The sequence below is a fragment of the Bufo gargarizans genome, chromosome 5 (genome assembly GCF_014858855.1).
Source record: "Bufo gargarizans isolate SCDJY-AF-19 chromosome 5, ASM1485885v1, whole genome shotgun sequence".
In the NCBI taxonomy this organism is placed as follows: Eukaryota; Metazoa; Chordata; class Amphibia; order Anura; family Bufonidae; genus Bufo; species Bufo gargarizans.
The window spans coordinates 484,554,754-484,626,842 of NC_058084.1; the positions used below are offsets into that span (position 1 = coordinate 484,554,754).

The 72,089-nt window shown below is 44.2% G+C and overlaps 1 protein-coding gene across 1 annotated transcript; it reads left to right on the plus strand.

Annotated features, from left to right (window-relative positions):
* Window positions 1-11,031: 11,031 nt before the first annotated feature.
* TXNL1 (thioredoxin like 1) lies at window positions 11,032-34,850 on the plus strand. The gene is made up of 8 exons (XM_044294955.1): window positions 11,032-11,242; window positions 12,711-12,807; window positions 16,783-16,956; window positions 19,778-19,900; window positions 21,276-21,345; window positions 26,258-26,430; window positions 31,159-31,263; window positions 34,621-34,850. Exons 1-8 carry the CDS (start codon window positions 11,145-11,147, stop codon window positions 34,648-34,650), a joined length of 870 nt encoding a protein of 289 aa, XP_044150890.1. The 5' UTR covers window positions 11,032-11,144; the 3' UTR covers window positions 34,651-34,850.
* Window positions 34,851-72,089: the final 37,239 nt, after the last annotated feature.

Genomic DNA, 72,089 nt, shown 5'->3' on the forward strand with positions numbered 1-72,089 from the left:
GACCTTATTACCACTATTACCATGTTGAATAAATATCTGCTTTAACACTGTTACAACCTCCTTGTCCATCTGGCACCAGGTAGTTGAGTGCCCCCTATCACTTTTACCCATTTCCTCAAAAAATAAAATAAAACAAAGTCTCAAACCGCAGCAAGTCTATGGTGAGGTAGGTTAGCGTTCACACTTAGTCCTGAATATTATACAAAAGACCGCGCAGCTCCTAAATCCACAGGGGAAGTGTCAGTATTCGAAGGCACACAGACTATTTTCAATGCAATTGATCACTGGATAAAGGACGGGACTTCCTCTCTAGTCGGACATCTTGTCTATTGCCCGACCCGGGATTCGCTCCTTGCTTCGTCAGGGGCAGCTCCATACTAAACTTACACCCTCCCTTTTGTAATGGTATGGGCGTTGCCAGCCATACCTCCTAAGAGACGACTATTTCAATAACAATGAGTCGGTTAAAAACATAAAAATTATACATATATAAAAATATTAAGATCCCTATTTCATACATATTCTCCCGTATACATCATACAAATCATAGCACAATCATCTCATGAGCCTATTTTATCCACATAACCATATCCAGTAAAAAAATATAAAAAATTCATATTTTTTTTTAGACCCAGCAGTTAAATAGTCTACTGTCTCTATTACTATGTACCAATTTGTCTCGTTCACATGAACGTATTTTGCGTTCCACATACGGTCCGTATACGGAACCATTCATGTCAATAGGTCCGCTAAAGATGCGGACAGCACTCTGTGTGCTGTCCACATCCGTTGCTCCGTTCCGTGGCCCCGAAAAAATTATGAGTCCTGTCCTATTCTTGTCCGTTTTGCGGACAAGAATAGGCATTTCTTTAATGGGCCTCCTGTTCCGTTCCGCAAATTGCGGAAGGCACACGGTCGGCATCTGTATTTTGCGGAGTTTTTCTTATATCCCTTTTCTAGGAACCTCTGTTCAATTAATGTACTTTGTTCCTCATGGTCTTGTCGATCCGTGCAATTCCGGTGGCCTTTTGGAATATTTTTTTAACCAGGGCTTATGGTGACAACTAGAGGTTTCAATATACCCATTCACATCAGTCGGTTTAAAGAAGGTTTTAGTCTTTTGCGCGGTCTTTTGCATAATAATCACTAGATTACTTATCCAACACATTGCAATGGATTACCAATACAATACATGGCAGAGTCGCTATGTTCTTATTGAGCCTTGCCACCTGCAGGGCTTCCTAGGGACTACAGCTATAAAAGCCTTGTTATATGGTGGAGGTCCGGAAAGGGTTAAAAAAAAACACAAAAAAAAAACACAAAAAAAAACACAAAAAAAAAACATATATGCTTTTTAGTAATAAACAAACAAATAAAAGAAAAACAATGAAGGTCTATGCGAGATAAATGCAGACAGAGACCATGCTGTGATTTGAAAAAAATGTTGCTGACCCCAAAAACACACCTCAAATGTGAAAAAAGACGCTACTAATAAAACATTAACAGTAACATTTGGTGCAAAAAAAACCATCAAAAACGACAGAAGAAAATTACGTGTGAAGGTTCTTAGACACATGAATTTATCTCTGGTGCTTTTTTGGGCTATGATATTGCTTGCCCCGCCTACTTCTATTGCCCCATCTTTTGCCAATTTGGCCCCGCCTACAAGATGGGGCTACTTTTAGTTTTTTTTCCAGGGCCTCTTTAGGTTCTCAGTCCATCCCTGACTGTAAAAAAAACATCACAATAATTATTTTTTTTTGCCATTTGCGGTTTTTGTCACCCTCTTTTTCTGGCGTTTTTTGCACAGTGTTTTCTTCATGGCATTTTCCTCTATACAGAAGAGGTTGTCAAAATGCCTGAAAAAACAGGGGGTCCAGCACGCTGCGTTAAAAAAAAAATATATATCTATAAGGCAGAAAGACAAAAAATGTCCAAAAAAAAAAAAAGGGAGCAAAAAAACTTGTGTATCCCATGTATTATATGTCTCATAGACCTTCAAGGGGTTGTCCCATAAAAAATATTCTAAATTTTTTAAACCAGCACCTGGATCTGAATACTTTTTGTTATTTTATGTAGCATTTAGCATAGCCGCTGAGTTATTCAATAAAATGTATCTGTACAGCGCCACCTGCTGTTTGCTTTTTTCTAATTTCTCTGTTCACCTCCTGAGATGGAAGCACATGTACAACTGCCACCAGCTGCAGCAGAAAGGACACGCCTACTGAGAAAGGACTCTCCCCTTGAGCTGCCAGCTTGATAAAAACCTAGCAGAGCAATGAATGAGGAGATCTCTGGATCCATGTGAGGTGCAGGGCTGGTTCTCGCTTTGTTAGAGGTTGTCATGTGCTGTATGATGTCTTATTTTTATATTTTACATTAATCAGGGAATAACCCCTTTCAGCTGACACCTGGAGCGGGTGATTTTACCACAACAAACGCTGCCAATAATTAATATTGGTGAAGAAAAAAAAAAAAAAACGCAACAAAAATTATAGTCACCCCCAAGTGACCTTTTTTGACCTTTGAGGGACAGATACTAAAAAGTAAAAAAAAAATACCCCAAGAAAACCCTAGCCAAGAAGTCATTATCACTACCCAAGTGGACAGGTAATATACAAAAATTTACAGTAGACGATAACAAATGCAAATGAAATGCTTATTTTATAAAAATATTGTATTTTTTTTACCAGAAAAAAAATAGTTTTAAAAATATATTTTTACTGTTATTTCAATTTATGAAATCAAAAGGTTTAACCCCTTCTACCCCGGGCCAGTTTTCACCCTACTGTCCTCCTGGAACACTTTTACTTATCCAAGCCATTCTGAGATTGTTTTCTCATGACACATTGTACTTCATGACAATTTGTCAATTTGAGTCAATATATTTCACCTTTATTTGTGAAAAAATCCCAAATTTACCCAAAAATTTGAAAAATTAGCAATTTTCTAAATGTAAGTTTCTCTGCTTTTAAAACAGATACCTCATGAAATATGTATTACTTAACATTCCCTATATGTCTACTTTATGTTGGCATCATTTTGTAAATGTCATTTTTTTAGGACGTTAGGCTTAGAATTTTAGAAGCAAATCTTACCATTTTTAAGAAAATTTCCAAAACCCACTTTTTAAGGACCAGTTTAGGTCTGAAGTCACTTTGTGGGGCTTAACTAGTGGAAACCCCCCTCCAAGTGACCCCATTGTAGAAACTACACCCCTCAAGTTACTCAAAACTGATTTTACAAACTTTGTTACCCATAAAGGAAAATGGAGATAAAATTTCATTTTTTTGGCAGATTTTCAATTTTAATCCATTTATTTATTTAACACATCAAGGGTTAACAGCCAAACAAAACTCAATATTTATGGCCCTGATTCTGCGGTTTACAGAAACTACCCACATGTGTTTGTAAACTTATGTAAGGGCACACAGCAGGGCGCATAAGAAAAGGAACGCCATATGGTTTTTGGAAGGCAGATTTTGCTGAACTGGTTTTTAGATGCCATGTCCCATTTGAAGCCCCCCTGATGCACCCTTACAGTAGAAACTCCCAAAAAGTGACCCTGTGACATTTTGGAAACTAGGGGATAAGCTGCCAGTTTTATTAGTACTATTTTGGGGTACATATGATTTTTTATTGCTTTTTATCAGGGCCATTTCTTGGGATGGGCGGGCCGGGCAGCCGCCCGGGGCGCTGTCAGAAGGGGGGCGCCGGCAGGGCACAGCAGGAGATGAGCGCTGCGCTTCCATTGTGGAAGCGCTCACTCATCTCCATAGTCATCTCATCTGTATCGCCGTCCTCGGGACGGCGATACAAACGTTTGTAATGCGGCAGGCGGCGCGATGACGTCGTCGCGCCGCCTGAGCCAGCAAGGGACACAGGCCGGAGGAGGCTGCATCGCATCCTATATGTAAAAATGACAATCCTGGCACATAAGGGGGGCTGCTGGGCTAGCACAGACATAAGGGGGACTGCTGGGCTGGCACAGACATAAGGGGGGCTGCTGGGCTGGCACAGACATAAGGGGGGCTGCTGGGCTGGCACAGACATAAGGGGGGGATACTGGCTACTGGCACATAAGGGGGGCTACTGGCACATAAGGGGGGCTGCTGGCACAGACATAAGGGGGACTGCTGGCACAGACATAAGGGGGTCTGCTGGCACATAAGGGGGGATACTGGCTACTGGCACATAAGGGGGCTGCTGGCACATAAGGGGGGTTGCTGGCCCATAAGGGGGGCTGCTGGCACATAAGGGGGGCTGCTGGCACATAAGGGGGGCTTCTGGCACAGACATAAGGGGGGCTGCTGGCACAGACATAAGGGGGTCTGCTGGCACATAAGGGGGGATACTGGCTACTGGCACATAAGGGGGGCTACTGGCACATAAGGGGGGCTGCTGGCACATAAGGGGGGCTGCTGGCACAGACATAAGGGGGACTGCTGGCACAGACATAAGGGGGTCTGCTGGCACATAAGGGGGGATACTGGCTACTGGCACATAAGGGGGCTGCTGGCACATAAGGGGGGCTGCTGGCACATAAGGGGGGCTTCTGGCACAGACATAAGGGGGGCTGCTGGCACAGACATAAGGGGGGCTGCTGGCACAGACATAAGGGGGGCTGCTGGCACATAAGGGGGGCTACTGGCTACTGGCACAGACATAAGGGGGGCTACTGGCACATAAGGGGGGCTTCTGGCACAGACATAAGTGGGGCTATTTGCACATAAGGGGGGCTACTAGCACATAAGGGGGGCAACTGGCACATGATAGGAGGCTACTGGCACATGATAGGGGGGCTACTGGCACATGATAGGGGGGCTACTGGCACATGATAGGGGAGCACTCAGGCTAATGGCACATGATAGGGGGGCACTCAGGCTACTGGCACATGATGGTGGGGGGCTCTTATTACTGGCACATGATTGGGGGCATCTATGGGGGCACAGCTTACTGGCACATGATATGGGGGCACATCTTACTGGTACATGATTGGGGGCATTATCGGGGCACTTATTACTGGCACATTATTGGGTGGCGCTATAGGGACATCTACAGAGGCTAAAAAGAAGGGGTATTTTATATGGGGGCTCTGAATAGGGGCATTTTATACTTGGACACATTATGGTGGGTACTATGGGGAAGGGGGGGAGAGGAGCACTATGGGGTCATCTACGGGGGCACATTAGCTCAACTGGGGGCATTATGGTGGGCTTTATTACTCCCCCATGGTATGAACCCCTAGTAGCAGCACCAGCCTCTCCCTGCTCTGCTATCCCTCTGCCCCTTCTCCAAATCTTTATTATGAAATCCTTCTCATTAGGATAAAGCACAACATCAGCTCCACCGAGCCCCCGGCCAAAGTGTGGAAGTGGCGTCCGAGATCCCCAAGGGCCAAGCCAAGTAACTGTAAGTTTTCATGTGAAATATGTTTGTTATGCACATATAGCATACACTGTGCCCCAGAATATACCGCTACACTGTGCCACACAATATACAGTATACCTCTACACTGTGCCACACAATATACAGTATACCTCTACACTGTGCCACACAATATACAGTATACCGCTACACTGTGCCCCACAATATACAGTATACCGCTACACTGTGCCACACAATATACAGTATACCTCTACACTGTGCCTCACAATATACAGTATACCTCTACACTGTGCCTCACAATATACAGTATACCTCTACACTGTGCCTCACAATATACAGTATACCTCTACACTGTGCCACACAATATACAGTATACCTCTACACTGTGCCACACAATATACAGTATACCTCTACACTGTGCCACACAATATACAGTATACCGCTACACTGTGCCACACAATATACAGTATACCTCTACACTGTGCCACACAATATACAGTATACCTCTACACTGTGCCACACAATATACAGTATACCTCTACACTGTGCCACACAATATACAGTATACCGCTACACTGTGTAGGGGTTAGGCTCCATTCACACGTCCGCAAAATGGGTCCGCATGCATTCTGCAATTTTGGGCCTAATATAGGGGCTGGGGGGGGGGAGTTTTTTTGACACTCGCCCTGAGAGAAATTTTAACTGGAAACTGCACTGCTTTATATTACGTTTTTTGTGAGGCAAGGTAACCAAAAAATTGCTGTTTTGGCACCGTTTTTATATTTTACAACATTCATCTGACAGGTTAGATCATGTGCTATTTTTATAGAGCAGGTTGTTACGGACGCAATGATATTAAATATGTCTACTTTCTTTGTTTGTTTCACTTTTACATAATAAATGTTTTTGTGTCTCCATTTTCTGAACGCCTTTTTTTATTTTTCTGCCATCGTCTTGTGCAGGGGCTCGTTATTTGCAGAAAGAGTTGATGTTTTTTTGGTACCATTTTTGGGTACATAGGATTTTTTGATCATTCATTATTACACTTTATGGGGCAAAGTGACCAAAAAAATTGGTGGTTTTAGCACAGATTTTATTTATTTATTTTTATAACGTTCAACTGAGGGGTTAGGTCATATGACATTTTTATAGAGCAGATCATTACAGACGTGGCAATACCTAATATGTATACTTTCTCAGATTTATTTAAGTTTTACACAATAATAGCAGTTTTGAAGCAAAAAAAAACATATTTTTGTGTCTCCATTGACTGAGAGTCATATATTTTTTTTTTTTCTGACCGATTGTCTTAGGTAGGGTCTAATTTTTTGCCAAATGAGGTGACAATTTGATTGGTACTATTTTGGGGGGCATACGCCTTTTTAATCGCTTGGTGTTGCAATTTTTGTGATGTAAGGTGACAAAACATGGCTTTTTTTGGCATTGTTATCATTTTTATTTTGTTTACGGTGCTCAGCTGAGGGGTTAGGTCATGTGATATTTTTATAGAGCTGGTTGTTACAGACGTGGCGATACCTAATATGTATACTTTTATTATTTATTTTACTTTAACATAATAGCATATTTGAAACAAAAAAAAAATGTTTTGATGTCTCCATGTTCTGAGAGCTATAATTTTTTTTATTTTTTGAGCAATTTTCTTATGTAGGGGCTCATTTTTTGCGGGATGAGGTGCCGGTTTTATTGGTAACATTTTGTGGGACATATGCCTTTTTGATCACACTTTTTATGAAGTAAGGTGACAAAAATGGCTTTTTTTGACACGGTTTTTATTTTATTTTTTTATGGTGTTTATCGGACGGGGTGGATCATGTGATATATTTATAGAGCCAGTCGTTACGGACGCGGTGATACCTAATATGTGTGTTATTTTTTCCTTTTTTTATTATAAAATCAGGGGAAAGGGGCGTTTTGTTCTTTTCTTACTTGAAACTTTATTTTTTTATTAAAAACACTTTTCTTTAAACTTTATTTCTGTCCCACTCTGGGACTTCAACTTTTGAGGGTCTGATCCCCTCTGCAATGCATTACAATACATCTGTATTGTAATGCATTGCCTGTTAGTGTAGGACACAAAGTAATACACTAATAGGTTGCCTAGGAGACGGGCCTGGATCTCCTCGGCCCCCGTAGAAGGCAGGACCAGATGGCGTGCACGGCATAAGGCTGCCTTGTCACCCGTCGGGTCTCCACCACAGCAGCATGGGCTCCCTCACCCGCCGCATGCACCTTCTATGACGCGGTCAGCGCTGACCGCGGCATAAAAGGGGTTAATCTGCCGGCGGATACAGCAGGGGCCCGGCTATCATAGACTTGCGGGCCCCTGCAGTGATCAAGTGCGCACTGCTCCGGTGCCCGCCCGATCACCATGACGTAATAGTACGTCAAAATGCGGCAAGTCACTTGCCGCCATGACGTACTATTACGTCATATGTCGGGAAGGGGTTAAAGGGGTTGTCTCACTTCAGCAAGTGGCATTTATCATGTAGAGCAGGCACCCTGGGTCAAAGTATCCCGTGACCCCCCCGTGTCGGCGAACGCCGTAAACCGCAGGTCAATTCAGAACTGCGGTTTGCGGCTTTTACGGGAGTTGCGGTGGGTGGTCGGAGGTGTCAAAGGGTCCCCGTGCAGCTGTAAGGGGGACCCGATGGCATGTAAGGAAGCGCGATGCCTTCCTTAGGCATCTGCACTGCCTTCCGGTGAAGAGCCTGTGAGATCCAGCCCCCTGGATCTCACAGGCAGGAAGCTGTATGAGTAATACACACAGTATTACTCATACAGCCAATGCATTCCAATACAGAAGTATTGGAATGCATTGTAAAGGGGATTAGACCCCCAAATGTTCAAGTCCCAAAGTGGGACAAAAAAATAAAGTGAAAAAAAAGTTGAAAAAATAAAGTTTGCCCCCCCAAAAATGAAAAGTTTCAAGTAAAAAAAAACAAAAACGTCATTTCCCTCAAATAAAGATAAAAAAAATAGGTAAAAAATAGGGGAAAAAAAAGACATATTAGGTATCGCCGTGTCCATATCAACCGGCTCTATAAACATATCACATGACCTAACCCCTCAGATGAACACCGTAAAAAATAAAAACTGTGCTAAATAAACCATTTTTTTGTCACCTTACATCCCAAAAAGTACAACAGCAAGCGATCAAAAAGGTGTATGCCCACCAAAATAGTACCAATCTAACCGTTATCTCATCCCGCAAAAAATGAGCCCCTACCTAAGACAATAGCCCAAAAAATAAAAAAACTATGGCTCAGAATATTGGAGACACTAAAACATAATTTTTTTTATTTTAAAAAAAGCTGTTATTGTGTAAAACTTCAGTGAATTAAAAAAAAGTATACATATTAGGTATCACCGCGTCTGTAATAACCTGCTCTATTAAAATATCACATGATATGAACACTGTAAAAAAAACTGTGTAAAAAAAGCCATTTTTTGTCACCTCACATCACAAAAAGTGTAATAGCAAGCAATCAAATAGTCATATGCACCCTAAAATAGGGCCAATCAAACCGTCATCTAATCCCGCAAAAAATGAGACCCTACCTAAGATAATCGCCCAAAAACTGAAAAAACTATTGCTCTCAGACTATGGAGACACTAAAACATGATTTTTTTTGTTGTTTCAAAAATGATATTATTGTGTAAAACTTACATAAATAAAACAAAAGTATACATATTAGGTATCGCTGTGTCTGTAATAACATGCTCTATAAAAATATCACATGACCTAACCCCTCAGGTGAATACCATTTTTTTTTAAAACTGTGTAAAAAAAGACATTTTTTGTCACCTTACATCACAAAAAGTGTAATAGCAAGCGATCAAAAAGTCATACGCACCCCAAAAAAGTGCCAATCAAACCGTCATCTCATCCCGCAAAACTCATACCCTACCCAAGATAATCGCCAAAAAACTGAAAAAACTATGTCTCTCAGACTATGGAAACACTAAAACATGATTTTTTTGGTTTCAAAAATGAAATTGTGTAAAACTTACATAAATAAATAAAAAGTATACAAATTAGGTATCGCCGCGTCCGTAATAACATGCTCTATAAAAATATCACATGACCTAACTCCTCAGGTGAATACCATAAAAAAAAACTGTCAGATGAATGTTGTAAATAACAAAAAAATATAAAAAAACTGTGCCAAAACAGCTATTTCTTGTTACCTTGCCTCACAAAAAGTGTAATATAGAGCAACCAAAAATCATATGTACCTTAAACTAGTACCAACAAAACTGCCACCCTATCCCGTAGTTTCTAAACTGGGGTCACTTTTTTGGAGTTTCTACTCTACGGGTGCATCAGGGGGGCTTCAAATGGGACATGGTGTAAAAAAAAACAGTCCAGCAAAGAGAGCGGTTTACGACCACATATGGGGTGTTTCTGTAAACTACAGAATCAGGGCCATAAATATTGAGTTTTGTTTGGCTGTTAACCCTTGCTTTGTAACTGGAAAAAAATATTAAAATGGAAAATCTGCCAAAAAAGTGAAATTTTGAAATTGTATCTCTATTTTCCATTGATTCTTGTGGAACACCTAAAGGGTTAACAAAGTTTGTAAAATCATTTTTGAATACCTTGAGGGGTGTAGTTTCTAGAATTGGGTCATTTTTGGGGTGGTTTATATTATGTAAGCCTCACAAAGTGACTTCAGACCTGAACTGGTCCTTGAAAAGTGGGTTTTTGAAAATTTCTTAAAAATTTCAAGATTGGCTTCTAAACTTCTAAGCCTTCTAACATCCCCAAAAAATAAAATATCATTCCCATAATGATCCAAACATGAAGTAGACATATGGGGAATGTAAAGTAATTATTTTTTTAGGTATTACTATGTATTATAGAAGTAGAGAAATTGAAACTTAAAAATGTGCAAATTTTTCCCAATTATTTGTAAATTTTGTATTTTTTTTATAAATAAAAATGATTTTATTTTTTTTACACCATTTTACCGCTGTCATGAAGTACAATATGTGACGAAAAAACAATCTCAGAATGGCCTGGATAAGTCAAAGCGTTTTAAAGTTAATCAGCACTTAAAGTGACACTGGTCAGATTTGCAAAAAATGGCCAAGTCCTTCAGGTGAAAATGAGCCCGTCCCTAAGGGGTTAAACCAACGTGTTCCCACAGCCACCCCCTTAACCACCTCTCCCTATTTCCCATTTGAGACAAACTCTTCATTCCCCCATCCCCAGTGTCCCTCCCTCCAGTATAACATACTGCCCTCATCCATCCCCTGTGCTCTATTTCGCTCTGTTAGCCGCGCTTGCGCACTAGGCCGTAATATACTGAGGCTCTCCTGCGCATGCGCAGTGTTCCGGTGTAACGCTGAACTCCGCTGAGATTTTCCATAAACTGTCGGTTTGCGCATGCGCAGATGGTCAAAACTCAGGAACGCCTCCTTACGTCATTAGCAGTGCGTCAGGAGGTAGGGAAATCTCACGAGGTAGGGTAGTATAACGGTACACCCCCCTCGCCCGGCCGCCATTTTCTCGAAGCCTAAAGACAGAAGAGGCAGCGGGCAACAATCACGTGACCACGCCTACGAGAAAAACAAGCGACTCTGCCAGGAAGTAAGATGGCGACTCGGCGTCACGTGGTCCGGCATGCCGCCGCGTTGCATTGTGGGGGGGCTAAGGAACAGTCAGGGCCCGGCGTGACGCGGCAGAAAACAAATTTTTTGCTGCCGGTGGATAGAGGCGGCTGTCCTGGAAAATGGTGGGGGTGAAGGTGATCGCGGGAGACGCGGACTTCCAGCCGGAGCTGAGCGCTGCCGGTTCTAGGCTCAGTGTGGTCAAGTTCACCATGAGAGGGTAAGAAGAGGAGCAGGGCTGAGGGGGTGCAAGGATAATACAGAGCCCTCGGACTACTTCCTGACGGACTCCACACTCCTTGCTGACGGACTCGCCACTGCATCCTGTCACTGTGGGGCTGGTGACATTTAGAGGGGGTCTTCTGACAGTAATCAGTGGGGGTCTATATGGTGGGAGTCCGACCGTAAGTCACTCACTGAGTCTATTTTGGATGAGCGACTCCATTTGCTTCTGTCCCATTGTATTCAGGGTCGGGAGACCCCCACAGTTGGACGTGGATGGTGTATCTAATCCATAGACCCCCAATTCACCTCGCTAGAAGTCCCCTTTAAGGGACTACATTATTTATAAGTTATGTTTATTAGGTCTTATGTAAATATGAAAATATCCGCATTTTCTAATGAGCTTTTCTCACTGTTTTCAAGAGCTCTGCTTGCTGTCGGCGCATAGCGATTTCATACTTGTCACAGCTGAGATTCTGTTACAGTTGTGTCTAGGCAAGGCAGTCCACTGTGTGTGAAATGCATCAGTGGAACAAATGTCTGCCCTGATAGTTTGTTACATGTTACCTGCACTGACACATTGTATCAGTCTGGAGTTTACGGCCTGACTTACAAAACAGTTGTCTACGACAGATACAACTGTAACAAATGCTCAGCTGTTAGTGTTAGCTCTGAATTGGTTTCCAGTCTTTATATGAAAAGAATAATATTTTAATTTACTAAAAGCAAGCGGAGGTCCTGAAATTGGAATGTAAATTGGTTATTAGCATGTAGTTAGCACTAGGGGCTTTTGAAACTAACATACAGTGATTCCACCAGCAGAATAGTGAGTGCAGCTCTGGAGTATAATACAGGATGAAACTCAGGATCAGTACAGGATAAGTAATGTAATATATGTACACAGTGACTCCACCAGCAGAATAGTGAGTGCAGCTCTGGAGTATAATACAGGATGTAACTCAGGATCAGTACAGGATAAGTAATGTGTGTACACAGTGACTCCACCAGCAGAATAGTGAGTGCAGCTCTGGAGTATAATACAGGATGTAACTCAGGATCAGTACAGGATAAGTAATGTATGTACACAGTGACTCCACCAGCAGAATAGTGAGTGCAGCTCTGGAGTATAATACAGGACGTAACTCGGGATCAGTACAGGATAAGTAATGTAATGTATGTACACAGCGACTGCACCAGCAGAATAGTGAGTGCAGCTCTGGAGTATAATACAGGACATCTAACTTTTGCAGTCTGGGGGTAGTAGTTGTGTCTGGTAGTGATGATGCCCCTTCTCCTCCATGTCTGTGAATCACCGCTGCTGATCTGGTCTTAGTAATAGGATGGCGTGCTTTAGTCTAATCGTTAAGTAAATAGGATTGTCCCCGTCCCGCGTCCTCCCCCGCACAGGGTTAGTCTCTCTCGTGTTGGTTTCTGCCTCCGTTATATTTCCGGTTGTTGTTTTTCAGGTGCACCCCCTGTGTGAGGATAGCGCCGGCGTTCACATCGCTGAGCAATAAGTATCCCCAGGCCGTCTTTCTGGAAGTAGATGTACATCAGTGCCAAGTAAGTAACCTGCCCCCGCCACGCGGGGGGCGACCTGCTGTACTCAGCCTTCCCAGTCATGTGTACTGCTGCTCCAGTCACCTACAGGCCTGAGAGATGGGTATAATGGTGCCGTCAGTGTCACGGTGCTGGAACCAGTATGGCCGTCCGAAACCTTAAAGGGGTTTTCCTACAATAATTGTTTAGCACCTATCCACAGTCTAGGTTATAATTAAAGGGGTTTTCCGAGATATCCTCCGGACAGGTCATCAGTATCTGACTAATCCACTTTCCCTAGGCCATGTGACGTCAGGTTCATTGGTCACAATACCTAGGCGCATTTTCTTCAATGGAGCTGAGCTGCCATCCCAAGCACAACCGCTATCACATGGACTGCGCTGTGCTAGGTGAGCACCAGTGCCTTTTCAGACAGCTGATCGGCGGGGGTTTCTGCATGCAGTTTTGGAAGCCAAATTCAGGAGTGGATCATAAAAGGAGAGAAAGTATAAAGGACAGATTAAAAAAAAAAAAAAAAGGACCATTCACTCCAGGTTGTCTTCCAAAACTGCGTCCGGAAACCTGACCGTGTGGTCGCACCCGTAGAGAAGTCTGAGTGAATGGAGCGGAGTGCGTCTGTACAGGATTCTCATCTGCCGGAGTCGAGAGCGGTTACTAATAGCGTCTCTCGCTCTGGAGGTCCTGTCCAGTCCTGCATTACACAGACTGCCCACTGATATGAATGGGCCCTGTGTAATGCTTCATTTCTCCTGTGGTGGCGCTGTAGGGACATAGAATACTTACTGTCAAGTATCCCCTCAGATTACAGCTGATCTTTGGGGCTTCCCGCTGGAAGATACTTTGGAAGTCCCTTGAAAAAAAATAAAAAAAATGTGATCACACAGTGGAGATCCCCTTTTTCTAGGCACCCAATAGGGGCTCTGGATGGGGGCTACCTGTGCACTCGCTGTCTTCTGTGGTGGTACCTGTTTGGTATTAAGATTTGTCTCTGATAGACAGGGGCGTTGTAGGGTCTCAAAAGATCCGGGGCCCAAGCCCCAACGAATATAGCCCTAAGTCAACCAGTCACCCCCACCTCTGCAAACACGAGCACTGAAGACACTTTACTGTACTTGCTATACAGCAGCACGTACCTATCACATCCGGGGCCTCCCAGGTGACGTCTCCTCTCATGTAGATCTTCTCTGTCATCATCTTCTCCATTCAGTCTGGACAACTTCTCTCAGCCTCCTCGTCTCTGCAGAGTGTGAAACACAGACATCTTTAGGTTCCTTACTTTTCTGTACCCCCGAATACTATCCTGTAGTAATAGTGCTCCTCATAGTCCCACCAATAGTAATTCCCTTCTAGAATACCCTCATTAGTAATACTGCCCCCCTACAGTGCCCCCATTAGTTAAAGATATCCTCCGGACAGGTCATCAGTATCTGACTGGTGGGGGTCTGACACCCGGGACCCCCGCCAATCCACTTTCCCTAGGCCATGTGACGTCAGGTTCATTGGTCACAATACCTAGGTGCATTTTCTTCAATGGAGCTGAGCTGCCATCCCAAGCACAACCGCTATCACATGGACTGCGCTGTGCTAGGTGAGCACCAGTGCCTTTTCAGACAGCTGATCGGCAGGGGTCCCCGGTGTCCCACCCCCACCGATCAATTATTGATGACATGACACCGCTGCGGACAGTCACTGGCTGCAGCACTCAGCGATATCCTCAGGATAGGTCATCAATATCAGATCGGCGGGGGGTCCGACTCCCGACACTCCCGCCGATCAGCTGTTTGAAGACAAAGCAGCGCTTGTACGAGCGCTGTCGTCTCATCACTGTTTATCGGCACGTCGCAACCGCAGCGGTAAGCAGTTTAATTACATCTCCGCTTCCCCCATTCTCTTCAATGGGACAGCTCTGTAGTATTCAAGTGTATAGGACAGAGCTGTCCCATAGAGGTGAGCGGGGACGCCTTAGATCTTATTACACCTGCTCACCGCTGCGGTTGCGAGGCAGCAGGAGCGTGGCCTTCTCTTCAAACAGCCGGGAATCAGACCCCCGCCGATCTGATATTGATGACCTATCCTGGTGAACAGTCCCTTTAATGAGTTAGAGGAGAGGGACTTGAACTGGGATCAACCATCTAATGTGTATGGGATCTCCCAGCTTTCCCCGAGATATCTGGGGGGAATGAGGAGGATTGGGCAGTTGAATTTCAGTATGCCCGATCCTTTTGGTCTTGAGGAAGTAAGCCATTGTCAGAGGTGCCTGGCAGCAGCTTATTCCTCATTTAAAACACATGCATGCTCGGCTGAGCCACGCTTGCTTGTGTGTGGGGTGTCGGGAGAGATGGCTGTCACTTGTCAGCTGTATAAAAGCAGCTGTAAGTTGACATTAATTTGCATTTCCTTTCAGGAATTTTAAAACTCCTGCTAGAGGAGGACAAAAAGTTTTTGTAAATATTGAGTTAAAAAAATGCACCTTTTATGAGGAAGCGTCCCTTTTAAGTTAAAATGGTTTCCCATAAGAACTGTAATCGCCTATGCACAGGTTATGCAAGACGTGTGTGATCACTGAGACCCCCCCCCAGTGATCGGGGGTCATTGAATCCCCTCTATGGATGGAGTGGTAGAATGCAGGTTTGACCACCACTCCCTTCAGCTTTGCTGTTTCCGGCAGTCCCACAGAACTATGGGCAGCGGTGGTCATGCTTGTGTACTTCTGCCCCATTCACACAAGGGATTCAGGGGACCCTAGTGTCTAGGATTAGTAAATAGCCCCGTGGTTGGACCCCCCCCTTCATCTCAGCGATCACACGTTTGTCTCCTAACCTTTTAAAGGGGTTGGTTTCCTCAGAGTCCGCCAGTGTGGTTGACCTGTGCTGCTAATCATACATACTTGGTCCCAACCATGTCTTGCCCGCTGGCTCTGCAGGTCACGGGTCTCCCAGCATCAACATCTTTTTTTTTACGTTGGTCACGTCAGCGCTGCAGCAAGTGACTGTCCATGTCACCCATGCATGGTCACACATGACAACTGCAGCCAGTCTTTGGCAACTAGATGCTGATTTTTTTTTTTTTTTTTTTAGGGGGTGCGAAGGAGGGATTTTAGAGACCAAGGACCTGCACAGCCACTAGGGCAGCGGGAAAAGGGGAAGACCGAGGACCTGCACAGCCAGTAGGGCAGCGGGAAAAGGGGGAGACCGAGGACCTGCACAGGCAGTGGGGGAAGGGGGAGACCGAGGACCTGCACAGCCAGTAGGGCAGTGGGAAAAGGGGAAGACAAAGGACCTGCACAGCCAGTAGGGCAGCGGGAAAAGGGGAAAACCGAGGACCTGCACAGCCAGTAGGGCAGCGGGGAAAGAGGGAGACCAAGGACCTGCACAGCCAGTAGGGCAGCGGGGAAAGAGGGAGACCAAGGACCTGCACAGCCAGTAGGGCAGCGGGAAAAGGGGGAGACCAAGGACCTGCACAGCCAGTAGGGCAGCGGGGAAAGAGGGAGACCAAGGACCAGCACAGCCAGTAGGGCAGCGGGGAAAGAGGGAGACCGAGGACCTGCACAGCCAGTAGGGCAGTGGGGGAAGGGGGAGACCGAGGACCTGCACAGCCAGTAGGGCAGCGGGGAAAGAGGGAGACCAAGGACCAGCACAGCCAGTAGGGCAGCGGGGAAAGAGGGAGACCAAGGACCTGCACAGCCAGTAGGGCAGTGGGGGAAGGGGGAGACCGAGGACCTGCACAGCCAGTAGGGCAGTGGGAAATAGGAGAGACCAAGGACCTGCACAGCCAGTAGGGCAGCAATGGGGGGGGGGTCTGTAGAAAAGGTCTCCAGGGGTGATCAACCCCTTTAAGGGGGCAGAATCTGATAATCAACCCCACCCACTTTAACAGTTTTTAACCCCTAATGTGCTCATGTGAAGAGGACCCCTTTTACTGCTGTCTGGTTATGCTTTGAATCCTATTGCTCACACGCTTGCTGTGTTCACGTTTTAGGCGACAGCCGCTGCCAATAATATATCCGCGACTCCCACGTTTTTATTCTTCCGAAATAAAGTGAAAATCGACCAGTACCAAGGGGCAGACGCCGCCGGCCTAGAAGACAAGATCAAACAGCACTTAGAAAATGACCCAGGGAACAACGAGGACACAGATATTCCCAAAGGCTATGTACGTATAACTGGCAGTCATCTCATCCTGAGGTTCTCCAGCTGTCTGGGCATGCTGGGTGTTGTAGTGTTTCTGGAGAGCTGTCATATGTTTCTCTATGGCTTGTGATCAGAAGCGTCGATAAGTATGCTCTATGTACAAGATAGATATATTTCTGTCCCACAAATGCCCTCGCCGGGTGTCTAATAGAGGCCCCCAGGTCTGCCTTCTGTGCAGGCCTAGTAGATTGCCTGTCAGCTTTCCACTAATGTATATAATACACTGTACTACATAAGTAGTGTGGTGTATTAGGGAATCGATCACGTCAAAGTCCACTGGTGGAATTTTCAATGAAAATAATTGGGGGGGAAAAAAAACGAAACCTCTCCACACATTTGGTATCGCAGAATCTGTGACGACCTGACCTACACAAAGATCGTGTCATTTATTTCGACAGGTGAGTGCAGGTAAAAACCACAAAAAACCTACAATGCCAAAGTTGCTGTTTTTGCTTAACCGCCCCTCCAAAAAGGAATACAAAAGTGATCAAAATGTATTATGTACACCAAAATAGTAGCAATGAAGACTACAAGCCATTCCGCAAAAATGAAGCTCAGTAGTAAGAAAAATAAGTTATGGGTCTTGGGATACGGTGATGCAAAAAGATTTTAGTTAGTTATTTCTTTATTTAAAAAAAAAAAAGCTTTTATTGTGCAAAAGTAGTAAAATTTTAATAAAAACAATGTGTTTGGTATCGCTGTTATCAATGCCACAGAACCCGCCCAGAAACAATTAGTAAAACTTAATCCAGGAGTTGTGTACCCCAGAATGCTGCCATTAAAATATAGTTGTCCTGCAAAAAAATAAAATAAAAATAGGGGTTAAACTGTGTGCCCAGGGTTACACAGACTGCCCACTGATATGAATGGGCCCTGTGTAATGCTTCATTTCTCCTGTGGTGGCGCTGTAGGGACATAGAATACTTACTGTCAAGTATCCCCTCAGATTACAGCTGATCTTTGGGGCTTCCCGCTGGAAGATACTTTGGAAGTCCCTTGAAAAAAAATAAAAAAAATGTGATCACACAGTGGAGATCCCCTTTTTCTAGGCACCCAATAGGGGCTCTGGATGGGGGCTACCTGTGCACTCGCTGTCTTCTGTGGTGGTACCTGTTTGGTATTAAGATTTGTCTCTGATAGACAGGGCGTTGTAGGGTCTCAAAAGATCCGGGGCCCAAGCCCCAACGAATATAGCCCTAAGTCAACCAGTCCCCCCCCCCCCCCACCTCTGCAAACACGAGCACTGAAGACTTTTTGCTGTACTTGCTATACAGCAGCACGTACCTATCACATCCGGGGCCTCCCAGGTGACGTCTCCTCTCATGTAGATCTTCTCTGTCATCATCTTCTCCATTCAGTCTGGACAACTTCTCTCAGCCTCCTCGTCTCTGCAAAGTGTGAAACACAGACATCTTTAGGTTCCTTACTTTTCTGTACCCCCGAATACTATCCTGTAGTAATAGTGCTCCTCATAGTCCCACCAATAGTAATTCCCTTCTAGAATACCCTCATTAGTAATACTGCCCCCTTCAGTGCCCCCAACAGTGATAGTGCTCCCCAAGAGTGCCCCCATTAGTTAAAGAGCCCTCCGGTATTATTAATGTCCTTACAGAGCCCCTAGTAGAAATAAGGCCCCCCTATCGTTATCCCAGTGGTAATAAAGCTTTCTACAGACCCCTCAGTAGTAATAAGGCCCCCATAGTACTCCTAGTAGAAATAATATGGATCTATAAGTCCCTCCTATAGAGCCCCCAGTAGTAATAAGAACGCTTAATGTCCCCTGGATTTAAAATGTCCCCACAGTGCCCCCAGTATTTATAATGCCCCCTACTGTTATAAATACTGGGGGCACTGTGTGGGTATTATATCGCCCCCTACTGTTATAATGCCCACACAGTGCCCCCAGTATTTATATCTCCCCCTACTGTTATATTCCTCCGTTTACTGTCCTCAAATTATAATTCCTCAGCCCCTCCACCATACAGTCCCATGTAAATAACATTATTTCCCTCCTCCGCCTTAGAGTCCCATGTAAATACCATCACAACATCTCTCCTGACCCCTCCAAAATACAGTCCCACGTAAATAACATCACCCCCTCCCTAGCCACCTTCAACATACAGTCCCATGTAAATAACATCACCCCTCAATATTCAGTCCCAAGTAAATAACATCACACCACCACACTGTCCCACGTAAATAACTTCAGCCCTAACATACAGTCCCAGTTAAATAACCACAACTCCCAGCATTGCTCTGCCTCTCCCTTCACTTACCTCTCCTCATGTAGCAGATCTCACCTCAGCCTCTTCCCAGAGCTTCTCTTCACTGCTGAGCCGTCCTCTCCTGCACTGGTCACATGATGGTGACATCATCACAGGTCCTTTTCAGCTACTGAATTTAGAACTGATCACATGGACTGTGATGTCACCACAGGTTTTCAGCAAGACGTTAGATTCAATTGTATTGCCGTCCTGGGGATGGCAATACAGTTGGATCTGTCTGGCAGGCAGGACATTCAGGGCCTGGGACAAAACATCAGGGGCCCAGGTCCCGAATGTTGTAACCCAGCGACGCCCCTGCTGATAGATTTGCAGCAGAGAGTTCAGTGACCGGCTTCTTCATCTGAACGGGATTATTACTGCAGCGAGCATCTGGATTCAGATGAATGTAACAGACAAAATCTGCAGCGTGTGAACAGGGACTTCATATTAGTTTATATTGCTGTATTCCTTTCTAGGCCTCTAATTGACCCGACTCCCCTTGTTCTCTTCCTCCTGTAGATGGACTTGATGCCTTTTATAAGTAAAGCTGGATGTGAATGTCTCAACGAGAGCGATGACCACGGCTTTGAAAACTGTTTACGGAAAGACCCCACGTACCTGGAATCAGACTGCGATGAGCAGGTACTGGTGATATATACAGATCAGAGAGGACTCCCGGTCACCGGTCTGAAGCACTTTCTGCTTGGCCATGTGTATGGGGCGTCCAGTTTGGACCCTCTTTACCCTTCTTATCGGATGAAGGAGCTTAGTGACAGGGACAATGTCTGCTGTTCCTTGTTGTTCAGGATTGAAAAACATGCCTACTTTCTTTCTAATCCAGCAAGCCCCCCCCTCTGTCTATGGTTTGGTCTAGCATTGCAGCTCTTCTCCATTAGAGTCAATGGAGCAGAGCTGCAATACCGAACACAACCTGTGAACCGAGCTGGGGCTGGTGTTGTTTTTAGAAGAAAGCAGCCATGTTTTTCTAAACTTGGGCAACCCCTTTAAGAACTGTGTACCTATGCCTTCCATACAACGATCAGGGGCATAGACCACTATACGTAAACCGATTGTCTGAGATTAGATAACTGGGCCTAACTAATTTCTAGAAGCGGCGCCACTCGCGTCCATGGGCTGTGTCTGGCATTGCAGTGTTGGTGTTGTGCCGTAGTTCCCTGCACAGGTAGGTGGTCGGGGAAGATCGTGCGTTGACGCAGTAATACACCAGCACTATTCATTCTCAGGATCATAAAGTGATGGCATATCCTAGCCGTCTCCTGTCACTTTGTAAGATAGGATAACCCTTTAAAGGGTTATCCTATGTTGGATATTGGGGGCATATCTCTAGGATATGCCCCCAATGTCTACTAGGTGGGGGTCCCACCTCTGGGACCCGCACCTATAACGACAATGGAGGGCGCATCGCCCATGTGCAGCCTCCCTTATTGGACTGCCGAAAATAGCCGATTTCTGTGAGCCCCATAGGAGTCATTGGAGCGGTGCACTTCCCTTTTTGTTTTAATGGGACTTCTGAAAATAGCTGAGTGCGCCACTTGTCTATTTTAGTCAGCCCCATAGAAATGGAGGGTGGCTGCGCATATGTGGTGCGCCCTCCGGCACTTTGCAGGCTCCGCTCTAAGTATCAGACATTGGGAGCATATCCTAGCAATATACCAACAATGTCCAAGACGGGACTACCCCTTTAAGAAGCTGTGCAAGAGAAACCAAGCAGTAAACGATGACTATTCCTCTTAAATGACAGCCATCAGAGATCTCGATAAACAAAATACAGAAGTTATGTCGGAAACTTGTAAAAAAAATAAATAAAATTATGCAAAAAGTAGCATTTATTTGCAGAAACCGAAACTCCCCGTAAAACCCTGCTCCATCTGCAGACCCAGAGGCCACCACTTGGGGCTCTTATCATTTTAGTCGTTATTTGCCAGACTTGCTGAAAATGTGTATAATTTACATCTGATGCCTGATTTGACTGTTCTTTCTCTCCCCCACCCCCCAGCTCCTGATCACCGTAGCCTTCAACCAGCCGGTGAAGTTATACTCCATGAAGCTCCAGGGTCCTGATAACGGTGAGTGAATTGGAGCCTCACTTTGCCTGTGGATTATTTACATCATGTCATCCTGAGATTTGAACCTTGTAAAATCTGCCCTGGTAAGGCCACCTTTACACTAACGTTAATATTTTCCGGTATTGAGATCTGTCATAGGGGCTCAATACTGGAAAAAACGCTTCAGATTTGTCCCAATTTATTGTCAATGGGGGCAAAACATAACTGAACGGAGTGCTCCAAAACGCACTCTGTTCCATTCTCATACAGCTGCAGTTTGCTTTCCATCCTGGGATGCGGAGCAAGACGGATCCGTCATGACCCACAATGCAAGTCAATGGGGATGGATCCGTTTAACTCAGAATCTGACACAATAGAAAACGGATCCGCCCTCCATTGACTTTCAATGGAGTTCATGACGGATCCGTCTTGGCTATGTTACAGATAATACAACCGGATCCATTCATAACGGATGCAGATGGTTGTATTATCAGTAACAGAAGCGATTTTGCTGAACCCTGCCGGATCCAGCAAAAAATGCTAGTGTGAGAGTAGCCTAAGACCACTGGCTCAAGGACCCAGGTGAAACCTCTTCATTACAGAGACCATTTAAGGGGGGGGTTTCCAGGGCTTAGGATGGGTCATCAATATCAGATCGGCAGGGGTCTGACTCTCAGCACCCCCTGATGATCGGCTATTTTCACTAGTTGCGATGCCAGAACTAGGCACCAGAAAGACACATGTCTGCACACTGTGTAGTGGCTGCGTCTAGTTACTCCAGAGCTGCCCTCATTCACTTGATAGGTCCTGATACATCAATATCAGGTTGGCGACCTTCCACCTCCCAGCACCCCCTCCGGTGACACTAGACAATAACACAGTGTCAAATGTTTTTCTAAAGTGGTCCTTTAAATGAATGAAGGCGTTCCTCCATCCAGAGCTGCAAACTTTCCAGGGCTCCTGAATCATTGTTGTGGTCTCTTTTCTAAGCCCTTCGATATAGAAGAAAGACAGCTCACCACCTTGTAAATTCGCTTGCACGGGAAGGGATCGCTCCCACTATAAGATCAAAATAAATCCCAGCAGGCGTATCGTGTTTTTTTTTTTGTTTTTTTTTTTCTTCGTCAATGCTTTATTCCATATACAGATTGATCCATACACAGGATGCGTTTCGGCCCGTCCAGCCTACCTCAACTGCAGTTGAGGAAGGCTGGACGGGCCGAAACGCGTCCTGTGTATGGATCAATCTGTATATGGAATAAAGCATTGAAGAAAAAATAAATCGATACGCCTGCTGGGATTTATTTTGATCTTTTCTAAGCCCAGCTGTTTGTTCTCCAGATGTCTCCTGCCTCTGGGGTGGGAAGTAGCAGTCTTAGGACCCACACAACTGATTTTGATAAACACACTTAAAAAAACGAATTACGCGCTGACTTTTTGGCGCCTTTTTGATGCAGTATTTTGATGCGTCTTTTTTTTCTTTTTATTTATTTAACCATTGTGTGTTCAATACAAAGCTGAAATATCAGGTTGAGGTTTTTGAAGCGTATCTGTGCCAAAGAAGTGCGGTAAACGCATGGACTTACATGGAGCTGTTTTTTTGGGGTTTTTTTCCTGCTTTTTTTTCCCTGCTTCCTGTTCATTTCAATGGGTGGTTTAGCTCTGCTTCTTTTTTACACTTGTCAAAAAAAATAAAAAAATAAATAGCAAGTGCTGCTTCCCATTAAAATGAATGGGAGGCTCTTTTGAGGCATTTTTGGAACTGATTTTGAGGCAGAAATGCTCCAAAAATAGTGCCAAAAACTCAGTATGAACTGGCCCCAATAGTTACAGACACATTTCTTCATGGGACTTCTTATGACCTGGTCCCTCCCATTGATTGACTCTGTGATAGATGGTGAAACATGATCTGGTAGAATATCGGTGATTTGCTTTGTCCATAAGGGATGCTGGACATCAACCTCATGAGCCTTCGCCTTCATTTATAGCTTACAGGGTCACACGTCTTTGTTTTTAAAGGATAGAAAGCTAAAATAGGAAGCAGGTGACCTCTCCTCCTATGTGACATTAGTGTGCTACCTTCCTTTATGTTTGAAGTTTGGTGAGGGAGGAAGCAGCTACCTTCCTATCTGACATTGGTGACAGAGGAAGTATCCTCCCTCTCCTCCTAGTTGATATGCAGGAGGTGGCTACCTTCCCCTATTTGACACCAGTGATGGAGGAGGACATGGCTACCTTCTATTTATCATGATTGATAAGGTGCCTACATTCTATTTGACATGTGTGATGGTAGACGTAGCTACCCTCTCCTCCTAGTTGATATGAGTGTGGAACAAGTAGCTGCTTTCTCCTATTTGAGAGTAATGGAGGAAGTAGCTGCCTTCCTTTTTATTTTACATTGGTGATGGAGGAAGTAGCTATCCTCTTCTCCTAGTTGATTTGCCTGTGGAAGGAAGTAGCTGTCTGCTCCCATTGTATGTGACTGATGGAGCAATATCTATTGATATTAATAAGAGAGGAAGCAGCTACCTTCCTTTCTATTTAATATGAGTGAGATTGGAAACGGATATCCTCTACTACTAGTTGACATGAGTGAGGGAAGAGCAGCTACTCGATCCTTCTATTTGATATGAGTGAGGAAGAAAGCAGCTACCTTCTCATACTATTTGGCATAAAGTAAAGGAGGAGGTAGCTAATTTCCCATATTTACCATCCAACCTGAGATCCAACGTCAGCAATAGGTGACCACCGTCACACACAAACGGGTATAGTGCAGCCCTAAAACTTCCCTATCTTCTTGCACGGGCACCCTAGGCAGGGACTTCACAGCTGGGCAGCAGTCCCTACGCTGGAATAAGTGTGAGGGCGACACGTAAACAGGAAACAACAAACACTAATAGAATAGTCGTACAGTAAAGGGTCAAATGCCAGTTGGTCACTGAAGTACAAAAACGGCAGAGGCAAATGAGAAAACCAAACACGTCAAAAAGTCAGAGCCAGGAGATCAATACAATACCAAATCGCCAGAAGCCAAAAATGTAGTCACAATACCAATTAAGAAATCCAAAGCCAAAGGAGTCTTCAATACCACAGAGAAACAGCAGGGGGAGCCATAGGACAAGAAATTCGCCGTCATCTGCACACGCAGTCGCCGGCCTTTTATATTGAGGAGGAAGCGGCGCACATCGGCGTCCCTGCACAGCGTGTCACCTAATTTCCCAGGGCTCCGATGTCAGAACGGGCCACCCAACAACCCTGGTTCTCCGGGCAACTGGACGCTGCGGGCGGGTGAACCATAACACCCAAGCCCGGCGCGATGATATCTACTGGTAGGTTTACATAAACCGCTATACAGACCCTTCCTCTGGTAGGAAGTAGTATTTAGATACCGCAACACACTTTTTTACTTCCAGCATTTCTTTTTGCTTATTTCTTTAATGCAAAGTTGTATACAAAGGCCATGGAGCTATCCCCCGGCGCATGTTAATTCCACTTAACCTGTGAGTGCCTTTTCCTTTCATCAGACCACTGCGTTCACTTTGAATCGCTTCAACATTTTAATTACATAAACAAAGACTCTGCAGAATTCTGTTACTCCCCGACCCGCACCGCCATGCTGGCGTCCTGCAGGTCTCCTGCTGACTGCACTTAGACCTGGAGTTCCTTTTTGTTCTGCTAAGTGGAAGTAACCTCTGAAGTGTTCTTAATGCTTCTGTTTGTATTTTATTTATTTTTTCCTGGTTGCATTTTACATTGGTGAATCTTTATTCCCTTCCTTTTCGATTTCTGGATAACCTGGAGTTTTGGTAGTGCTAGAATTGTCAGAAAGCCATCTTTGCCGTTCCAGTCCTACAATTTTTTTTTTCATGTTGCGTTTATTTTTTATTTTTTTATTTACATTTTTGAGTCTGTATTTTATTACCATGTTTTCTCATGAGTCCAGTGTGTGATATTCTCAGCACTGTTTGGGTGGCAGACAATTGCTATGTATTTGAATATATCCAGTATCTCCCTGCAGCCGCCACTAGGGGACAGTTGAGTTCCGTGCATATTTCTGTATGTAGTGAGCTCCCTCTAGTGGCGGCTGCAGGCAGACATTATAACATTTTGCTTTCTGTCTGATGCAGTGAAGCAGGGGATTTTGGAGCTCTATATAAGAAAATGGAGCTCCCCTCACCTATAAGAAATCGATCCACACTGGATGTTTCTTCCCCCGTCAGTTGGTTGTTGTTTCTGCGCTTTTCAAGTCACGTTTTTGTGACTGGCCACTAGAGGGCACAATCTCTTATAGGATTTATCAGAACAGGGGCTTTGGGTGTACGGTAATCAGAATTTAAAGGAAAAAATAAAAAGCTCAGCAGTTGGCCATACCAGAACATTTTAAAAGCAGCACATTCACCTATTAGATCTTTTGTTTCCCGGGCTGCAGCGAGGATGTAACGTCGACAGAATATCGGTGTAAATGTGCACCAGCTATGAGGTGGCATCAAGAAGTCACTCCAAATTTTATTATGCCACATATGACAGTTACATTTGACACAATTTATGCCATTTTTGTTAATCTCTTTAATGATTTACATGCGCTTTTAGCACACCCGGTGACGTCTTTAATCTGGCATCCGGTATTTCAGAGCGTCTGATTGTCCAGCAGAAAACCAACACTTTTATGCTCGGCGGTTTTGCTGCAGAAACTGTGCCGCTCACTTGAGTGGGGGCATAAATCCATGTGCCTGCCGCCCAAAGGACCTCAGTCAGGTGAATGGAGCCGAAATTTTCTGCAACAAATCTACTGCGTGTGAATATATGTTCAAATTTCTGGTGCGAGAGTCATGAATGTCGCCTATTTCTCTGATCGTCTGACAGTCCAGTCTTGGACGAAAGTAAATTGCCCCCAGGACTGAATGGTTAAAATGGACTTGTTTCCCCCTTGCAGGTCAAGGCCCAAAGTATGTCAAAATCTTCATAAACCTCCCGCGCTCCATGGATTTTGACGAAGCGATGAGGAGTGAACCCACCCAAGCTCTGGAGTTGTCGGCGGATGATATTAAGGAGGACGGCATTGTACAGCTGCGCTATGTGAAGTTCCAGAATGTAAACAGTGTAACGGTAAGTAGTCACCTCCTAAAGGCACTTACCTGCTGGCAGAGCACCTTCATTCAGGAAAATACCTCTCAGCCCGTCTTCTTACTGTCCAGACCAATGTTTCTCAACCTGTGGCTCTCCAGCTGTTGCAAAACAACAACCCCCAGCATGTAGACCTATGCTTGTAGTTGTATTCTTGCAACAGCTAGTAAATATCTGATTAAGGCCCCATGCACACTGCCGTGTTTCACAGCCGTGTGCGGGCCGTGGAACCGCGGCCTGGATCCCTCCTGAGAGCAGGAGCGCACGGCGTCACTGGTTGCTATGACGCCGTGCGCTCCCTGCTGCCGGCACAGTACAGTAATACACTGGTATAGATCGTACCAGTGTATTACTGTACTGTGCCGGCAGCAGGGGGCGCACGGCGTCATAGCAACCAGTGACGCCGTGCGCTCCTGCTCTCAGGAGGGATCCAGGCCGCGGTTCCACGGCCCGCACACGGCTGTGAACAACGGCCGTGTGCATGGGGCCTAAGGCCTCTTGCACATGAAGGTATTTTCTTTCCGTGCCCGGTCCGTTTTTTGGGCGGACCGTATGCGGAACCATTTATTTCAATGGGTCCGCAAAAAAAAACCTGAAGGTACTCGGTGTGCATTCCGTTTCCGTATTTCTGTTCCGCTAAAGGATAGAACTGGACTTTTATTATTCCGCATAACGGACAAGGATAGTACTGTTCTATTAGGGGCCAGTTGTTCCGTTCCACAAAATGCAGAATGCACACGGACGGCATTCGTATTTTTTGCGGACCGCAAAATAGAACAAGTTGTGTGCAAGTGGCCTAAAAGGGGTTTTCAAAAAAAAATTTTTTTTTTTTTTAGCAAATGCCCACATCGTGCCCTTTAAACTAGGGCTGCAACTAACGATTATTTGAATAATCGATTAGTTGCCGATTAATTTCTACGATTAATCGCGAAAAACGACAAAATTACAAAACAGAGGTTTATATGATCTTACTTGAAAAATTATGTTCAAAGGCCATATTAAAACAAATTGTGGACGACACTATTATGGGGGATCTGTGGACGACACTATTATGGGGGATCTGTGGACGACACTATTATGGGGGATCTGTGGACGACACTATTATGGGGGATCTGTGGACGACACTATTATGGGGGATCTGTGGACGACACTATTATGGGGGATCTGTGGACGACACTATTATGGGGGATCTGTGGACGACACTATTATGGGGGATCTGTGGACGACACTATTATGGGGGATCTGTGGACGACACTATTATGGGGGATCTGTGGACGACACTATTATGGGGGATCTGTGGACGACACTATTATGGGGAGGGGGATCTGTGGACGACACTATTATGGGGAGGGGGATCTGTGGACGACACTATTATGGGGAGGGGGATCTGTGGACGGCGTAATTATGGGGAGGGGGATCTGTGGACGGCGTAGTTATGGAGAGGGGGATCTGTGGACGGCGTAGTTATGGAGAGGGGGATCTGTGGGCGGCGTAGTTATGGAGAGGGGGATCTGTGGGCGGCGCAGTTATGGAGAGGGGGATCTGTGGGCGGCGCAGTTATGGAGAGGGGGATCTGTGGGCGGCGCAGTTATGGAGAGGGGGATCTGTGGGCGGCGCAGTTATGGAGAGGGGGATCTGTGGGCGGCGCAGTTATGGAGAGGGGGATCTGTGGGCGGCGCAGTTATGGAGAGGGGGATCTGTGGGCGGCGCAGTTATGGAGAGGGGGATCTGTGGGCGGCGCAGTTATGGAGAGGGGGATCTGTGGGCGGCGCAGTTATGGAGAGGGGGATCTGTGGGCGGCGCAGTTATGGAGAGGGGGATCTGTGGGCGGCGCAGTTATGGAGAGGGGGATCTGTGGGCGGCGCAGTTATGGAGAGGGGGATCTGTGGGCGGCGCAGTTATGGAGAGGGGGATATGTGCACTGTTATGGGCATAACAGTGCACAGATCCCTTTCCTCATAACAGTGCACAGACCCCCCTCCCCATAGCAGTGCTATACACAGACCCCCCTCCCCATAGCAGTGCCATACACAGACCCCCCTCCCCATAGCAGTGCCATACACAGACCCCCCTCCCCATAGCAGTGCCATAGACAGATCCTCCCCCCTCCCCATAACAGCCCCGGCCCCGATGCTTATAAGTCGGACTAATCACTGCATCTTTATTTTACCTTTTTACAATGACGCTCCTGTAACAGCCAGGCAGAGCGGACGGCGGCGCAACGTCACTCACTCATGTGACGCACCTGCTCCGTCCACCTCATGAATGAAGGAGGCGGAGCAGGCGTGTCACGTGAGTGAGTGACGTTACGCCGCCGTCCGCTCTGCCTGGCTGTTACAGGAGCGTCATTGTAAAAAGGTAAAATAAAGATGCAGCGACCGCCCGCCCGCATAGCAACGAATCGGCGATTATTCGATAACTGGATTCGTCGACAACGAATCCAGTTATCGAATATAATCGATTACATCGATTAATCGTTGCAGCCCTACTTTAAACAGAAAATTCATACTTACCTGCTCAACGCCGCTCCTGTCCCACGCCGTCTCCGGTGCGCGGACATGGTCACCACATGCTCCACTGCAGTCAATAACTGGCTTTATCTATTATGTGCCTCTTGTGGCCACATCACCACTGAGGCCAGTCATTGGCTGGAGAGGTGCATGTGACCAGTGCCGGAAACCGAAGATGGAGACTGGAGAACGTGGCAGGAGGATTCATACGTTTTCCGTTTCAGGAGGCAGGCTGCGGGCACCTTCTAAAAGATCGTTATTACTGGAAAACCCTTTTAGCCAGAAATTTACAAGACCAGTGGTCCCCACCCGTGGCTCTTTAGCTGTTGCAAGAATACAACTACAAGCGTATCCAGAAGACCTAGACGCTGGGAGTTGTAGTTAGAGAGCCACAGTTGGGGGACCATTGGTTTTGTAAATATCTGATTAAAGGGGTGTTGTGCAGCATTAGAAAAATGGGTATGCTTCTCTTTTTGAATTGTCCTCAGAAATACCGCCACTCTCATGCATCCGCTGCATCAGGTATTGCATCTCGGGTCCATTTACTTTGGCGGGAATGAGTTGCAGTACCAGGCACCGGCCATGAACAAGAGGGGCGCTGTTTATGGAAAAATACGTGGAAACCCTTTTAAAAACCCAATTTTTTTTTGTTACTGAATTTAAAGGGTTTCCCAGGTGTGTGTGTGTGTGTGTATGTATGTGTATATATATATATATATATATATATATGTATGTATATGTTCAGAATGGGTTAAAAAGGTGATACCCACCCTATCCTTCCTATGCTACTCCATTGCCTCCCAGGTCCCTGCTGCTTTATTTCCTGCACTCTCATCCCGCAGGAAATGACTGCTGGACCAGTCACTGGCTGAGGCGGGTTTTCCCTTCGGGATAATCTCGGTGATCATTTCCTGTGTGTTGAGGGGAACCAGTGTGACTTTTTTTTTTTTTTTACCTGCCATATTGATGACCTGTCCTCACCCGAGCGCAGCAGCTCCTTCAAAGAGCTGTGAGTCAGACATCCATGATCAGATATTGATGGCCTAGCCTGAGGATAGGTTGTCAGTATTTAAATCCTAGAAAGCCCCATTACCTTTGTATTCCAATAACATCCATGGGGTTCAGGAAGCAGAGCTTTGAGGTGCTGTTTGCTGCGGCCCTTGCACTCTACAGCTTCTCATTCTGTCCTCTTGCTGCCTGTGACATGGAGAGAGCACTAGTCACCCATGTCTTTCCCCTTTAGGTTCACAAAAAAAAGGGGCAGCTACTGAACCCCCGAATAACAACTTATCGCCTATCTACAGATCAGGGGATTTGTCTGCTGGAGCCCCCGCTGATTATGATCACAAGGGACCTGAGTTCTCCCCATTTCAAGGCAGTGACTCGTGTCCATTGCTTGTCGCTCTCCACCAGTCCCAAAGAGTTGAATGGAGCAGCAGACGTGTACGACCAGGGGAACGCTGGACCCCTGCTTTTGTGGGGTGAGACCCTTGCCGTTCAGATACTTAGCCCCTATCCTGACACCCTGCACCACCATCAATCAGGGTAGATCTGTGCTGAAACTACAAAGCATTGCGTATTAGACAGAGCTGGAACCCATTGATTTCAGTGCAAGAACCAGCTCCGTCCACGGCACATTGGACAGAGCTTTGCAGTCTCTGCTGATCTGTTGTGGTGCAGGTTGTCGGAACCCGGCCGATGATCTTGATGGTGTAATATAAAAGTAATGGACAACCCCTTTAAATGTATTATTTTGATGACAATCAAAAGCCTGATCCATGGAAGCATAAGATCGCTCCTCCATGAGGGGGTTAATAGAAACTTCCCAGGCCGTTAGGGGCCATTCTGTGAAGGTCCTTTTTCTTGGCCGTAATTGGCGGTGGCCGCGTCGGGCTCATTAGCTTGCTTCATTGCCCCGACTCTCGTAGAGAAATTATTTTTTAAGTTCTATTTCCGCTCTGTAACATCCACCAGTCTTTAAATAACCCATTCTGCCGCGCGGCGCACAGGTGGCTGCTCTGCAGTGACATTGCTAGGACAGTTCCAATTTGTGAAATCTGTGAAATTTGCTAGGCTAATTGATATGTGGACTAATTAAATTATGTCTTTTATTGCTCGGCCACCTGATCCGTTCACAGCAGATTCATCATCTCTATCCCCCAGCGTCGTCTTAACCGGCCGCTAATCATTCTTCTTTCAGCTATTTGTCCAGTCCAATCAGGGTGACGAGGAGGCGACAAGAATCACATACTTCACTTTTATTGGGACCCCGGTACAGGCAACAAACATGAACGACTTCAAGAGAGTGAGTTGGGGGAGGGGGAGGGACATGTGGTAATGTCTTGTACGTAGCAGCCGGTCGCATTACACTTGTCATTCTACGAATATCTGTTCAGTGTCAAAAAAGGCTTAGGACATGGAGCAAATTGTGCTGCGATTTCCCTCTATGTAATTTGCCACTGCTATTCATTTTATTTTATTTTTTTATCTCAAGCTCCCCTGTATAGATGTAGAATTAAATGAGAAAAATCCTGCCAGGTACCACTAGGGGGAGCTAATCGTACACGGTTTATACATGAAATCCAATAATAAACTCCCTCTAGTGTTGGCTTCTTGTAGCCAGAGTTTTACCGTTTTAAGGGGTTCTTCTGAAGTAGATAATTGATGGTTTAGCCTTTGGATAGGCCAGCAGTGTACTGGGTTGTAGGGGTCCAATTCTCAATTCCCCAACTGGTAAACTGTTAAAGGGTACAGCATCCCCTTCATAATTTAAAGGTACCGCTCTGTACTTTTAGTAGCGGCTATGTCTGGTATGAGGGTCCTCTACAGCTTCATCCCTTTCATGTGAATTGGACAGAGCTAACCAAAACTGCGGGCCTGTGCTTGGTGTAGAATAAAGGGGATGTGTCACTTGCCAGGAGCACTATGGTCCCTTCAGTCTGGGGTGCCGAGAGGCAGATCGCAGCGGATCTATTTTTGATCACCTTGAGAACTCTAAAGCAGGGTAATCGGCACCCAAAGTCGGGTGCCATACTTTCACACTAAACCAATGCACACCCACTGATTTGCCGGCAGTGGTCCTGTACATGGCACAGCGCCTTTTCCAGTCCAGCAAGGGCGGGAGCCACAGCGCTAGAATAGCAGGATTGTGAAAGGCTAGTGCTCTTGTTCACTTGCACACTGCTCCTTCTTGCACCCCATCAGCCCTGCCCCCCTGTCATGTAGGGATGCCCATTTGGCTTTGCCCTGCCAAATAAGCACTGAAACTGAAAAATATATATAATTGGTATCTGTACATCAGTAATGGCCTGTTCAATAAGGGTCCATTCACACATCCATGTGTGTTTTGCGGATCTGCAAAACACGGACACCGGCAATGTGCGTTCCGTGTTTTGTGGACATCGTCGGCACTATAATAGAAAATTCCTAATCTTGTCCGGAATTGCGGACTCGGAAGTGCAAAATGCGGAACAGAATTGCGGACGTGTGAATGGAGCCTAAAATGATTACATTACCTGTTATCACTGGTGAAAATAGGTTTGAAAGAATTGTAAAATACAGTAGTTATTCTTTGTTCATTCCTGCTCCTGAAAAATGCAATTAAGGCTACTTTCACACTTGCGTTCAGAACGGATCCGTCTGCATTATATTGTTAAAAAATTTCTAAGTGTGAAAGTAGCCTCAGACGGATCCGTCCAGACTTTACATTGAAAGTCAATGGGGGACGGATCCGTTTGAAAATTTAGCCATAGTGTGTCATCTTCAAACTGATCCGTCCCCATTGACTTACATTGTAAGTCTGGACGGATCCGTTTGCCTCCGCACGGCCAGGCGGACACCCGAACGCTGCAAGCAGCGTTCAGGTGTCCGCCTGCTGAGCGGAGCGGAGGCTGAACGCTGTCAGACTGATGCATTCTGAGCGGATCCGCATCCACTCAGAATGCATTAGGGCTGGACGGAAGCGTTCGGGGCCGCTTGCGAGTCCCTTCAAACGGAGCTCACAAGCGGACACCCGAACGCTAGTGTGAAAGTAGCCTTAGAGCCCATTCATGTGACCCTATGGTCGCTGTGCCCGTGTTGTGAACTGCAAAATACGGGCACTGCTCGTGTGAACTCCACATAGTGGATGCCCGCCCATTGACATGCATAGGTCCGCGATCAGCAAAATGTGGCTAAAGATAGGACATGTCCTATCTCTTGCAGAGCGAAGGCACGGATTGGAAGCCCACAGAACACTCTGAAGTTCTTCCGTGATCTTTCTGGTCTGTGCCCCCCTCACTGCAAAAGATTGCACATGTCCTATATTTTGCGGATCGCAGAACAATTCGTCAGTGAGTCCTCACCACAATACGGCATTTTACATGGCCGGTGCCTGTGTTTTGCGGACCACTATTTGCAGTCTGCAACACAGGCACAGCTACCATGCGGTCGTGTGAATGGGCTATAAAGTTGATTGAAATATCATATATACATATACCCCATAATGGCACCAATAGAAACCAAAACTTGTCCCACAAAAAATAAGCCTTCACACAGCCCTGTTGACTGAAAAAGAAGGGCTTTGCGGTGACAGATACAGATTTTAAAAAAAGTTTTTATTTTGCAAGAGTTGAAAAACAGAAAACCATATAAATTTGATATTGTGGTCGTCGTACTGATGCCCAGAAACAAAATAAAATGCCAAAAACAATGGCGGGAATGCTGTGTTTTTCACATCTTAAACCCCTCCCCAAAATGTACTAACCCCCTCCTACTGTGTACTAATGAGACATGAAGCGCTCACTCTGCCATTCTCCCCCCCCCCCCCACACTGTTGGGGAAGGTGCATCTTATAAAGCAAAAATATGGTATGTTACACAGTACATTAGATGTACCCCAAAGTGGTGCCACCAAGAAATAAAACTCGTCATGCAAAGGAAAAGCTCTCATTCTGCCATGTCAACGGAAAAATACATTGTGGCCCTTGAAATTCAATTCTTAATAACTGCCATTAACGCCCAAAATAATGTGAATTTAAGGGGTTAAAAATACTAAACCTAGAAATAAAAAAAGTTAAAAACTGATGAACTTTCCTCAGATTTTGTTGCAGACATTTTAGCAGCTGAAAATCTGTTCCATTCTCCTCAGTGGCAGCTTCGCTGCTTCACTAACACAACGGACGGAGCTGCGTAGTCACCTACTTGTTATAATGCCCCTTCCTATTCTTTTGATTCCCTCTTAGAATGTCCAGCCAACGTGTCCGGTGGCCAGAAGTGCGCAGTAACTCAGACCTATCGCCCAGATCTTCTTGTACATGGGTGGGGGAGTGATTCTTGCTACCGCACAGCCAGCCACTAAGATTCAGTACCGTAGAGGGGGCTTCTTCTCACTATCTCTAGAGTAGGCGGTAATCACAAGAGAAGTGTAATATGTAATCAGAAGACGTATGCAGACTATTACAAGCACAGCAGAGGGGGAGGACCCTGCTGCAGCCAGATGTATGATACTGAGGAGAAGAGGTGTAGCTGGGCTACTGGCACGCGCACAGCATCAAATTAGAGGAGCAGATTAATGGCGGAAGTGCTGGGATTATTTATTTCATACTTTTTTAAAAAAAAATTTTTATTCTTTTGTTGCTGTTCCCTTTAAAAATTACTGTATTTATTTTTGTCTTTTTTTCCAGGTTGTAGGCAAGAAGGGGGAGAGTCACTGAGCAGATGTCCGATGCCTGGGAAGTCACCGTAACAAGTTTCGGGGTCATCACAACAAGAGCAATTTCCGACCGGTTTAAATGTTCCATTCAGAAATAATTCCCAATAAACCATTTGCTTTTTGTTATGTTTCATACCTGTGATTTTATTGGAATCTGGCTCTGCTCATTTGTAAATAAATAGGACTACTTTTGCCAAATCACTTTTGTGTCGGAGGACTTTAATAGGCGTCATCTTTGTGTCTGGAAACAATAGAAGAAAAAAAAAGCTTTGCTGCCCACAGCTATTGTTCTCAGGTGTCACAATAGTTGCTGGGAAGTAAAGGCACTTTGCTGGAGGTGGAAAGTTATGTCTGGGGGTCCCTGTCACCAGTAAACTCTGCCATGTAGCGCACCTCGTCTCAGCCTCATAGGCCTGCTAAGCTGCACTCTATTGCCCCGCTAATATGGTGACCCCTTATGTGGCCCCCCATACTATATGATGTGCCTCATGACAAACAGAGCAGATCTCGTGTTGCTGTTCTGCGCCGGTCTGTTTAGCGGCTTCATTGCTACTGCAAGCGCCAAACCAACAGCTGTAAAGTGAATAGTGGAGCAGGGAGGTGATACGTACATACTAAATAGTAAAACACTCGGTAACACTGACATGGAAAAGGATCTAGGAATTTTAATAAACGGCAAACTAAGCTGCAAAAACCAGTGTCAGGCAGCTGCTGCCAAGGCCAATAAGATAATGGGTTGCATCAGAAGGGGCATAGATGCCCGTGATGAGAACATAGTCCTACCACTTTACAAATCACTAGTCAGACCACACATGGAGTACTGTGTACAGTTCTGGGCTCCTGTGAACAAGGCAGACATAGCAGAGCTGGAGAAGGTCCAGAGGAGGGCAACTAAAGTAATAACTGGAATGGGGCAACTACAGTACCCTGAAAGATTATCAACATTAGGGTTATTCACTTTAGGAAAGAGATGACTGTGGGGAGATCTAATTACTATGTATAAATATATCAGGGGTCAGTACAGAGATCTATCCCATCATCTGTTCATTCCCAGGACGGTGACTGTGACGAGGGGACAGGTTTGTACACAAACATAGAAGAGGATTCTTTACGGTAAGAGCAGTGAGACTATGGAGCTCTCTGCCTGAGGAGGTGGTGATGGTGAGTACAATAAAGGAATTCAGGAGGGGCCTGGATGTATTTCTGTAGCGTAATAATATTACAGGCTATAGCTACTAGAGAGGGGTCGTTGATCCAGGGAGTTATTCTGATACCTGATTGGAGACGGGAAGGAATTTTTTATTCCCCTAAAGTGGGGAAAATTGGCTTCTACCTCACAGGTTTTTTTTTTGGTTTTTTTTTGTTTTGTTTTTTGCCTTCCTCTGGATCAACTTGCAGGATGACAGGCCGAACTGGATGGACAGATGTCTTTTTTCGGCCTTATGTAATATGTATCCGCATCCTGAAGATGTGGCCGAAACTGAAAGCTGGGTGGGGGTTTGGCTGCCAGGGGGCAGCAGGGGCCCCACTTAATCACTGGGGTCCCAAGCAATTGCATGAGCTACATAGCGGCCAAATCTGCCACTGTCCATTAAAGGGGTATTCCGTTTGAAGGTATTCCCTATCCACAGCGCTTGCAGTGCATATTTTGTGTCATGGGAATGCAATAAAATAAAACCCCTTCTATGCCGCGGTCTGCACTGACTGCAACATAGAAGAGGTTTGTGTCAGGTGAACGATCGCATTGAGTCCCTGCGCTGCTGTGGCGGGGACCCGATGCGACACAAGGCAGCCCGATGCCGTGCAGAGGATGCCCAATGCCTTGCACGGCATCGGGAACTGCCTTCTACTGGACCCGAGGAGATCCAGCTTCAGGCCCGGTCTCCTTCAAACGGAGCTCACGAGCGGACCGACGAACGCTAGTGTGAAAGTAGCCTAAGCCTTCTAACGTCCCCAAAAAATAAAATGTAATTTTCAAAATAATCCAAACATGAAGTAGACATATGGGGAATGTAAAGTTATTACTATTTTTGAAGGTATTACTATCTATTATAAAAGTAGAGAAATTGAAATTTGGAAATTTTTCAAAGTTTTTGGTAAATTTGGTATTTTTTTATGAATAAAAATGTTTTGTTTTTTTTTACTTATTTTTACCACTGTCATGAAGTACAATATGTGATGAGAAAACAATCTCAGAATGGCCTGATAAGTAAAAGCGTTTTAAAGTTATCACCACAAAAAAGTGACATGTCAGATTTGCAAAAAATGGACTGGGCAGGAAGGTGAAAACAGGCCCAGGGGTTGAAGGGGTTAACCCCAAATAAAGTTCAGCAGCTCTAGTTGGTCTTTTTTCAGAAATTTTCTTAGTCGCATCCCACAGCAAAAGCCATGGTCCACAGAGAGCTTCCAAAGCATCAGAGGGATCTCATTGTTAAAAGGTATCAGTCACGAGAAGGCATTAGATATACCATGGAACACAGTGAAGACAGTCCTCATCAAGTGGAGAAAATATGGCACAACAGTGACATTACCAAGAACTGGACGTCCCTCCAAAATTGATGAAAAGACAAGAAGAAAACTGGTCTGGGTGGCTGCCAAGAGGCCTACAGCAACATTAAAGGAGCTGCAGGATTATCTGGCAAGTACTGGCTGTGTGGTACATGTGACAACAATCTCCCGTATTCTTCATATGTCTGGGCTATGGGGTAGAGTGGCAAGACGAAAGCCTTTTCTTACGAAAAAAAAAAACATCCAAGCCAGGCCACATTTTACAAAAACACATCTGAAGTCTCCCAAAAGCATGTGGGAAAAGGTATTATAGTCTGATGAAACCAAGGCCATAATCCCAAAAGATATGTATGGCCCAAAAACAACACTGCACATCACCAAAAGAACACCATACCCACAGTGAAGCATGGTGATGGCAGCATCATGCTTTGGGGCTGTTTTTCTTCAGCTGGAACTGGGGCCTTAATTAAGCTAGAGGGAATTATGAACAGTTCCAAATACCAGTCAATGTTGGCACAAAACCTTCACACTTCTGCTAGAAAGCTGAACATGAAGAGGAACTTCATCTTTCAGCATGACAACGACCCAAAGCATACATCTAAATCAACAAAGGAATGGCTTCACCAGAAGAAGATTAAAGTTTTGGAATGGCCCAGCCAGAGCCCAGACCTGAATCCGATTGAAAATCTGTGGGGTTATCTGAAGAGGGCTGTGTACAGGAGATGCCCTCGCAATATGATAGATTTAGAGTGTTTTTGCAATTCTTGGGCAAATCTTGCCAAGTCAATTCGGAATGAATACAGAGGGTTCACCACAAGATGTAAACCATTGGTGAGCCTCAAAAACAGGAAGGCCAGATTAGAGTTTGCCAAACGACATCTAAAAAAGCCTTCACAGTTCTGGAACAACATCCTATGGACAGATGAGACCAAGATCAACTTGTACCAGAGTGATGGGAAGAGAAGAGTATGGAGAAGGAAAGGAACTGCTCATGATCCTAAGCATGCCACCTCATCAGTGAAGCATGGTGGTGGTAGTGTCATGGCGTGGGCATGTATGGCTGCCAATGGAACTGGTTCTCTTGTATTTATTGATGATGTGACTGCTGACAAAAGCAGCAGGATGAATTCTAAAGTGTTTCAGGCAATATTATCTGCTCATATTCAGCCAAATGCTTCAGAACTCATTGGACGGCGGTTCACAGTGCAGATGGACAGTGACCCAAAGCATACTGCAAAAGCAACCAAAGAGTTTTTTAAGGGAAAGAAGTGGAATGTTCTGCAATGGCCAAGTCAATGACCGGACCTGAATCCGATTGAGCATGCATTTCACTTGCTGAAGACAAAACTGAAGGGAAAATGCCCCAAGAACAAGCAGGAACTGAAGACAGTTGCAGTAGAGGCCTGGCAGAGCATCACCAGGGATGAAACCCAGCGTCTGGTGATGTCTATGCGTTCCAGACTTCAGGCTGTAATTAACTGCAAAGGATTTGCAACCAAGTATTAAAAAGTGAAAGTTTTATTTATGATTATTATTCTGTCCCATTACTTTTGGTTCCTCAACAAGTGGGAGGCACATATGCAAACTGTTGTAATTCCTGCACCGTTCACCTGATTTGGGTGTAAATACCCTCAAATTAAAGCTGACAGTCTGCAGTTAAAGCACATCTTGTTTGTTTCCTTTTAAATCCATTGTGGTGGTGTATAGAGCCAAAATGTTAGAATTATGTCGATGTCCCAATATTTATGGACCTGACTGTAGGTCACATTAAAGGTGGAAAAAGTTCTGAAATGATTTATCTTTGTCTCATTTTTTTTTTTACATCACAGAAACCTGAACATTTTAACAGGGGTGTGTAGACTTTTTATATCCACTGTGTGTATATATATATATATATATATCTGTTATAATATGTGTATGGAGGATCGACTCTAGTAATCGTTATGGATAGACACTGTGATTCAGTAATGTGACTACTAGAGGTCACCAACGGAAATGCGCTTATTTGCTGAATCTTCCGACCCCGCGTCTGTATGTGATATGTTCCGCTCATGTAATCTTCACGTCACTTACATGTGGTGATGCATGTGTCACAAGAGGCAGAAAGTATTCCTCTTGGCCGGTCCATGGCACAATGAAAGTTCAGGTGATGCAAATTAAGGGCTCATTCACACTACCGTAGGCCGTCCGTGCCCGTATTGCGGACCGCAAACCCATTGACTTGATTGGGTCTGCAAGCCTCCAGATACGGTGCAGAGTGGAGGCATGGATGGGAACCACTACGAAGTGCTTCAGTGAGCTTTTGGGTCCGTGTCTCTGCACCGCAAAATATAGGATAAGTCCTATCTTTTGCTGTATACTGCTGATCACGGACCCGCAATACAGGATTCACACGGCCAGTGACCAGATGTGGACGGACTACGATCGTGTGAATGAGCCCTACCAATCCTAATCTAATTGGTACAGATCAGTTAAAAAATCAGGATGTGTAGTTATGAAGCCACCCCCAGATGAAGGTATGCCGAACCGTGCGTCGGGGAGGGTGTCATCCTGGCTGGATCGAAGACAATGAGTAATATGATTTCATATTGTTGATGACAGAATGATATGGTGACTTTGACCATAATAGTTATTATCCTTGCAGGTACTAGTTCTCTCTACCAGCCATTAGCACTTACACTTTATGTATTTATAGGCTCTTTTTATTTGTTAAGGGATATATCAGCAATTTTGCACATATAGCACCAAGTGGGACCAGAAGATGCAATTTTTTTAAGATGATAGATTTATGCAGTATTTTTTGCCCTATAAGACGCACCTGCCCATAAGACGCAATTAGGTTTTAGAGGAGGAGAATGCAAAATATTTTTAATCCGACCTTAGCTCACAGCCCCAATCAGACCCCCAATAAGACCTCAGCTCAGACCCCAATGTGAATGACCCCCAATAAGACCTCAGATAAGAGCGATGTTCTTAGTCATGAGATCATGACTAAGAACAACACTGTTCGAAACGCGTAGATCGTGGGGATAAGTGGGTTTCAGTGTCACTGTTGCTGGTTGTACCTGTATTGTGGTGACAAAAATAAAGACCGGGATTTTTCACTACGTCCTTCTGGTGCCGGAGCTTTTTCTACTCTGTATATCTACCTTTGGACTAGCTTGAGTCCGCCCCGTGCACCATCACACAGGATCGGAAGGGGAGCTGGCTACAATCTTTTCTACTCAGATAAGAGCCCCAATCTAAATCAGACCTCAGATGAGACCCCCGTGCCTCAGATCAGCCCCGATATAGAAAAAGTTGATTTTTGCTTTTTATTTATTTACACCTATTAAATTAATTCCTAAGGTTAGTATACTCATGTGGATACCAGAAATGTGTATTTTTTTTTATAATGCACATACAATAATTTTTTTTCTTTTAACCTGTTCCCCCTCTGCACCATTACAGTGCGTCACAAACAGTACCTAGCGTGAGCCACTGTACTTTTGTGGCACAGTGATGGCATGGACACGTTCAACACCAATTTCTCACTGCTGGAATCGGAGAAAGCGTAATCCAATCCAGTGTAGCCACTTAGATGCTGCAGTCAATGCTGACAGCAGCATCTACATGGTTAAAGAGAAGGGGGGGGGGGTTCCCTCTCCAACCAAATTACTTCTTCCACAATGCAACTGTGGGGTACTCAGATGTTTCTATGACAGCCAGGAGCCTAACCATGGCCCCCCGGTTAGGGTTGAAACCTGGTTGTTGAATCACCAACCTAGCTGGTATTACAACTGGGAGGCCAGTGCCGGCATTTAATTTATACAGACTACTTTAGTTGCCAATGACGTATATCATAGGGCTTTGCTACTAAGGGCTCTGTCTAAGGCTGTATACAGATTTTAAACCTGAGAATCTATCCATACACTTGAGAAAGAGTCGGGTTAAATAAGAGCAACATATGCCTTGTGGGTAGCTAGCATGGCTTAGATTGTTAGCTTAAAAAGACTTGGCTCTCATCTCTAGCTGCTATCCAGCCTGAGATGGAGCAGATTGAAGCAGATTCCCCTTCAGTCAGCTATTGCAGCCAATATGGACCAGGTGAGGGGAAAAAAACATTCCTGTGGAGGAAATGCTACCAGAGCAAAAGAAAAGCAGTTATGCCACAAGATTAATCCCAAGAGAAAGCAGGAAAGATATCCACACACTGGTTAGAACCGAGTGAATAAATGTGAAACACAGTAAACAGGACTTTGGTCTTTGCTGCATGTGGAACGGGTTGCAGCATCTTGCTCCTACCATATTTTTGAGAGATTTGTACACCTGTGGTTAATTTGGGAAGATCACAAAGTGTGTTAAGAGCGAGACTTAGGGACTACTACTGCCGCTGCCTATATACAGCCATTGGAAAAAAACAAGCTCTGCGAAATACCTCAAAATTCTGCCTTACCCATCATCTGCAGTAAAAAGACTGTTCTTTGCTATCAATACACTGCGCCAACCCCTTGCCTCCACCATCCGCCGGGCCCTGCCAAACACCAGGCAGGAGCTCTCAAAGAGCCCATGGAGTGGTCTGAGGGAAGAAGTACTACTACCACCATAATAGCCACTACCACTCCTCCCATCCTTGCCTGCCCTCTGGGTTTCTGCAGTTGCATTAATACATCATCAGGCAGTGTAAAAGGTGGATCACTTTGTATATGCCATTATCAGCCACAAATAAAAACAAAAAGGGCATAGAAATGACACACTGTGCCTAGCATATACACACCTACCAACAACAAGGCACTTAAACCCATATGTAATACATAATAATGCAGTACAGTGACATAAGAGCAGAGATAAGACATGTCAAAGGTGGCTAACAAATCTCCTATACAGAGGTATAATACTAATAAGTAAAATAGGGCTACAATAAATAAACAGTATGACTATGAATAAGTAAAAAATAATACTTAATAATAAATAATCGTAACTGTGATAAACTATCACCGCTCGTATCAATACCCTCACAAAACCAGAGGCGTTGCTAGGTTAAAACATTTGGGGCCTGGCTTCCTGAGGGGAATCAGATAAGGGGTGAACTGAGATTTTTTTGGGGTTCAGTAGGTTCACATTACATAAATTCATCAACCGGTACAGTCTCAACGTGCAAGGTGGATCCCGCATATGCATATATGCCATTAGCTTCACTAATATATTCTCTGGGCAAGCTAGGCTCCTGCATAGGCGTACATGGCTAAGGTGCAGCAATAAAATAAAATCTCTAGTTTTTATTTCCATGTAAATAAAGGGGTTTCTACGTGAAAAAATGTGATTTTTTAAAATATTTTTACTTAATTTTTTTACATAGATTTTATTTTTAAACCACTTTTTTTTTACTTTTTTTCTATATTCCACTAGGGGAACTTACATAGTTACATAGTTGATACGGTTGAAAAAAGACATAAGTCCATCAAGTTCTTCAACCAAGGAATAGGTGGGGACGCGAATCCCAGAAGGAAGTGAGACTCAGATTTTTACACGTTTTCATAAGCATTAATGTTTTTTACTTTTAAGAATTCATCTAAACCCTTTTTTAAAACTGTCCACTGTTCCTGCTGTGACCACGTCCTGAGGAAGTCTATTCCACAGATTCACAGTTCTTTCAGTAAAGAATCTTTGACGCATCTGGAGACTGAGCTTTTTCTTCTCCAGTCGGAGGCAGTGCCCCCTTGTCTTTTGAGGGCATTTTACATGGAACAGTTTTTCACCGTAATTTTTGTATGGCCCATTTATATTTTTGTATAAGCTAATCATGTCCCCCCTTAGACGTCTCTTCTCAAGACTAAATAAATTAAATTCTTTTAATCTTTCTTCATAACTAAGACCCTCCATGCCCCTTATCAGTTTAGTCGCTCTCCTCTGTACTTTTTGAAGCTGCAGAGCGTCCTTTCTATGGACTGGTACCCAGAACTGAACTGCATATTCCAGTTGAGGCCGCACCAATGCTTTGTAAAGTGGTAATATTACATCCCTGCCCGCGAGTCCATGCCTCGTTTTAATGCATGACAATATCCTGGTGGCCTTAGAAACAGCTGATTGACATGTATGCTGTAATTTATTCTACCATCCACAGGGACACCCAAATCCTTCTCTATAAGTGACTCTCCCAGTGTTACATCACCTATGACATATGACGCACAGAGATTATTACTACCAAAATGCATACCTTTACATTTATCCACATTGAACCTCATTTGCCAAGTTGATGCCCAATCACTGTGTGTTCAAATCCGCTTGTATTTTATAGATATTCTGACTCCGATTGTTGTGACAGCGATCTATCCCCTATGAGACCTCTATGCCTAGCCTGTATAAGCAGATATAATCACTGCGGACAATCCTCATCAGATCGCTGAACTCTCCAATATCGTGTTCCTCCACAAAGTTGCTTTATTCTGTACATCAGACAACAGGATACAGCAGAATGAATGGATCTCAGTATTATGCGGCCAAAAGATGATACTTTCTTTAGCGTACCATGTAGAATACATGTGTCCCTGTTACATGAGGCTTGTTAGCTGCATCCATGACACAGTAAGTGCTGTACTCAAGAAGAAGGGTGGAACATCACACAAAGGAAATGTGTCATAGATCTCAGGGAAGGGAACATGGAAAAAACAAGTGCATTACCAAAAAAAGGCCACTAGATGGCATCATATAACTAACCATAGAAATATCCATAGAAAATGGTACAAAATAATAAACTATATAAATTCCAATGTACATTAATGTAAATATTAACTGTGTAACAGCATACTCCCCATCTGGCATTGTAAATGTCACTACTTATACCATAACGGTAGCTATACAAATGCAAATAAACAACTAAACAACAATTTGCTTTGATGTCTGAAGACCGGAAAGACATAAAGGAAAATGTGTATAATGCAAAAACTATAATGTAAGGCTTAAAGTTGTATTAATTAAAGTTCAAGACACTTCCTTCTTGAAGTCACAGGTAGGATCCAGCAGCATACGCAAGCAAGTTCATTCTCCAAAGGTCAAGAGCAGAATAAGTTCCATGATAGGTCTGATGAAAGTCTTTACTGTCCCTTGTCTTGCAACTTTCACCTTCACCTTGCATACCTCACCGTCATCACTAGGAACGCTCTATACAATAAGTCCCATAGGTCACTCGATTCTTTTGGCTTGCTGGTCCTTGAGCAGAACGAGATCTCCAACTTGTATGTTAGGATTCAGGCGTTGCCATTTCCTGCATCCTTGCAGAGTAGAAAGATACTCCATCTTCCAACGATTCCAGAAGCAGTTGGCGAGGTGTTGTACTCGCTTCCACTGGTCATAGCACAGATTTCCTGCTTTAAAGTTTCCAGGTGGAACAGGAACGGTCCCAAGCTTCTGGTTAAGCAGGGTAGCTGGGGTAAGGATAGTTGGTGTCTCTGGATCTGTAGACACTGGAACAAGTGGTATGATCTTGAGGTATGCAACAGCGGTTATGGCCTCAGTAGATGCATCTGAGAAGATGTGAAGCTCTTTTCTCTGGCTAGTAGCAAGGAAAGCTAAAGTGTAGCAGCGTGGTATACGGATTCCATCTAAGGCATGTAGAGATTGCTTCCAGGACTCCCAGTTTAAAAGCTTGTCTGATGGCAGTGGAGCATCCCAATCTTTAATAGACTCTGAGAGCTGTCTAAGTAAGGCTTTACATTGTATGGTGATGGGAGACACAAATCCCACTGGATCGTATAGGCTGTTCACCACTGACAGAACACCACGCTTGGTAAATGGCTTGTCTGCAGAGCTGACTTGAAAGCCAAAGGTGTCTTTTAATAAGTCCCACCGTAGGCCCAGACTTCTCTGTACAGGTGGCATGTCCATCCCCAGATTTAAGTCTTTAAACCCTGTGGCTTTCATAACAGCAACACTATTTGGAGATGGTCTATGGATTCTTTGTCTGTAGGTAAAGACTTAAGTCCATCATCAACATAAAAGTCTCTCAAAGTGTTGAGCATCCACGCCATACTCGTTTTCTCCATCAAGGGCAGTCCTTCGTAAACCGTATATTTCAACTGCGGGTGAGGGACTATTGCTGAAAACATTTACCTTCATGCGGTATTCAATAATCTCATTGTCCATGTTGTTGTTACGGTGCCACAGAAACCTTAGGAAGTTCCTATGGTCTTCGCGTACAATAAAGCAATGAAACATTTGCTCAATATCAGCAGTTATGGCAACTTGTTCTCTTCTAAACCTCATAAGTACACCTACAAGGTTGTTGGTTAGATTCGGGCCAGTGAGAAGAACATTGTTTAGGGATACGCACTGGAGTCAAATACTATCCTGATTTGTTTTGGCTTACGTGGATGATACACTCCGAAGAAAGGCAGGTACCAGCACTCATCGTGTCTTTGAAGTGGTGGCGCTGGTTCGGCGTGATCATTGTCAAAGATCCTTTTCATAAAGGCGATTAAATTTCAGGCCTGTTCTTTAGTGTTCGTTGAAGTGAGTTGAATCTGGATAGAGCCTGTTCACAATTGGTTGGGAGTTTGGCCTTTGCAGCATGAAGAGGTAATGGTGCAACCCATATGTTAGACTCTTCCTGGAAGAATTCTTTGTCCATTATTTTGATGAACTCTCTGTCTTCAACTGACAAGGCTATTTTGTTGTCATTACTTGTAGTACAAAACACTGTGGTACCTAGGTTGTCATCACAAATGACAGGAGTAACATCAGGTACTTGGATGATGTCAAGAGGCTTCTCCTTTACTTCATAATGGTGAGTGCACTGTTTGAAGTGGGATGTACGTCCATTTACCAACACATAAGTTTTGAAGGAGTGGATCTCAGATGACGTACGCATCCTGGCCAAGCTTACATCGCCCACTATTACTCAGCCTAGGTCAAGTCTTTGTGCATAAGGGGCATCGTCATGTCCATCTCACTGGTCGCGTACTTTATGTACTCTGAGAATGTCCCTTTCTAGCAGGACTAAGATTTCAGCACTCATGTCCATTGCAGGAATCTCATCAACAAGGTGCCCTAAGTGAGGATGTTTATATGCAGCTTCTGGAGTGGGAATCTCTTCCCTTTCGTCTGGTATCTGGTCACACTCAACTAATGCTGGTAGGGGTATGCCCTCTCCCCCGTTGATATGAGAGACCATAAACCCATCGACCCTTCTGCCGAAGGTCTCTACACAATCAGAACAGGTTCTGAGAATATACAGAGTGAAAAATACAATGCAACAGCATTCTGCAAAATAAATAAAGTACAAAAAAAGTATTCTAATGCTAATGCTATGCTTATTTTGTAAATTAGAGATGCTTGGCACATACATTTTGTACAAAATTATTTGGGCCCGTCTGCCATACGTCAAGGTGATCTCTGTAAGACAGGAACCTAACACTAAATTAAACCTGCTATGTGCCAGCCATGACAGCTACCATAAAATTCAGGGAGTGTAGGTTCCACATGCATGCTGGGCCCCCTTTTATTTTTGTCATTTTTGTATTTTGTGTTTTCAGCCATAGCAACGTGTACCTGCACATTGGGATGTGCTGACTGAACCCCTTTTTTTTTCTTTGCAGTATACGGTGTGGCATGACCCTCTGTGCCAAAGATCTCAAAGAATTTAGGCTTAACCAGGGATCTGTTCCTCTGTTCATCTATTATGGCATACATCCTAGCAGCTTTCTCAGGATGATCTCTTGGGTATATCTTGACTAGGCATATCTTGGCACAGCATTTGTGATCCATGCCTTCTCCACAGACTTCTGTGCATGAAGAAGAAACATTATCTTTGGCTGGGGCATGACTTTGTTGCTCCCGCCATGATCTGAGACAGGAGTGGAAGTAGGTAGCTGCTGTGGGTTGTCTGGAAGTGGAGTAGGATGCATAGCAGTAACATGTCTGTCGCTACTGCATTCTGTGCACTTGATGACCACTTTCACAGTCTTTAGCAAAATGGCTATAAGAAACACAGCACTTGTTAGCATATTGCAAGTTTCTGGAGAATCTCCCTGCACTCTTGTAAAGCCTTTGCCCTAAGCCCACGACATTTGTTAAGAGGGTGAGGCTTCTTGTGAATAGGACACTGACTAGTGTTGATTGCGAATATTCTAATCGCAAATTTTTATCGCGAATATTGGCACTTCGAGAATTCGTGAATATCTAGAATATAGTGCTATATCTTCGTAATCGCGAATATTCTAGATTTTTTTTCATCAGTATCCATGATCCCTCACTGCTTCTTGCTTGTGGGCCAATGAGAAGGCTGCAAAATACTTTAGGAGTAGTGCTGATCACGAATTTTCGTATCGTGAATTTTTCAATTGCTGATTTTTGCAATCAAGAATATAATGACTGGAGATCACGAATTCGCGAATATATGACAAATATTTGCGAAATATTGCGAATTCAAATATTGCACCTGCCGCTCATCACTGACACTGACGATTAAGGTCTTTATCTCTGTCATCCAACGCCCTGATCAGTAGGTGAGGTTGTGAGGGTTGAGATGTCTGTGCTTTTAACAGATATTGCTCTATTAAAGTCTCTAAGTTTAGCTGCTGTGTTATCATACCTTGATGATGATGAGGATGAAGCAGGCAAGTTGGGTTCACTGAAGCTGAATCTGGGATCATTTCTTGTCCAGGCTTGATCACTAATGAACCTGCAAAAGTATGAGAATGGAGGAAAGCATACGCTATAGTCTCTTTTGTACCTTGAGCCCTGTTGTGCCCATTTCTCTTGCAGGCCGTATGTCAGTTTAGACACCACTGGGTTGACACCATTAGCGGTGTCCAGGAAGCTTAGTCCAGGTAGACGTGGGTCTGTTTTTGCCAACTCTAGCTCCATGAGGAGGTCACTGAGATCTTGGAGCTTGCGATAGTCTTTGTTCCCTATTTTTGGGAAGTTTTGCAGTCTCCTGAATAGAGCGCTTTCTATGGCTTCAGAGCTACCATAGGCTTGCTCAAGTCTTGCCCATGCAGCAATAAGACCTGCATCTGGGTGGTCAACATGTAGTGTTCTCAGTCTTTTAACACGATCTGCAGATTCTAGCCCAAGACACTTTATGAGCAAATCAAGTTTCTCCTTAGTAGTAAGGTTGAGATCAGCAATAGCAGCCTTGAAGGTTGATCTCCAGGCCCTGTAGCTCTCTGGACAGTCATCAAACCTTGAGAGGCTGGTGTTAATGAGCTCATAGCCTACCATATCTGGCAAAGTCATTTGAGTCTGATCTCTCACTCTTTGGTTCCAAAGTAACTTGTGTAACCCCTTGGGTGTGAAAGTTCTCTGGTGATGTAGGGTGAAGTTTACCAGGGTAAAATGATATTGCATGAGCGTTTAACTGTGGTGTAGTCTCTAAGGCTTGTGCTGGCTTGTCACTGGAAGTCACCTTGTTGGCAGGAGTTGATGTGGTTTGCTGCGTAGATGTACTTGTGTTGTAGACTTGAAGAGGCTTAGTCATATGGAGCTGAGAGGTCTCTGTGTTGAGAGTCAGAACAGTGTTGTTAGTAGGAGGTATAGGAGATGACTGTATCTTTGCAAATGTTATGCTTTAGTACGTATTCACTGGTGCGTTCAGCTGGATCTTCCAGTTCTGCTGGGATGAGGCAGTCTGAATTAGTACTTTGTCCCATTGCTTGTTCAAGGACTTTCAGCCTTGCTAGGGAAGCTGCTTCCTCCCCTTCTATTTGCAGAATCTTTATTTGTGAATCTGCCTCTGCTTGTTGAGCAGCCATTTGTGCTTGGAGAGCTTTGCTTTGAGCTTCCATCTCGGCTTGATGAGCTACCATCTCAGGAGGCGAGCCGCCTTGTGTGCTTCTATCTCTGCTTCCTTTCTGGTAAAAAAGCTTCTGTCCCAGAGGTCTGACAGATTACTGGAGAACTCATCTCTAGTGGCTTCATAGTTTTCCCTGAGTTTCTGTGTCTTACACTCTGTTTGGTAATATCTGCAGAATCTGCTCCCTGTACGTCTGATGGTTCAGATGCATGATGTATCTGCGTTGGTTCAGCCATAAAAGAGTTTTCAGAGCCTTGTCTAGACATTTTTTTTTTTACGGTTTTGCGAAAAATTGTACTTTCTCTTTAAGAAGATGAACAGCAGCTTAGACAGGTGAGGTAACACAGTTCAATGTAAAGAAACACTTTTCAACATTAACGTGGAGTGCAGTAAGCTTGTGCGACCATGTGCTTTCACAAGATGGCGGATGGCACTGAGCTTGATTGCAGATTAGGCACACACATATATATACACAGCAGGCTGTAGGAATTCTATACATCTTTCGACTATTCTGACTCCGATGGTTGTGACAGCGATCTATCCCTTGTGAGACCTCTATGCCTATCCTGTATTAGTATAAGCAGATATAATCACTGCGGACAATCCTCATCAGATAGCTAAACTCACCAGTACCGTGTTCATCCACAATGTTGCTTTATTCTGTGCGTCAGACAACAGGATACAGCAGAATGAATGGATCTTAGTATTATGCGGTCAAAAGATGATACTTTCTTTAGCGTACCATGCAGAATACATGTGTCCCTGTTACATGAGGCTTGTTAGCTGCATCCATGACACAGGAAGTGCTGTACTCAAGAAGAAGGGTGGAACATCACACAAAGGAAATGTGTCATAGATCTCAGGGAAGGGAACATGGAAAAAACAAGTGCATTACCAAAAAAAGGACACTAGATGGTAGAATATAACTAACCATAGAAATATCCATAGAAAATGGTACAAAAGAATAAACTATATAAATTCCCATGTACATTAATGTAAATATTAACTGTGTAACAGCATAATGGACATCTTCCATATACTGTACAGTTCTACAGAGCTTATTGTCATCTGCAAAAATAGAAATGGTGCTATTAATCCTGTCCTCGATATCATTAATAATTAATTAAATAATAGAGGGTCCAGCACTGAACCTTGGGGTACACCACTTATAACCCGGGACCATTCTGAATAGGAATCATTGACCACAACTCTCTGGACACGGTCCTTCAGCCAGTTTTCAATCCAATTACAGACTATACTTTCCAAGCCTATAGACCTTACTTTACCTATTAAACGTGTCACGGTCACGTACACGCACACACAGGGAGAAGGATAGTGACCACTGCGCTCCACCCTCACCCCTGGCCCTGCCTACTTACCTCGCAAGTCCTGATGACAGTGGACAACTGGACGGCAGTCCCTAGCTTAGAATACGTGGTGGGAGGACAGACAAGACAAACAACGGATAGTGAATAGACCGAGTCAATACCAAGAGAGCGACGAAGTACAAATGGAGAAAGCAGAGAATAGTCAGGAGAAGCCAGGGTCAAATACCAGGAGAGTAATTAAGTACCACAGTAATGAACAAGAACAGGTCAGGTCACAAGCCAAAGGTCAAGCCAAGAGGTCACGTCAGGAACTTAGGAGCAAGCAGTAGCGGGTCAAAAACAGGCACGGGTCAAAATCCAGATAACGCAGGGAACACAGTAACAAATAGCCTTGGACAATTAGTTACAGGCAACCTGTCGCTAGCAGGTTGCCTGTTTATATAGTGGAGAGCAGAGAGCAGCGCCAAATGAGTACAGGGGATGCCGCCCGCACAGAGAGGAAGCGTGCGGCCGGGCGCGCTCTGCCCCCGTTACCCCGGCAACCAAGATGCTCCCCGCTCGGCGCTACAGTAGGACACAGCGTGCGTGTCTGCCGCTGTGTCCCCCAGGGCGCCGGCGGCACAGGGGAGGAGAAGCACGCCGCCGGCGCCCTGTGACAAAACGTCTATGAGGGATAGTATCAAAAGCAAAAATCCAGAAACACTACATCCACAGCCGCCCCTCTGGCCATGCTACTACTCACCTCCTCATAAAAACTAGAGTATCTTTAAAAATTATAAACAGGGGCACAGCAATGTCTGAACTGAGCTCTTTAAGCACTCTTGGGTGTAATCCACCTGGACCCGGAGCCTTGCTCACATTTACCTTATCTAACTTAGCTTGGACCATATCTACAGTTAGCCAATTGAGTATATTACTGGATGTACTAGCAGCCCCAGCACCACAGATATCAGCTCCTTTCTCTTCTTTTGTATATACACAGCTAAAAAAAAACATTTAGTATCTCTGCCTTTTCCTTCAGTGACTATCCCCCCCCCCCCTTTACCATTATTTAGGGGCCCTACATGCTCGGACCTCGTTTTTTTTTTAGCATTTATATACAAAGTATTTAAATAATTTTGGGGGATTTGTTTTGCTCTCTTTTGCCACCTGCTGTTCGTTTTGTATTTTTGCTAATTTTATCTTTTTACAGATTTTATTAAGCCCCTCGATTTCGAGATTTCGCGAATATTTAGAATATAGTGCTATATATTCGCGAAATCGAATATTCGTTTTTTTTTTGTTTTTTTTTAATGCTCCATTCAGTGCCCGTTGCCGTGCTCATGGAGCGTCCCCATCACCATGGGGACGCTCCATATACTAGAATGTACTGTCGGATTAGAGAATTACGTTGAAATCACCATGCGATTATTTCGTGTTATATTAATCGCATCGCAATTTCAGCTTCGCACTGCTATATTCCATATATGTGTATTTTACGAAATTTCCTACTATTGCTCTAACTTCGTCTTTTAGAATATTACGAATATTCTAAAAGACGAAGTTAGAGCAATATTACGAAATTTCGTAAAATACACATATATATTGTAATTTAGCTAATATACTGCTATATTAACTTTTTTTTAACAGTGTACATATTTTACAAAGCTTAAGTTCAGAAGAGGGAAAAAAAATGAAAGAAAAAAAAATGATTATAGCACTATATTAGCTAAATTACTATATATATGTGTATTTTACGAAATTTCGTAATATTGCTCTAACTTCGTCTTTTAGAATATTCGTAATATTCTAAAAGACGAAGTTAGAGCAATAGTAGGAAATTTCGTAAAATACACATATATGGAATATAGCAGTGCGAAGCTGAAATTGCGATGCGATTAATATAACACGAAATAATCGCATGGTGATTTCTACTTAGTACTGCTATAGTCCATCAGTTGAAATCGCCATGCAATGAATATAACTCGAAGTATAGTACTGCTATATTCCATATTCGCCGAATATGGACTATAGCAGTACTAAGTAGAAATCACCATGCGATTATTTCGTGTAATATTAATCGCATCGCAATTTCAGCTTCGCACTGCTATATTCCATATATGTGTATTTTACGAAATTTCCTACTATTGCTCTAACTTCGTCTTTTAGAATATTACGAATATTCTAAAAGACGAAGTTAGAGCAATATTACGAAATTTCGTAAAATACACATATATATTGTAATTTAGCTAATATACTGCTATATTAACTTTTTTTAACAGTGTACATATTTTACAAAGCTTAAGTTCAGAAGAGGGAAAAAAAATGAAAGAAAAAAAAAGGGATTATAGCACTATATTAGCTAAATTACAATATATATGTGTATTTTACGAAATTTCGTAATATTGCTCTAACTTCGTCTTTTAGAATATTCGTAATATTCTAAAAGACGAAGTTAGAGCAATAGTACGAAATTTCGTAAAATACCATTGCCTTATACTATTATACTAGAAAAATCGCAACACGCGATTAAAATAAATCGCATATTATTTGCGAAAATTTGAAATAATTACGAATATTCGATTTCGACGAATATAACACGAATATTCACTCGAATATTCGCGATATATCGCGAAATCGAATATGGCACCTCTCGCTCATCACTAATCTTCAAATGCTACAGCTGACCCCTCAGATTTGAATTTTTTAAATGCCTTTTTTTTTTTATTGCCCTTTTTACAGTAGGTATAAGCCATGGGGGGGGGGGATAATTTTTGCCGTTTATACTTGTTACCTAAATAAATAATTTATTTAGTGCAATTACTCAATGTGGATTTAAAGTTCTCCCATTTATCCTTAGTATTATTATGTGACAGTAGCTGCTCCCAGTCTATGCCCTGAAATGCTGCCCTCAACCCAGAGAAATTAGCCTTTATAAAATTCAATGTCTTTGCTCTGCCTGACAGAGTTTGCTTCCTATAGTTTAAGGAGAATATAATTATATTGTGGTCACTATTACCTAGTGTTTCTCAATAATACATGATTGCATGATCACTCATATAATACACTTCTGTACTGCAGTGTATAATGTAATGTGCTGTAAAACTGACAGAATGGCAATTAAGCCCTGCCAAAGGCCTTTGTACATACCGGGCAAATTTACTTGGGTAAAAAGGTGTGTGATATTTGTGGAGTGACTTAACACAGGTTGCTAATACTTTGAGGGGCATTTATAAACCTATTTACGTCATTAATGTGGCATTAAAAAGTGGCAAATTGTGGTGGCGCACGCGCCATTTTTGCTCCATAATCTGCAACCTTTTGAGCTTCTTGCCACTTTTCTAAATTGCATAGCATGAGGGGGCACCGGAAATTGTAGAAGTTATAGCTCCGGCCTGCAGTATTTTTGAGTTTCTGGAGCATGGAGTCCCTAAAAACTCGATCTCTAATTTCTTGAGGGTTCTGAGTTCTGACCCTTAATAAATTAGGTACCTTTTACTCCAGCACACAGGGATCAAGACTGTTGTGTGGAAACAGCAATCTTGGTAAGTCCCCCTTTCAGTTTTGTGATATTTTAAAAAAATATTTCAGAGTGACCCCCAAAAATCTTATTATGCCTATTCACCTTTATGGAAGGGGAGCAAAATCAATAAGAACCCTAAAATATATAGTGTCACAGTGAGAGAAAATGTTTGTTCTTACTGTTAGAAATCTTTTCCATCGGTCCGAAAGTGATAATCATTGCCGCTGTTACTGTAGTATGTATCAGGTATTGCTAGTGATATCGCCATTCGCTCCTTTGTCTCGTTCTCCCAACCGAAAACGACTGCCAGGAGTACAATCGGGAAATCCTTGGTGTAGTCGATGTGTGCACAATTCCTCCAAAATAACGTCACAGAGACGTTCTCAAGTAGGATCCAATAATGTGCCTGCTTCCAACAGCTAGGCGAGGTTTATTTATACCAGAAGATGGAAGGCGGTATTACAATCCTGACCAATGGGGAAACAGGTGATTGGCTGGAAGGCGGTCTTACAATCATGACCAATGGGGAGACAGATGATTGGCTGGAAGGCGGTCTTACAATCATGACCAATGGGGAGACAGGTGATTGGCTGGAAGGCGGTCTTACAATCATGACCAATGAGGAGACAGGTGATTGGCTGGAAGGCGGTCTTACAATCATGACCAATGGGGAGACTGGCTGGAAGGCGGTCTTACAATCATGACCAATGAGGAGACAGGTGATTGGCTGGAAGGCCGTCTTACAATCATGACCAATGGGGAGACAGGTTATGGTATGAAGTGATTGGCTGGCAAAGATGTGAATGATCGCGCAAACTTATGTTCGTGCGTTTGCACACTTATTCGCGCCCTTTTCGTTGCCACGCTTATCCTCACGGATGAAGAAACCTTTGTTCGATGGTCCCCATCCCTCCCGCCTCAGCCTGCGCCATGACACTGGTATCCTGCAGTAATACCAGGCCGGGCACAAATCAGCTACAGGTCGGGACGACCAGACTATCGTGCGAAAGTTTCTGCGTGATGTGAACGCGAACGAATCTGCGCATCTCCATAGGATAGATGGCAACCATACGGCAAACAATAATTTTTCCACAACACTAGAGATGTGGTCTGGATATGCTAAAGAATCAGGAATAGACACGTATTCGCTATGTCTGATGGGGGAGTTGATAACATGCACAGTCCATATTACTTTCCTCCTGGCCCTCTCTCCATGCTAGCTTAGATCAGAGACTGCTTCAACCTGCTCTATCTCAGGCTGTATAGCAGCTAGAGATGTGAGCCAAGTTTTCCTTATACGTTTACAATCTAAGCCATGCTTGTTAGCCATAAGGCAAATACACCTGTCATTTAACCTAACTCTATCTTCAGCTGTATCAAAGATAGCACTGCCTACATTGTTTGCTTTAAAAGCTATAGAAAATTACTGGCAACTAATGCAGTCTTTAAATATCGGCACTCTACTCCCATTGGCAATACCAGCTAGGTCAGTGGTTTACCAGCCAGGTGACATCCCTACCTGGGGGTCATTGTTAGGTCTCTGGCCTCCAAGGGAACCCTCCAGCACCCCAAAGTTAGCATTGACTGTGGCATCTAAGTGGCTAAAATGGATTGGAGTGATCACCTAATCCCAGCAGTGAGAGCATGGTGCCAGATGTGCAGTAATAGTATAGCCGCGCATCAGGTATCCACATGACTGTACTAACCTGAGGAATTAATTTAGCTGCTATAAATCACTTTTTCCTATAGTCACAAAATTTCACACAAAAAAAAAAAAGACATAAAAAATTATTCACACAATAGATCAGGGATCAGCAACCTTCAGCACTCCAGCTGCTATGAAACTACAACTCCCGGAATGCACACTTGCTTGGCTGTTCTTATAACTGCAACAGCAGTGGAGGATTCTTGGAGTTGTAGTTCTGGAACAGCTGGAGTGCCGGAGGTTGCTGATATGCAATAGATTGTATGTGCCATCATATAATCTAGAAAGTCAGGAAGTGCAGCCACAGGAGTAGATGATGCAGGACAATTTTATTATTATAGAACCCTCGGCACCCAACCCAGCCAGCATTTCCCATCATCTCACAGAGATCTTTATCTTTCCTCATATATTTATTTTATGCACTTACATAGTGCTTCTATATTCCGCAGCTCTTTAGAGACATTAGCATCAAGCTGGGCTCACAATCTAAGTTCCCTATCAGTATGTCTTTGGAGTCTGGGAGGAAACCAGAGCACCCAGAGGAAACCCACGTAAACACAGGGAGAACATACAAACTCCATGATGTCCTTGGTCGGATTCGAATCTAGGACCCCAGCGCAGCAAGGCACCAGTGCTAACCACTGAGCCACTGTGCTGCCCATACTAATGTAAGCACAGATAGTACTGCTTCCAGTCTCTATAATAATGTAGTTACAGATAGTACTGCCTCCCTGTCTCTCCCTGTAAATGATGTAGGTACAGATAGTACTGCCGCCCTGTCTCTCCCTGTAAATGGTGTAGTTACAGATAGTACTGCCTCCCTGTCTCTCCCTGTAAATGATGTAGGTACAGATAGTACTGCCGCCCTGTCTCTCCCTGTAAATGGTGTAGGTACAGATAGTACTGCCGCCCTGTCTCTCCCGGTAAATGATGTAGGTACAGATAGTACTTCCTCCCTGTCTTTCCCTGTAAATGATGTAGGTACAGATAGTACTTCCTCCCTGTCTTTCCCTATAAATGATGTAGGTACAGATAGTACTGCCTCCCTGTCTCTTCCTGTAAATGATGTAGGTACAAATAGTACTTCCTCTCTGTCTCTCCCGGTAAATGATGTAGGTACAGATAGTACTTCCTCCCTGTCTTTCCCTGTAAATGATGTAGGTACAGATAGTACTTCCTCCCTGTCTTTCCCTATAAATAATGTAGATACAGATAGTACTGGTTCCCTCTCTCTTCCTATAGTAATGTAGCTACAGATAGTACTGGTTCCCTCTCTCTTCCTATAGTAATGTAGATACAGATAGTACTGGTTCCCTCTCTCTTCCTATAATAATGTAGGTAAAAATAGTACTGGTTCCCTCTCTCTTTCTATAATATGGAAGGTACTGTTGGGTTTCGCTCTGGTAGATAGGGTAAGCGGATGCAGTACAGAGGCAAAATACAAGTTCTTAACTCAAACTTCAGTGTTTATTCACACTTGCGGCAGTTGCATAAAACATCACGTCACTTTGCAGTCTTTGGTGTTAAATCACACACAATGGAAAGTTCCTGTTGCACAAGTCACCTTGTTGGCAGTTCTGCCTCCAGTAGTCCACAGCAGGTTTTAGGGGGCCTGTTCCCAGTGGCGTCGCCAGGGGGGGGCCAGAGGGGGCCACGGCCCCCCCTACATCATGCTCGGCCCCCCCATGTGCCCCCCCAACTAAAATGCGCCCCCCCCCAAAGTGAGCTTCCATTGCGCTCATCTCCTTACTACTGCCTGTGCCAGCGGCGGTGCAGGGGAGGGAGAGGCGTGTCCCTTCCCCTTGCTCTGATAGGCTGCAGGCACTAGGCCGGCAGCCTATCAGAGGCCGGCGCAGGCGGCGCTGCCTGAGCCATACAGCGTGGGACACAGGCCAGAAGAGGCCTGCATCGCATCGCTGACACTGAGGTAAGTATAAGTGTTCTTTTTTTTTTTTTTTTTACAATAGTGATACTGAAGGGGGGGGACGACTTAATAATGGCACATGATGGGAGGGACTTAATAATGGCACATGACGGGGGGGGGAGACTTAATAATGGCACATGACGGGGGGGGGGGGACTTATTAATGGCACATGACGGCGGGGGGACTTAATAATGGCACATGATGGGGGGGACTTAATAATGGCACATGATGGGGGGACTTAATAATGGCACATGATGGGGGGGACTTAATAATGGCACATGATGGGGGGGACTTAATAATGGCACATAATGGGGGGACCTAATAATGGCACATGATGGGGGGGACTTAATAATGGCACATGATGGGGGGGGACTTAATAATGGCACATGATGGGGGGACTTAATAATGGCACATGATGGGGGGGACTTAATAATGGCACATGATGGGGGGCGGGACTTAATAATGGCACATGATGGGGGGCAGGACTTAATAATGGCACATGATGGGGGGGACTTAATAATGGCACATGATGGGGGGGGACTTAATAATGGCACATGATGGGGGGACTTAATAATGGCACATGATGGGGGGGGACTTAATAATGGCACATGATGGGGGGGACTTAATAATGGCACATGATGGGGGGGGACTTAATAATGGCACATGATGGGGGGGACTTAATAATGGCACATGATGGGGGGCGGGACTTAATAATGGCACATGATGGGGGGGACTTACTTAATAATGGCACATGATGGGGGGACTTAATAATGGCACATGATGGGGGGGACTTAATAATGGCACATGATGGGGGGGACTTAATAATGGCACATGATGGGGGGGACTTAATAATGGCACATGATGGGGGGACTTAATAATGGCACATGATTACTGGCACGTAATGGGGGGCTTATTACTGGCACATGATGGGGGGCTTATTACTGGCACATGATGGGGGGGCTTATTACTGGCACGTAATGGGGGGCTTATTACTGGCACGTAATGGGGGGCTTATTACTGGCACATTATTGGTGGGCACTATAGGGGCATCTACTGAGGCAACACAAAGAAGGGGTGTTTTATATGGGGGGCTCTGTACAGTAGCATTTTATACTGGGACACATTATGGTGGGTACTATGGGGAAGGGGGGAGAGGAGTACTATGGAGTCATCTACGGGGGCACTAAGAAGGGGTTATTTATACTTGCAAAATTATGGGGGACACTGAGGGCATCTACTGGGGCATTTTATACTGGTACATTATGGGGGGCACTAGGAGGAAGGGGAAGAGGAGCACTATGGGGGCATTTACTGGGTGCACTATATAGGGGTATTTTATACTGGCCCATTATGGGGGACATTAGCTCAACTGGGGGCATAAGGGGGTATTTTTTGCATTGTCACATTATAAGGAGAATTATTTCTACTGGGGGGCATAATGGTGGGCTTTATTACTCCCCCATGGTATGACCCCCTAGTAGCAGCACCAGCCTCTCCCTGCTCTGCTATCTCCAAATCCTCCAAATCCTTATTATGAAATCTTTCTCATTAGGATAAAACACAACATCAGCTCCGCCGAGCCCCCGGCCAAAGTGTGGAAGTGGTGTCCGAGATCCCCAAGTGCCAAGCCAAGTAACTGTAAGTGTTCATGTGAAATATGTTTATGTTATAGACATATAGCCTACACTGTGCCACACAATATACAGTATACCGCTACACTGTGCCACACGATATACAGTATACCTCTGCACCGTGCCCCACAATATACAGTATACCGCTACACTGTGCCACACAATATACAGTATACCTCTACACTGTGCCACACAGTATACCTCTACACTGTGCCACACAGTATACCTCTACACTGCCACACAGTATACCTCTACACTGTGCCACACAGTATACCTCTACACTGTGCCACACAGTATACCTCTACACTGTGCCACACAGTATACCTCTACACTGTGCCACACAGTATACCGTATACCTCTACACTGTGCCACACAGTATACCTCTACACACTGTGCCACACAGTATACCTCTACACTGTGCCACACAGTATACCGTATACCTCTACACTGTGCCCCACGATATACAGTATACCTCTACACTGTGCCCCACGATATACAGTATACCGCTACACTGTGCCCCACGATATACAGTATACAGTATACCGCTACACTGTGGAGTCTGTTCTATAAGCACCCTTGTTCTGTGGCGGCAGACAGAAAATAATCTGGAAGTGCCTCTCCCGAGACCAGGCTCTGGATCCGCCACTGGTCTGGACCGCTCACAGGAGTGTACATTTCTTCTAAACTGTAATCCGTATCCTCTGACCTGCAGAAATCAGCGCTTGCTCGATAACAACTAACAGGCAGTACCTTTAGGCTGTAGCCTAGCCCTGTTACCGAAGCTAGCCGAGTGGTGTAAGGTTAAGGTACTATTAGAGATGAGCGGCCGCTTAATCCTGATTTAAAGTTAAAGTTACTGCAGGATATGGATTACGGTTTAGAAATGTCAAATGTACACTCCTGTGAGAGGCGGGGAGGGGGATCTCTGGATGACACTGTTATAGGGAGGGGGATCTGTGGATGACACTGTTATGGAGGGGGAAATGGGGATGACACTGTCATGGGGTGGATCTGTGGATGACACATAAGATGCTATATACTGTATGTGGCATCCACAGATCCCTCCCATAGCAGTGTCATCCACAGATCCCCCTCTCTATAAAAGTGTCATCCACAGACAGCTGGACTTTTCTTCCCTGTTGCGGTTTTAGGTATTGGGTAAAGTATCGCAGCATTTCGAAGCGTACTTGTGTAAATGTATCGTTGTTATAGCTGCCCCCCCCCCTACTTTTGTCCTGGCCCCCAGTGTGCCCCCCCAAATTTTGAAAGCTAGAGACGCCACTGCCTGTTCCCCCTGCACATGGGTCTCAGCCCTCCAGTCCGACACAAAACCTCAGATCCCAACACAGAGACTCAGCTGCTAATTTAAGGACAGCCAGGTGCTGCCAAAACCCGGATCGGCACTCTGGTCCGGTATTTGACCTCACCTGGCTGGAAACCAGCCCAGCTGCACATGTTGGGGGAAAAATACCTGCCTTCCCAGACAAAGCCCCTCTCTGTGTCACAGTACAGATAGTACTGCCTCCCTGTCACTTCATGTAATTATGTAGGTACACATAATAATACCTCTCTGTCTCTCTCTCTGTAAATCATGTAGGTACAGATTGTACTGCCTCCCTGTCTCTCTCTCTCTCTCAATGATGTATGCACAGATAGTACTGCCTGCCTGTCTCTCCCTGTACATGATGTAGATACAGATAGTACTGCCTCCCTGTCTCTCCCTGTAAATGGTGTAGGTTCAGATAGTACTGCCTCCCTGTGTTTCCCCTGTAATGATTTGGGTACAGATAGTACTGCTTGCCTGTCTCCTCCTGTAAATTATGTAGGTACAGATAGTACTGCCTCCCTGTCTCTTCTTATATTAATGTAGGTACAGATAGTACTGCTTCCCTGTATCTCCCTGTAACAGTGCACTTAGGGATAGTACTGTCTCCCGATATAACAATGTAGGTAAGTTTTGCCTCCTTCTGTATTAATGTATAATTCCAAATGGTCACAGCACTCAACAATAACCTGGCTTAATTGGGGGTGTGCGTCACGGTTATGTTCCTTGTTCCACCTCAGAAACCACATTTTTAGTATTTGTATAATTAGACAGCTGTCACGCCCTGCCCTGTGAGTGATCTGAGAAGATCTGTCAGACTTGCTGCACGTGAATCTATCTGACAGATTGCTTTGTTGTGGCTTTGGGCAGGATCCCACCCCCTCACAGGTTCTGTTCATTAGTTAATTAGTGATGCTATTTATACCTGCCTCTCACTATAGCCCTTGCGGTTTTTAGTTTCTCCTGGAGTTCTCTGCTGGTGTTTGGTGGATCTCCTGCTCCCAGTTTGTCTTCAGTTAAGTCCTCCTTCCTTCCATTCTGTTGTTTGTACAGGCTAGGCCTTAGATAGACACTGGTTCCTTCATCTTGTGCAAGGAAACGGTTGTCTTTTAGCCTGCTCCCTAGCTGAGGGTTTGTGTCAGTTGCAGCAGGGCTTAGGTTCAAGTGCATGAACACTTCTACCATCGAGATTTGTTTATGTTGGTAGCAGTCAGAGAAAGGCTCAGGGATTGTCAGAAGGTGACCTTTCCCTGTTCCCTAGCTGTGGGGCCTAGCCTGCTGTTTATTTTAATTTTGTTGTGTTTGGTTTGCTTCCCTTCCCTCACCTTCCGTGACAACAGCACTCCGTTTGGTTGATTTGATGATAAGTGATATTTATTCAGCCGGACATAATGATGCACAATGTACAGTTATGGCAACGTTTCAGGCTAAATGAAAGCCCTTCATCAGGCCAAAATCAGGCCACACATGAAACGCCGGCACTGGGATTAATGTAGGTAATGTCTGTATTAATGTAGGTACAGATAGTGCTGCATCCCTGTGTCTCCCTATAACAATGTAGGTATGGAAAGTACTAACTATCTTTATAACATTGTAGCTAATTACTGCCTACATATCTCTCTCTTAATGATGTAGGTACAGATAGCACTGCCTCTCTGGCTTTCCATATACCAATGTAGATAAGTACTGTTTCTATGACTCTCCATGTGATGATGTAGGAAAACATAATACTGCCTCCCTGCCTCTTCCTAATACTCTGTAGGTAAGTACTGCCTTGCTGACTCTCCCTTTAAGGCCTCATGCACACGGCAGTATTTTTTCACGGTCCGCAAAAACGGGGTCCGTAGGTCCGTGATCGTGACCGTTTTTTCATCCGTGGGTCTTCCTTGATTTTTGGAGGATCCACGGACATGAAAAAAAAGTCATTTTGGTGTCCGCCTGGCCGTGCGGAGCCAAACGGATCCGTCCTGAATTACAATGCAAGTCAATGGGGACGGATCCGTTTGACGTTGACACAATATGGTGCAATTGCAAACGGATCCGTCCCCATTGACTTTTAATGTAAAGTCAGGAGTCCCTTTATACCATGGGATCGGAGTTTTCTCCAATCCGATGGTATATTTTAATTTGAAGCGTCCCCATCACCTTGGGAACGCCTCTATGTTAGAATATACTGTCGGATATGAGTTACTGCAGTCCCGGTTGCCATGGTTACTTAGCAATTTGTAGGAGCATCATACTTACCTGCGAGCTGCGATGTCTGTGTCCGGCCGGGAGCTCCTCCTACTGGTAAGTGACAGATCATTAGGCGATGCACCGCACAGACCTGTCACTTACCAGTAGGAGGAGCTCCCGGCCGGACACAGACATCGCAGCTCGCAGGTAAGTATGATGCTCCAAATTGTACAAATTGCTAAGTAACCATGGCAACCGGGACTGCAGTAGCGTCCCGGTTGCCATGGTTACTGATCGGAGCCCCAGCGATTAAACTGGGACTCCGATCGGTACTCTCCACTGCCACCAATGATAGGGGGGGAGATTTTAATTAGGAGGGGGAGGGAGGGGAGAGGGCCCACTGGCCACCAACGAGTTAACTACAGGGGAGGGGGGGGGGGGGGGCCCACTGGCCACCAATGAGTTAACTACAGGGGAGGGAGGGGGGGGGCTGGCCACCAACGAGTTAACTACAGGGGAGGGAGGGGGGCCCACTGGGTACAAATGAGTTGACTACAGGGGAGGGAGGGGGGGGCTGGCCACCAATGAGTTAACTACAGGGGAGGGAGGGGGGGGGCCCACTGGCTACCAACGAGTTAACTACAGGGGAGGGAGGAAGGGGGCCCGCTCGCTACCAATGAGTTAACTACAGGGGAGGGAGGAGGGGGGCCCACTGGCTACCAATGAGTTAACTACAGGGGAGGGAGGGGGGGTCTGCCCCCTGCTGCCTGGCAGCACCTGCCAGGCAGCAGGGGGCAGTCATGTACACAGTTCTTTTAGTATATTCTAACCAGAAGCGTCCCCATCACTATGGGAACGCCTCTGTGTTAGAATATACTGTCGGATCTGAGTTTTCACGAAGTGAAAACTCAGCTCTGAAAAAGCTTTTATGCAGACGGATCTTCGGATCCGTCTGTATGAAAGTAACCTACGGCCACGGATCATGGACACGGATGCCAATCTTGTGTGCATCCGTGTTCTTTCACGGACCCATTGACTTGAATGGGTCCGTGAACCGTTGTCTGTCAAAAAAATAGGACAGGTCTTATTTTTTTGACGGACAGGATACACGGGTCACGGCCTCGGCTGCAAAACTGTGCATTTTCCGATTTTTCCACGGACCCATTGAAAGTCAATGGGTCTGCGAAAAAAACCTGAAAACGGCCACGGATGCACACAACGGTCGTGTGCATGAGGCCTAATAGTTTACACACAGATAACACTGCCTCTCTGTCCCTTCCTGTGATAAGGTAGGTTCAGATAGTACTTCCTCCCTGTCTGTCACTGTAAATGATGTAGGTACAGATAGTACTGCTTCCCTGTCTCTCCCTGTAATAATTTAGATACAGACAGTACTGCCTTCCAGTCTCGACATATAATAATGTAGGTACAGATAGTACTACCTCCCTGTCACTCCTTGCAAATCATGCAGGAACACAGTGTTGGCCTGAGGTTCCTTAGCCCTACCAGAGAAGATGGTTCCGAGGACCACCCTCTATCTACACAGAACATGTACACGTCACTATTGATTACATAGTAATCTTGGTTGTTACATTGTATACACAGGACACATAATAAGTATGATTTAGTAGGTTATTACTGATCACCCTATAAGAAATAGACCATAGTGGTAAGTGATGGCTCTAAAGTCACGTCCAAATGAGGTTATCTTCTTCTGGACCTTTGGTCCTCATTATTGTGCCGATCATCCAGAAATGTAATCTAAATGGCTTTAATGGAAGGAGAACGCTCCCTCGCACATTCTTTTCTCTTTATTGTGCCACATGCTTTATCTGTATATTGGATTTTGTAAGGAACAAAAGTAATCTGATAAGGAAATTTCCCAGTCCTGGCAGACAGCCTACACTTTCAGACATTAACCATATAGGAAAGTTGTTTGTAACCTGATCCTTGCTCCTCTATAGAAAATGGGACTTTGGGCAACAGGCAAAGCAAGGGCCCCCTGTACCAAATTTGTATCAAACGTAAACCCACTGGTGATCTAGGTTTGGCTCAGCAGAACCGTCCAGTCTACAATTGTAATGTGACCACATCAGAGCTGCAGTGTTACACCCCGGCCACTAGATGTCACTGACAGCACAGCTAAATCCTCACCCGCTCCATGATGTATGATAATCAGGAGCCATTATCTCCTGGTGCAATTGTTTCTCTCTCCTCACATTTCCCCCTTTAAATACATTTATTAAATCCTATATTCTTTCACATCTGTGTTTCAATTAATTTTATGTGCATGGTAAAAAAGCAGCTTTTAAGTCCACCTATTACAGATAAGACTGGTGTCCTGTAAAATATATTAGCTTCTGACCCGCTGCGGCAAACAGAGTGACCGCTTCCTAACTTCACTACAAAGTGGCTGCAGACGCTGTAGCGGAGAGAGGAAATTACATTGCGCTGGGGTCTGATGTATGGGGTCGGTACAAAATTACAGCTGATGCGTTTTCTATTCCGTGAGGCCCGAGAACAATGAATCTTTTCTACATTTAATGAAGGAATAAACAGGATGATTGTACACAGTGCGCCTCCTGCGCAGCGCTGTGGTGTAAGGGAGCGCTATGTCACAGCACCTGAACACGACTAGTGCTACTAGCATTACTACACTAATTCTAGCATTACTACTACTATTACTAGCATTACTACCACTATCACTACTACTATTACTAGCATTACTACACTACTACTAGCATTACTACTACTATTACTAGCATTACTACACTACTACTAGCATTACTACCACTATTACTAGCATTACTACCACTATCTCTACCACTATTACCAGCATTACTACCACTATTACTAGCATTACTACCACTATTACTAGCATTACTACACTACTACTAGCATTACTACACTACTACTAGCATTACTACACTAATTCTAGCATTACTACTACTATTACTAGCATTACTACCACTATCTCTACCACTATTACCAGCATTATTACCACTATTACTAGCATTACTACACTACTACTAGCATTACTACACTACTACTAGCATTACTACCACTATTACTAGCATTACTACCACTATCTCTACCATTACTACCACTATCTCTACCACTATTACCAGCATTACTACCACTATTACTAGCATTACTACACTACTAGCATTACTACACTACTACTAGCATTACTACCACTATTACTAGCATTACTACTACTAACATTACTACACTATTACTAGCATTACTACTACTATTATTAACACTATTACTATCATTACCACTAGTAGCATTGCTACACTATTATTAGCATTACTACTAGTATTACTACCACTATTACTAGCATTACTACTACTAGCATTACTACACTACTACTAGCATTACTACACTACTACTAGCATTACTACACTATTACTAGCATTACTACTACTATTACTAGCATTACAACAACTATTACTAGCATTACTACTAGCATTACTACACTATAACTAGCATTACTACTACTATTATTAGCACTATTACTATCATTACTACTAGTAGCATTACTACACTATTATTAGCATTACTACTATTACTACCAGTATTACTACCATTGCTACTGCTATTACTATCATTACTACCACTTTTACTAGTATTATTACTACTAATACTATCATTACTATTCTATTACTATCATTACTGCCCTATAACTATCATTACTATTACTAGTATTGCTACCTTATTGCAATCATTACTACTGCTATTACTACCCTAAAATATCTTTACTAATACTATTACTATTGACATTACAACTAAAGCTTCTAAAATTACTATTACTAGCTATTATTGTCATTATGACTATTACTATTACTCTATTGCCATCTTAATACTATTACTAGTATTACTACACAGTTAAGTCCCATTATTCTAATGTATTCTAATATCCAGAGTAACTGCCATGTGCAGCAAGGACAGCGGCTAGATGGGCTGTGAGGGACTTAGTAAGGTCCTGGTAGGTGGTCACAGGTATCTGGAGCCATGCTGACTGCAGTCCATCCCACAGCTGCTGAAGGGGGATCCATAGAGCGAACAGGGCCATCAAGGTGGTCCCACAGATGTTCATTGGGTTCAAGTCTGGGGAATTAGGGGGCAGGGTAGTACTTGAAGTCTTGGTCAGGTTCTTCCACCCAATGTCAGACATTTCTAGCCGTGTGACATGTCGCATTGTCTTGCTGGAAGATCCCATCTGTCCCAGGGAAGCCAATCATCATGTATGGGTGGACGTGATCTGTCAGGATGGATTCCTACCCAAATGTGCCTTCTACATGGATGAGTGGTCCAGAGAATGCCACGAAAACATCCCCCAGGCGATAACGCTGCCACCACCAGCTTGTGTTCCTCCAGCAATGATTGTAGGGTGTTTGTTCTCTGATGACACGCCAATGTCCATCCCTTCCATAATGCAGAAAACGTGACTCATGGGAGAAGACAACCCTTTACCAATTAGAGGAAGTCCAATTCTGGTAAAATTGAAGCCTTTTCTGCTGATGCAGCTTCATTATCAGAGCTGCAGTGACCAGTGTCTGCTCCAGAGCCCCATACACAGTAGGGTCACTGAACTGTTGTGTTAGACACATGTCTTGTAGACCCTGGATCATTTTGGTGGTGAGCTGCTCCACTGTAGCGCATCGGCTCGCCTCGCACACCTCTAAAATCAGTGGCACATGGTGCTCCGCAGTTTCCATGTTGCTTATTCGCAGTGGTGCCATTTCTACGCTCACCATACGCTGTCACCACAGCAGCAGAGAACAGTTCACACTGTGCAGTTTCAGAAATACTTCCAGCCTTGGCCGAAAGCCAATAATCATCCCTTTTTAGAACTCTGATAAATCGCCCCTATTATCCATGACAGTAGTGTTGAGCAAAGCAAAGCATTCGAAGAGGAATTCGGTCTAAAGTTTAGGAAAACTTTGATTTGCAACCAATCTGAATTTCCTCGCCCTTTGTGGTAACAAATCAGTTTTTCCTAAAATGGCGGCTGCACGGGTTACAAACTAAAAGTAAGAAGCCTGGGAACATGAGATCACCCATAATGCCGTGCAGCCAGCCAATCCACAGGTAGCCGTCTCCTCTCACAGCTATGTAAAACCCTTATCCTGTGTAGTCTCCGACATTATTCTGTGAGCTGAGCTTAGGGAGAGATGTGACAAGTGCTTATATGCTACAGACAGTGTTGCTGTAAACAATTATTAGAAGAATATTGGAGAGGGAGAGGACAGTGCAGGGAAACTGCAGGGACAGTGCAGGGACAGTGCAGGGAAAATACAGGGAGAGTACAGGGAGACTGTAGGGACAGTGCAGGGAGAGTACAGGGAGACTACAGGGACAGTGCAGGGAGAGTACAGGGAGACTGCAGGGACAGTGCAGGGAGACTACAGGGAGACTGCAGGGAGACTTATATCACATCAGTTTTATTTATTCCTACATTAGAGGTAATTTTAATTCAATACCAATAGGATGGAAGCCTTTATTATTCCGGTGCCAGTGTGCCAACCAATACCATCCAGTCTGCTCCTCTTAGGGGAAGCCAGGTCTTAATGATCACCATCCTCATGCTGGCTTTACATCTTCCAAATCATCCTTCAAAGTCTCCATGTCCTTGAAAAGTCAGCAAGATGCAGAGAGAGGAGGAGCTGGATGTTCCTGATGACATATTGTCATCGATATTAGATGATGTGGAAATGGAGGAAAAGCAGATGGCAAAAGAAGGGCTCCCAGCTGTAGGGCAGGAGAGCGCTGGGGTTGGAGAAGCGGGTACAGTCCCTGCTTAAAGGTGCATTAAAGGTGCCATTAACAATGAAGACTATGCAGTGCGGTCTTCATGATTAAATCAAAGGCAGCTGCGAGCTAATTGGCCGCATGGTTCTTCATCGGAGCATGGCCGCAACCCACATGCAACACAGCTGCTCCGTGTGGCCGTACCCTAAGGCAGAGTGGCCTGGGTATACCTGATTTATAGTGATTTGTGATTAATTAATTAGCAACAAATCGAATTTCTTGGCAGAGCTGCAGAATCAAATTTTTTAAAACTCATTTCTACATGACAGCAATGAGGGATATGTGTGCAGACAGCCTATCACACACCTTATATACCCACCGAGCCCGCTCAGCACACGGGACTTCCTTCATGAGCTGCACGCTGCCGACCTTGAATGTAGGAAGTGGTCAGAATAATGGGACTCGACTGTGTACTATCATTACTACTATTGCTATTTTTGTTATTAGTACTACTTTGACTAATAAAGCTACTATCATTACTACTATTATTACTGTCATTATTGCCATTATTACTACTGTCTGTACTACTACTTTTACTATTACTGCTACTATTTATATCTTTACTACTATTATTAATATTGTCAATACTACTACTAGTTCTATGATTACTACTGTCATTACTACTATTACTATAATTAATTCCATTATTGCTATTATTACTTCTATCATTACCGCTATTACTATTGTTATTTTTATTATGACTACTACTACTTGTACTATTATTGTTACTACTACCATTGCTACTACTACTACTACTACTAATACTACTTGTACTGTTGCTACATTTATCACTACCTTTAGTATTGTTGCTATTGTTGCTACTAGTAATATAACTACTACAACTACCACCACTACTACTTCTACCAGTACTACTACTACCACTACTAATATTACTTTTTTTATTTCCACTGTTACTAGTTTTATTATTACTACTACTGCTACAATTACTATTACTGCTTTTACTATTATTACAATTATTTGTATCACAAACAGTATTACCACTGTTACCATTAGTCCTGATTTTATTAGTGTGACTAATACTGTTATTCCTATCACCACTTCTGCTGCCATTACTACAGTGTTATTACTAGTACTACTGACTACTGGTACTATCACCACTGCTGCTATTTTTACTACTATTGCTACTATTACTTTTACAATTACTATTACTGCTATAATTTCTGGTACTACCGCTATTACTACTAGTACAGCTATTATTACTACTGCTGCTATTACTACCACTACTACTTTTATTTCAACCACTTTTACTACCATTACAGCTGTTATTAATATTACTGCTAATATATCTATTACTATCCCCACATACTCTTGCATTAAAGGGGTTTTCTCATGGCTAATGTAAAAAATTAAAATGAGACATCATATTGTACACGACAATCTCTTTATAACAAAGCTAGAACCAGCCCTGTACCTCACATGGATCCAGAGATCTCCACATTCATTGCTCTGCTAGATTTATATCAAGCTGACAGCTCAAGGGGAGTGTCCTTTCTGCTGCAGCTCAGGGGGCGTGTCCATTCTGCTGCGCTCTCTCCCTATCACAGCTCAGGAGGCAGCTGAAGGATAAAACTGAGCATGTGCGGCCATCTCAGTGAGCAGGTCAAAAAAATAAGAAAAAAACAAACAGCAGGTGGCGCTATACAGATAAAAAAATTTGAATAACTAAGTTTTTTATTATATGCAATTACAAAAGTACCCAGATCCAGGTGCTGGTTTGAAAACTGTAGAATATTTTTCGTGGGACAACTCGTTTAATCCTCCCTGTCCCTGCCTGCATCGAGTCATAGTCAGGCAGAGGCGCCGGCCTCTACATAACTTTGTCACATCCACCGCCGCTTTTAAATCTACGCCAGCTCCCTTACTGGTATAGGTGGTTCAAGTTACCTTTGTGCCACAATCTGTGCCAGAAATGTGCCTTATATAGATGTGTTTCTGGTTAGTAAATGACCCCCTATGTCTTTACTGCTTATGATTATCTATCTATCTCATATATATTATCTATCTATCTATCTTTTATATCTATCTATCTATCTCATATCTGTATAACTATATATCTATCTATATATCTATCTATCGATAGTGTTTCATATCTATCTCTCATATAGATATATTTCTGATGTCTTTGCTGCTTATGATTATCTATCTATCTATCTATCTATCTATCTCATATCCATGTATCTATCTACTATTTATCTATCTCTTTTTCTGATATCTATTTGTCTATCTATCCATCCACGTGTTTCATATCTATTTCTCATATCTATCTATCTATCTATTATTATCTATCTTTCTTTCTATCTATCTATCTATCTATCTATCTATCTATCTCATATTTATCTATCTCTTTATCTAATATATATCTATCTACAACAACACAGATAGAGCAGCAGCACAGTCAGATGATGTGAATACGGTGCAACTCCTCAAGGAAGGCAGGCGTCTCCTCCACTGTAAATACGTCCAAAGAACAAGGCAGCACTCCAAATTCTCGTGAGGGGGTGATGACCCAAATTTATTTCCCAGGCAACTTTTCGGCCTACTCAATGAGGCCTTTGTCAAGCGTTCTTTGGATGTATCTATCTACTATTTATTTATCTCTCTATCTCTCATATCTATCTGTCTATTTATTCATCCACGTGTTTCATATCTATCTATCATATATCTCATATCTATCTATCTATCTCATATCTATCTATCTATCTATCTATCTATCTATCTCATATCTATCTATCTATCTATCTATCTATCTCATATCTATCTATCTATCTATCTATCTATCTATCTATCTCATATCTATCTATCTATCTATCTCCTATCTATCTATCTATCTATCCATCCACCATTTTTAAAAGCCCTGCACACAGCTGAAAGTAAATGTCTCCCTCCTTGAGGATGTTATCTTCCTCGGTGCAGGGCTGTGCAGTCATTCCTTGCTCGGTGGTATAACGCCTGTAATGATGGATTCTACTGAGTATTCACATTGTACACGGTCTTCAAAGGAAACACAATGTTATTACAAGGCATACAAATGCAGACGCCATCGCTGAGATCCATGTTGTGTTATCTGTAAAGCACCTAGTGCCCTAATTCCTTACTCATGAAGACACCGGGGACCGGCCGGCACAGCCAAGGAGATGCTAAGGTGCATTATTGAAGAACATCATTTAGTAAGCATTGGTTATGGCCTTTATTTAGACTTTTTCACACACTCACATAAATATTCATACCGCGCCATCTGTTTTCTCACTTTTGTATTAATTATGAGTGGGAAGATGTCTACAACAACACTACACAACTACCCCCCTATTCAGTCCCTTTATAGACGCTCCTTCACATACACGTCAGTCTTGGCCCGATCATTATTCACTCCTATTTAGGGGACACATATGTTTTTGGGCCATTATCTATGAGAATGTTCATTGTCCAAACTGGAGGGAGACTGAGGGGGTTGAATTTATTTGCAAAAGGAAATTCGGTCATCTACATTTTCTCACATTTCTTAGGAATGTTCCTGTAAAAGCCATCTAACAGCGAGTATGACCGCCATTCCAGTTCAGGGGTCTGAGAGAGATAGGTGACCCCAACATTGTGGAGGAGGCATGGAACAGTTGGGTGGAAAGCAAAAAGGCCACCCTTACAGCACCCACGCCAGGCTGGCTTTTGGTTGGTACCCTGCACAGTAGCTTCTATGGGATTCTATGGAGTAACAGTGGCCAAATAATACAGTCATACAGT

What these genes read in the sequence shown, in the direction of transcription:
- TXNL1 (XM_044294955.1), top strand. Translation starts at nt 11,145, where the DNA reads ATGGTGGGGGTGAAGGTGATCGCGGGAGACGCGGACTTCCAGCCGGAG. An exon ending in GTCAAGTTCACCATGAGAGG is followed by an intron (nt 11,243 to 12,710) that starts GTAAGAAGAGGA and finishes GTTGTTTTTCAG; the next exon opens with GTGCACCCCCTGTGTGAGGA. An exon ending in CAGATATTCCCAAAGGCTAT is followed by an intron (nt 16,957 to 19,777) that starts GTACGTATAACT and finishes TTCCTCCTGTAG; the next exon opens with ATGGACTTGATGCCTTTTAT.